At 50.6% G+C, this 72,089-nt stretch overlaps 1 protein-coding gene across 1 annotated transcript; it reads right to left on the reverse strand.

The window, feature by feature from the left end:
* Positions 1-19,856: 19,856 nt before the first annotated feature.
* Positions 19,857-57,886, reverse strand: LOC144732987 (tripartite motif-containing protein 16-like). Its single transcript, XM_078614661.1, has 6 exons — positions 57,489-57,886; positions 56,893-56,988; positions 51,659-51,892; positions 51,519-51,541; positions 26,497-26,600; positions 19,857-20,674 (listed from the first exon to the last, which is right to left on the reverse strand). The coding sequence occupies exons 1-6, from the start codon at positions 57,795-57,797 to the stop codon at positions 20,127-20,129; spliced, it is 1,314 nt and encodes a 437-aa protein (XP_078470787.1). The 5' UTR covers positions 57,798-57,886; the 3' UTR covers positions 19,857-20,126.
* Positions 57,887-72,089: the final 14,203 nt, after the last annotated feature.

Below are 72,089 nucleotides of genomic sequence, written 5' to 3' on the forward strand. Positions count from 1 at the left end.
TGCAAAGATGTTTTTTCAGTACGTGATTGATGGCCACGGGGGTCCGGGCAATTGACCGCATTGGCACACTGTGTTATGGGGGCGGGAGCAGGATCATCCACAGCCAATGGATTTGTGCAGGGTGCTGAGGTGCGGGTGCTCATAGATACGGGAGCATCCACCACCATTGTTTCGGAGTTTGTTTACAGGACGTTGCTGTCAATGGTGGGTTGCTTTGGTCCTGTGAGTAGTCCCTGTGTTGACGTTAATGGCGGGAGCTTAGGTATTGTGGGCCAAATTGTTGTGTTGATACGGATTGGAGATATTGAATGTATGGGCCCGGTGTTAGTTTCAAGTTCATTGGCGGTGCCATGGTTTTGGGGGACCGATTCTTTGAAGAGAATGCCCCTCCGGATGTTGGTTGACCAGGGTTGTGTTGAGTTACTGTCAGGGCATCGGTTGAGATTTTGGAGTCCCCTACAGGGTTGTGTATGGCTAACGCTGTGGTTCAGGCCCTAGTGCGTGACACTGTTAGTGTTCCCCTGAGTGCACAGATGCTCATACCCTTGAGGCTGCGGAAGCGGCTCGGCCAGGAAATCACTGGGGGTGGGGTATTTGTAACCCCTTCGAATAGAGCGGTTCATGGTCTCCCTCTAATAAGCGCCCAGACGATAGTGAGGGAAGATCAGGAGCCCTTCCTGCAAGTATTAAATGCGGGGCTAGGTACCGCGGTCATTTAGGCTGGTACAGTGTTGGCCCACGTGATGGCTGCATGTTGTGGATAAATGGATGATGTAACCAATCGGGTCGAGGCCGCAGTTGAATTGGAAGCAATGTCGGATGACTCATGGATGGATCCGTTGTGCATGGATAATCCGGATTTGTCGTAGGAGCAGACCATGGCATTGCCCTTGTCGGCTGAGAGGATGACGATGTCATCCCTATTTTTTATTGAGATAGTTCAAAACATTCATCCTTACTGATGTTGCTGATTGGTGTCTTGGCATTTTTGAGGATTGCCGCGATATCCGATTTTTCTACGCCTGCAGCGGTGTCCCGAACCCTTTAGGGCTACATCTACACGGGCAATAATATCATCCACTGGGATGTGTTTAGGGGTGACTGCAAAGTTCAACCCTTTAGCTAAAATCGATTTTAGGCCGTCGGAAATTGGATTATTACTCGGATTAATAACAACCTTGTCAACGTCTAACTTTTTAACGTGTTCATCTGGCTTCTGCTTGGAAAGTAGGGTGAACTTGTAAATCAGGTTATTTTTACATTTAGCTGACATTGCAGCGGCTGACGAAGCTGTCATGTTAACTACATGTTCCCAATCAGATGTAGACATTTTTTACGTCAATGTTAAGTGTGATTTCAAGAGTGTCTTATCCACATGGTTTAGTTCAATTTGGAGCAATCCAATTCTCTCTTAAATCAGGGCTAAGCCTGTTCTGAACAAGATTTGTTTAGCATTAGGAGATATGACAGGAGCAGATGTAAGTGTTGATAGCGATCGGTATTACGTGAGAGTCGCGGCATCTTTTCAGAAACGTGAGTGCCTCGATCAGATGAGACTTCCTGTCTCGAAGTTTGTTTAAAGATCTTATAGTTAAGTGGAAACCCTCCCCATAGAGGCGGTAAAATCTTGACTTAAAGCTTTCGTGACTGCAGGAATTCATATTCTTCAGTTATTTTCGTCAAGTCACGTAGATAAGTACAAATTACTAAAACAACTATAAATATCAAACTAAACAAAAACTACGACGTTTCGATCACAACACAAGCGATCGTCATCCGGAGAAAAGAGGGGGCTGCTGAATGCAAACTGTTTTATATTTATAATTTTTCATTAATTTGTACCTAGCTACGTGACTTTCCCAAAAGACCCAAAGAACATGAATTCCTGCAGTCACGAAAGCTTTAAGTCTAGATGCATACATTAATTCATGTTATTTACGTTTTATTATTATTTTATCAATATTAAAAAAACTCAATATATTCAACAGGGGTCACCAGACATCTGGACCACCCCTGTACAAGCCATGCAACGGGATGGTCCCCGCAATATTGACAGCAGTGGATCTTAACCTTGACAATCAAGCACTCACTCAGATGAGTGAGTGCTTGATTGGGTGAGTAAGTGGCTGAGTGGCTAAATCACCCTTCCCTCCCCCCCCTGCTAAGCCCTGCCCGTTTTCCCTGCAGGCTCTGTTTATTTTCTGCTTTCTATACGCGGGGCGTATTGGTGGCGGGACCCTACGGATGCAATTCGCAACTCTCTAAGGGTAAATTATTGTTGTTGTCATATGCACACGATTAGTAGTAAGCGGTGTCCCTATAATGTACACATTATCTTTTAGCGCAGGATAAACATTCTAAATAAATAGCAGAATAACATATTTCAGCGTCTTGTTTTGAGTTTCATTTTGACACTCGCATGACGAAACTTCTGCGTATTTAAACACAAACAACGCTGTATCCTTTATATATGTATTTATCTTAGTTTGTTTCTTCTTCTAATGTCGTTCCGAAAGGACTCACCAACTCCTTCCTCCGAGGTGGACCATTCAGCAATGGCTATTCCAGACAAGTTGCCAATAACAAAACTAACACGTGGACGCGTCTACTTATGAACGAGTGAGGTTTCCAGAGGTCTGTTCGTAAGTCGTCACGCACGCAGAGCGTCCGTAGGATTGTTTGTATTCGCTTGCAGTTACTGGCGAGTTAGGATACCTCACATAATGGACAATTGGTTCAAATATTTACGTTCATTCTTCATGCATTTATATCTCAGAATCATGTTGGGTCAGGCAAAGGCAGTTGCCAACGAAGGTTGAGAGCCACTGCTGTCAATATTGCGGGGGCCATCCCATTGCGTGCCTTGCACGGAGTTGGTCCAGACGTCTGGTGACCGCCCGAATGAATTGACCCCTAACACTTTTTTTTCCTTTGCATATTAATATCTATTTTAAATCAACCTTACTTAAAAATATATATTACGTTTTAGATAATTAAATGAGGAGGGGGGGGGGGGGGAATAGGTCACAATACATCTGGACCACCCCATGTAGTGTTAAACTACAGTACTCGAAAGACGACCAAAGTGGTGTTGTGTCACGTTATGGAGGTATTTTATAAACACTATTTTCTAGTATGATTTTATTTAAATTATAACGTAAATTGCAAATAGTTATTTCATTATTAACTTATTATTAACAAATAATTAACTTTATTAAAATTATATTAAAAAGTTGTATTTTATTTAAATGCGTCAAATCACGTAATGTATTCATTTTATTTACAATTGTTTTATTCATTCATATTATAAATTTTATTCTTAATTTTATGTACGTATTATTCACTTTATTTGGTACTTAATGTTATTCTGCTATTCGTTGTGTGCAGTTGCAAGTTGACCCGGTACCGTTCCCGTGCTGCTGCGATGTGCCGAGATGCCCACTTTAGTGAGAGCGATGTTGGCACGCAGACGGAAGATCGATTGAAGAGGAAAAATGCAAGCCGCTTCGTGTTCAGTCAATGTTTCGTTACTTGAACAAATATGTAAAACCTTACCCATGGCTCGAGGAGTATCCTGAAGCTCATTAAATAACTTAACAATTATTATTGGAATCTCAGTTCCACCGTAACGAAGAATGAAAGCTGTCAATGCTCCTGAAGAAGCTTCAAATCTTGACGATGCTTCTAGATTTGAAGCTTTCGTGACTGCAAGGATTCATAATCTTAGTTTTTTTGGTAAAGTCACGTAGGTAAAATATTATAGATAAATAAATAATGATAATAAATGAAAATAAATCAATTAAATCACGACGTTTCGGAGGCAACACAAGCTTCCTTCATCAGGTGTAAAAAGGCACAGCTAAATAACTGTAGTGAGAGTTATTTGTGATGGGACATTATTACATAGGGTAAGAGGAGGGGGGAGGAGCCAATGAGGACGGGTGCAGGATGGGGGATTGGGGTGTGGGTGGAGCCAGGAAGGTGAAGGTGGTACTAAAATACGGCGTCACGGATGGTGGAGGGGGGACGCAGAGCGGGGGAGAGTGGCGGTTGAGGTTTAACATGGTTATTCATAATCAACGTTTTTGGGTTCAGATCGCGTTATTTATAAATGTGTCGTAACCCTCCACCACCCGACACGGCCAATCAGTAAAAATGTGTCACGTTGACAAAAGACAAATAGTTCACTGCTTTAGCCCACCGGTGTGTTGAAGCCACAACATTTACAATTTGAGTACGACGTTTCGCTGGTAATTGCATCCAGCATCATCGGGCAATTCGCCAGAATGGTGAGGCTCTCCTGTGTCTCCCGTTCTTATATAGAGCAGCATCAGGGTGACGTCATCATTAACTCATTAACTCATCAGGTGCAAAGATTCAAGGTGGGAGTGATTGTAATTATATACTAGATTAGTAATCAGGCTATTGTTACCATGCGAGTTGTAGATTAGTAATCATTTGGAATGTGTTTTATTGTGATTATGCTACATTAGTAATCCGTTAGTGGTTGTTTCCCTTATAAGGAATTGTAATGTATCTTATTTAATAATACGCTTCCAGGCCGCACTAAGCCTGTAGCTGTCTGAGCGATTAAAGTTATTTCTGTTTCTCTCAATTTCAATCGATTCTCTAATTAGTCTTTGCCAGTAGTAACTAGTTTTACACAACACTTCCACGTTGTCAAAATCAATGGAGTGTCCCTGTTGGCATGAATGTTCTGCTACTGCCGACAGTTGTGTTTGTGATAGTTTAATATTTCTCTGGTGTTCTTTTAGTCTTACACTAACGTTACGCCCTGTCTGTCCAATATAGCATCTGCCACATACACAATTAATCCGATATACACCTTCTGTTGATAATTTAGGCAATTCGTCTTTAGTGCACGTTACTAGTTGTTGAATTTTGTGTACTGTACCAAATCTTACTGTAATGTTTTGCTTTTGCAAAACACGGGCTAATTTGTCAGTTACTCCTGAGATAAATGGTATTTTTATTGTTTTAATAATCTGATCGCTTTCAGCAGTGTTGCTTTGCGATCGTGATTTGGCTTTTAGTGCTCTGTTAATTTGAGCATTATTGTAGCCATTCTGTCTTAGTGCTTCTTTGACATGTTTAATCTCTCTCACTAGACTTTCACCATCTGACACTGTTTTAGCCCGATGTATGAGCGTCTTGATAAGAGAGGATTTCTGAGCTGGGTGATGATGTGAATCTGCATTCAGATAGGCATCAGTGTGCGTTTGCTTTCTGTAAACGCTGTGTGTTATTTTACCATTTAGGCCATGCCCAAGTAAAATATCCAGGAACGGGAGTGTGTTATTCACCTCCATTTCCATGGTGAACTGAATGGCCGGGTTTTGTGCATTGAGATGATTTAGAAAATCGTTAAGTGTATCTTTACCATGTGGCCAGACAACCAAAGTGTCATCCACATATCTAAACCAAAAGGATGGTTTTAATGTGCTCGAGGCAAGTGCTCTGGTTTCAAAGTTTTCCATGTACAAATTTGCTATAGCAGGAGATAAAGGAGAACCCATTGCTGCTCCCTCCCTTTGTTTAAAGAATTCGCCTCTCCATAAGAAGTAAGTGTTATTTAAACAATGGTCTGCGAGTTTCGGAATATCTTTTGGTAAACCTGTATTCTTTACCAGTGTATCAAGTAATTTAAGCGACTCGCTCACTGGAACCTTAGTGAATAGCGAAATCACATCAAAACTCACCAAAATATCATTAGGGTTAAGTTTAATATCTTTGATCATATTCACAAGATGTTCTGAATTTCTTATGAATGATGATGTCCTACCGATGTAAGGCTGTATTTGTTTAGTTACATATTTTGCTAATTTATATGTGGCAGAGCCAATTGTACTGACTATAGGTCGTAAAGGGATGCCGATTTTATGGATCTTTGGTAGCCCATACAGTCTAGGTGGTTTTGAAGCCCTTGGCTTAATTAGGAATTGCTCATTTTTTGGGATTAATGAATTTGCAATGATTGCAGTAGTCTTACGTTCCAAAGTATTAGTTGGATCTCGTTTAATTTTAATGTAGGTACTTTCCTCTAATAAATCTTTAATTTTATTATCATAATCGGCTCGTGACATCACTACTGTAGTGCGGCCCTTGTCAGCTGCTAGGATTTGAATATCTTTGTTTAGACGAAGCTCTCTTAAGGCTTTTGCCTCGTTCGAGCTCATATTTACTTTAGGTACTTTACTATTCTCAATAATTTTGGCAACCTCGTGTCTAGTCATCTCTGCCTCATTATGTGGAAGGAGTCTTACTGCTGATTCTACCTCAGCAATTATCTCATCCACTGGAATTGTGCGTGGGGTAACGGCAAAGTTAAGGCCTTTAGAAAGGACAGAAATCATGTCAGTGGTTAAATCAGTGTTAGTCAAGTTCATTACGGTTTTGTTTTTAAATTGTTCGTTTTTAATAGGGATTTGTTCATTGTAAAGTCTAGAAAATTTGTTAATTTGCTTAGCATTTGTTAGATTAAACACATTATCAGCCGATTGTTGTGTTATAGTATCGATTATATTCCAATCATGCATGGACACACTATTGCTTATATTTAAATGTAAATGCTTCAGCGATTCAGAAATGTTGGATAATTCACTCCTGTTGTGTTGTATTCTCTCTATTAATAATAATTCGCTAGCTTTGTGTAGTATTTTGTTAGCCTTAGAAGACTTTATGTGATGTGTTATTTTAACTGCGTTTGGTATTACCTTCGAATCTCTGCACCTTTTGAGGAACGCCAATGAAGATATCAATTTCATCCGCTTAATGCGGAGCTTCTCCAATTTTCTGGTTTTAAGAAAAGTATCCTCCCCATAGAGGTTAGTCAGTTTAACACGTAGGCTTTCGCGACCAATGTTATTCATAATCAACGTTTTTGGGTTCAGATCGCGTTATTTATAAATGTGTCGTAACCCTCCACCACCCGACACGGCCAATCAGTAAAAATGTGTCACGTTGACAAAAGACAAATAGTTCACTGCTTTAGCCCACCGGTGTGTTGAAGCCACAACATTTACAATTTGAGTACGACGTTTCGCTGGTAATTGCATCCAGCATCATCGGGCAATTCGCCAGAATGGTGAGCCTCTCCTGTGTCTCCCGTTCTTATATAGAGCAGCATCAGGGTGACGTCATCATTAACTCATTAACTCATCAGGTGCAAAGATTCAAGGTGGGAGTGATTGTAATTATATACTAGATTAGTAATCAGGCTATTGTTACCATGCGAGTTGTAGATTAGTAATCATTTGGAATGTGTTTTATTGTGATTATGCTACATTAGTAATCCGTTAGTGGTTGTTTCCCTTATAAGGAATTGTAATGTATCTTATTTAATAATACGCTTCCAGGCCGCACTAAGCCTGTAGCTGTCTGAGCGATTAAAGTTATTTCTGTTTCTCTCAATTTCAATCGATTCTCTAATTAGTCTTTGCCAGTAGTAACTAGTTTTACACAACACTTCCACGTTGTCAAAATCAATGGAGTGTCCCTGTTGGCATGCATGTTCTGCTACTGCCGACAGTTGTGTTTGTGATAGTTTAATATTTCTCTGGTGTTCTTTTAGTCTTACACTAACGTTACGCCCTGTCTGTCCAATATAGCATCTGCCACATACACAATTAATCCGATATACACCTTCTGTTGATAATTTAGGCAATTCGTCTTTAGTGCACGTTACTAGTTGTTGAATTTTGTGTACTGTACCAAATCTTACTGTAATGTTTTGCTTTTGCAAAACACGGGCTAATTTGTCAGTTACTCCTGAGATAAATGGTATTTTTATTGTTTTAATAATCTGATCGCTTTCAGCAGTGTTGCTTTGCGATCGTGATTTGGCTTTTAGTGCTCTGTTAATTTGAGCATTATTGTAGCCATTCTGTCTTAGTGCTTCTTTGACATGTTTAATCTCTCTCACTAGACTTTCACCATCTGACACTGTTTTAGCCCGATGTATGAGCGTCTTGATAAGAGAGGATTTCTGAGCTGGGTGATGATGTGAATCTGCATTCAGATAGGCATCAGTGTGCGTTTGCTTTCTGTAAACGCTGTGTGTTATTTTACCATTTAGGCCATGCCCAAGTAAAATATCCAGGAACGGGAGTGTGTTATTCACCTCCATTTCCATGGTGAACTGAATGGCCGGGTTTTGTGCATTGAGATGATTTAGAAAATCGTTAAGTGTATCTTTACCATGTGGCCAGACAACCAAAGTGTCATCCACATATCTAAACAAAAAGGATGGTTTTAATGTGCTCGAGGCAAGTGCTCTGGTTTCAAAGTTTTCCATGTACAAATTTGCTATAGCAGGAGATAAAGGAGAACCCATTGCTGCTCCCTCCCTTTGTTTAAAGAATTCGCCTCTCCATAAGAAGTAAGTGTTATTTAAACAATGGTCTGCGAGTTTCGGAATATCTTTTGGTAAACCTGTATTCTTTACCAGTGTATCAAGTAATTTAAGCGACTCGCTCACTGGAACCTTAGTGAATAGCGAAATCACATCAAAACTCACCAAAATATCATTAGGGTTAAGTTTAATATCTTTGATCATATTCACAAGATGTTTTGAATTTCTTATGAATGATGATGTCCTACCGATGTAAGGCTGTATTTGTTTAGTTACATATTTTGCTAATTTATATGTGGCAGAGCCAATTGTACTGACTATAGGTCGTAAAGGGATGCCGACTTTATGGATCTTTGGTAGCCCATACAGTCTAGGTGGTTTTGAAGCCCTTGGCTTAATTAGGAATTGCTCATTTTTTGGGATTAATGAATTTGCAATGATTGCAGTAGTCTTACGTTCCAAAGTATTAGTTGGATCTCGTTTAATTTTAATGTAGGTACTTTCCTCTAATAAATCTTTAATTTTATTATCATAATCGGCTCGTGACATCACTACTGTAGTGCGGCCCTTGTCAGCTGCTAGGATTTGAATATCTTTGTTTAGACGAAGCTCTCTTAAGGCTTTTGCCTCGTTCGAGCTAATATTTACTTTAGGTACTTTACTATTCTCAATAATTTTGGCAACCTCGTGTCTAGTCATCTCTGCCTCATTATGTGGAAGGAGTCTTACTGCTGATTCTACCTCAGCAATTATCTCATCCACTGGAATTGTGCGTGGGGTAACGGCAAAGTTAAGGCCTTTAGAATATCTTCATTGGCGTTCCTCAAAAGGTGCAGAGATTCGAAGGTAATACCAAACGCAGTTAAAATAACACATCACATAAAGTCTTCTAAGGCTAACAAAATACTACACAAAGCTAGCGAATTATTATTAATAGAGAGAATACAACACAACAGGAGTGAATTATCCAACATTTCTGAATCGCTGAAGCATTTACATTTAAATATAAGCAATAGTGTGTCCATGCATGATTGGAATATAATCGATACTATAACACAACAATCGGCTGATAATGTGTTTAATCTAACAAATGCTAAGCAAATTAACAAATTTTCTAGACTTTACAATAAACAAATCCCTATTAAAAACGAACAATTTAAAAACAAAACCGTAATGAACTTGACTAACACTGATTTAACCACTGACATGATTTCTGTCCTTTCTAAAGGCCTTAACTTTGCCGTTACCCCACGCACAATTCCAGTGGATGAGATAATTGCTGAGGTAGAATCAGCAGTAAGACTCCTTCCACATAATGAGGCAGAGATGACTAGACACGAGGTTGCCAAAATTATTGAGAATAGTAAAGTACCTAAAGTAAATATTAGCTCGAACGAGGCAAAAGCCTTAAGAGAGCTTCGTCTAAACAAAGATATTCAAATCCTAGCAGCTGACAAGGGCCGCACTACAGTAGTGATGTCACGAGCCGATTATGATAATAAAATTAAAGATTTATTAGAGGAAAGTACCTACATTAAAATTAAACGAGATCCAACTAATACTTTGGAACGTAAGACTACTGCAATCATTGCAAATTCATTAATCCCAAAAAATGAGCAATTCCTAATTAAGCCAAGGGCTTCAAAACCACCTAGACTGTATGGGCTACCAAAGATCCATAAAGTCGGCATCCCTTTACGACCTATAGTCAGTACAATTGGCTCTGCCACATATAAATTAGCAAAATATGTAACTAAACAAATACAGCCTTACATCGGTAGGACATCATCATTCATAAGAAATTCAGAACATCTTGTGAATATGATCAAAGATATTAAACTTAACCCTAATGATATTTTGGTGAGTTTTGATGTGATTTCGCTATTCACTAAGGTTCCAGTGAGCGAGTCGCTTAAATTACTTGATACACTGGTAAAGAATACAGGTTTACCAAAAGATATTCCGAAACTCGCAGACCATTGTTTAAATAACACTTACTTCTTATGGAGAGGCGAATTCTTTAAACAAAGGGAGGGAGCAGCAATGGGTTCTCCTTTATCTCCTGCTATAGCAAATTTGTACATGGAAAACTTTGAAACCAGAGCACTTGCCTCGAGCACATTAAAACCATCCTTTTGGTTTAGATATGTGGATGACACTTTGGTTGTCTGGCCACATGGTAAAGATACACTTAACGATTTTCTAAATCATCTCAATGCACAAAACCCGGCCATTCAGTTCACCATGGAAATGGAGGTGAATAACACACTCCCGTTCCTGGATATTTTACTTGGGCATGGCCTAAATGGTAAAATAACACACAGCGTTTACAGAAAGCAAACGCACACTGATGCCTATCTGAATGCAGATTCACATCATCACCCAGCTCAGAAATCCTCTCTTATCAAGACGCTCATACATCGGGCTAAAACAGTGTCAGATGGTGAAAGTCTAGTGAGAGAGATTAAACATGTCAAAGAAGCACTAAGACAGAATGGCTACAATAATGCTCAAATTAACAGAGCACTAAAAGCCAAATCACGATCGCAAAGCAACACTGCTGAAAGCGATCAGATTATTAAAACAATAAAAATACCATTTATCTCAGGAGTAACTGACAAATTAGCCCGTGTTTTGCAAAAGCAAAACATTACAGTAAGATTTGGTACAGTACACAAAATTCAACAACTAGTAACGTGCACTAAAGACGAATTGCCTAAATTATCAACAGAAGGTGTATATCGGATTAATTGTGTATGTGGCAGATGCTATATTGGACAGACAGGGCGTAACGTTAGTGTAAGACTAAAAGAACACCAGATAAATATTAAACTATCACAAACACAACTGTCGGCAGTAGCAGAACATGCATGCCAACAGGGACACTCCATTGATTTTGACAACGTGGAAGTGTTGTGTAAAACTAGTTACTACTGGCAAAGACTAATTAGAGAATCGATTGAAATTGAGAGAAACAGAAATAACTTTAATCGCTCAGACAGCTACAGGCTTAGTGCGGCCTGGAAGCGTATTATTAAATAAGATACATTACAATTCCTTATAAGGGAAACAACCACTAACGGATTACTAATGTAGCATAATCACAATAAAACACATTCCAAATGATTACTAATCTACAACTCGCATGGTAACAATAGCCTGATTACTAATCTAGTATATAATTACAATCACTCCCACCTTGAATCTTTGCACCTGATGAGTTAATGAGTTAATGATGACGTCACCCTGATGCTGCTCTATATAAGAACGGGAGACACAGGAGAGGCTCACCATTCTGGCGAATTGCCCGATGATGCTGGATGCAATTACCAGCGAAACGTCGTACTCAAATTGTAAATGTTGTGGCTTCAACACACCGGTGGGCTAAAGCAGTGAACTATTTGTCTTTTGTCAACGTGACACATTTTTACTGATTGGCCGTGTCGGGTGGTGGAGGGTTACGACACATTTATAAATAACGCGATCTGAACCCAAAAACGTTGATTATGAATAACATTGGTCGCGAAAGCCTACGTGTTAAATTTAACATGGTTAATTATATCTTTCCAATGATTGAGGCAACACAAGCTTCCTTCATCAGGTGTAAAAAGGCACAGCAAAATAACCGTAGTGAGAGTTATTTGTGATGGGACATTAATATATAGGGTAAGAGGAGGGGGGAGGAGCCAGGGGGACGGGTGCAGGATGGGGGGGGGGGGCAGGAAGGTGAAGGTGGTATTAAAGGACGGCGTCACGGATGGTGGAGGGGGGACGCAGAGCGGGGGAGAGTGGCGGTTGAGGTTTGGTATGGTTAATTACATCTTTCCAATGATTGCCCAATTTGAATCTATCTTCTCGGTTGAAGTTATGTCTGTGTTTGTATATCTGTATGGCTTCATGGACAAATCTTTGGTGGTATCCAGACGGCTTGCAGAGTACCTTCGTATCGGAGAAAACGTTATCATGATCACCCACAGCGTTGTAACAATGATCAGCAATGGCTGAATAATTTATTCTGCCGTGTTTCAAATCTGACGATGCTCTCAGCACGTGGAGGGAACGTCACAGACATCGCGCTGATCAACAAGCGGGAGAACCTGAAAGCGCATCGGAGAGAGACACAACGCGTAATATGCACACCGCACTCCGAGGTGCACGCCGCGCACCAATCCAAGCACGACAGTCCAGGCTCAACCTTGCGTCGCTTCCGAGATATGGAAAAAAACATAATTGGGGACATTCCGGGTTGATTTGGCCACAGCCTATTTTGAAATCTCCCGTGTACTTTCATTAGGGGCCATCCATTTAGTATGTATGCATAGAGGGGGGAGGGGGGGTTAACCCAAATGCGTACGCTTGCGTATGGGAGGTCTACAGACAATGTACGTACGCATAAGAAACGGGGGGGGGGGGGGGGGAGAAGCCTTTATAATAATAATGCAGCCGGTGGTGGACTACCTGTTTGCTTAATATTAGTAATCCTTGATCGTTTCCGCGTGGATTAAATATCGGCCGTTCTATAGGATTCAGAGGGGGGGGGGGGGGTTAGTCAAGCCTACCTACGCAGGTGGGGGGGGGGGGGGTAAAAGGATGCGTGCATATAGGGAGGGGGGGAAGGGTCAAGTACATACTAAATGGATGGCCCCTTAATCAGCACGCCCCGCGAATCCCTGCGGTGGAGTGGCAGCGCCCTCGCGTGGCGCGCACCAACACCGCTCCAGGCACCGCCGGGACCCAAACGATGTCTGGGAATCGGTCGCGATTCGTGACTCGGTCCGCAACTATGGACCAGTGCCGGCAGTCAAACAAATAAACCCCACGTGAACCCCAACATCCCCATCTTCCCCACCCCCTAGGGGTCTCTCCTCTTGCGTGACAACCCCCAAGCCCCGCCATACCCAGTCAACTCCCCCCCTACCTCACGAACCCTTCTCGAGAACCCCCCCCCCAATCCCTGCCTCTACCACACCCCCTACCAATCCCACTACCCCTCTCCCTCCCCCTACCCCCCCCCAAACCCAGTGCGCCCCCCCCCCTCCTCGCACCCCACTTCATGTGCTGGTCTCTAATTGGTGGGGGCTGGGCCAGGCCTCGTGCTCGTCACTGGGTAGGTGACAGCTGCTCGCTCAGCGGATCCCACCGTGCGGTCCATCGCTGCCGCTCAGCCAGGCCGCTCGCTCGCTCAACGCAACGCGTCGTGTTAGAGGCATCCTGGACTATGGCAACGGTGTGAAGGAGCGACGTCAGTGGCGCGAGTTCACGTTGAGACGTCTCCACGTGGGGTCTCCTCGTGATGGGAGCCCCACGGTGTCCGTGTCTCTGCCGCCCCAGGGCTGCGCTGCCACCCGGCATGGGGGGGGAGCAGTGGCGCAGCGGTTAGCGGCGCGCTGCGCTATGACCCCTAGTTCGATTCGGCCTCAAATGTGTATCTGGTGCGGTGTGTAGTAAACATCGCCACTAGCGAAACAAAGGCGGTCGGGCGTAGTGCTGGCCACCCACCCCCTCGTGTGCCACAGTGCCGGCCTTCACATGTGCTGCTACTCGCTAACAGCACTTGCCTCAAAAGTCTCTTAAGGCTACACGGGGGATCTTTGTCGTTGTCTCTGCTAGTCAGGACTATGCTGCCATCTAGTGAAACAATGTTACATTGCTTTTATGGCTTTATTTTGGTCGTAGTACAGAGTTAGACTGATGGCCTTAATCTAAGTTGTCTTGTGGTTGTTGTTGTTGTTTGACTTGCATCCCACTGCGTTGGTGTACGGTGCTTTTTCTGGAATATTTTGCTGCTTTTCCTGGATTTTCTGTTTGCACATAGTCACTTTAAGATGTTTTCTTGTTCATGTTTTTGTTTTTTGTTTGTTGCGGTTACACCCGATTCAAGAGCCGAATGGCTCACAGGGCTATACCAAATAAATGAAACTGAAACTGAAATAAGAAGATCGATGTAAGTTGTTTTTTTATCGCCCTCAAAAACAAACAGCTGATTAATACAGAGGCTGGTTGCTATGGAGACGCGCGCCACAGTCACTATGCATGGGAACGTGCGTGGTGACGTCACCGTCGGAATAGATCTCCATTCTCAGGGACTGGTGGCCGGTCTTGTGTGGGGAATGTGATCATAGTGAAGTATATAAATAAATGATAATTGTTTGCTAATTAAAATATTCTCCAATGTGCACGCTCCATTGCTTATTAACGCTCTCAGATGCCATGAATAGAGGCCGACCGAAATTCGGTTTCGGCGCCGAAAGTTGGCAAATGGCTTTTTTCAGCATAGTTTCGGTTTTGGCCGAAAGTCAATTTTTTACTTTTGGTTTCCTTTCGATTTCGGCCGAAAGTTATTTTTTTACTTTCGGTTTCTGTCGAAAGTCAATTTGTGATGGTTGTGGTGGTTGTTGTGGTGGTGGTTGTTGTGGTGGTTGTGGTGATGGTTGTGCTGGTGATTGTGGTGGTGATTGTGGTAGTGATTGTTGTTGCAGTGGTGATTGTTGTTGTGGTTGTGGTGGATGTTGTGGTAGTTGTTGTAGTTGTGGTGTTTGTGGTGGTTGTTGTAGGGCTTGTGGTTGTGGTTGTGCTGGTGGTTGTGGTGGTTGCTGTGGTAGTTGTGGTGGTGGTTGTGGTGGTGGTTGTGGTGGTTGTTGTGGTGGTGGTGATTGGGGTGGTAAGTGTTGTTGTAGTGGTGATTGTTGTGGTGGTGGTGTTTGTGGTGTTGATGGTTGTGTTGCTGGTTGTGGTGGAGGCTGTGGTGGTGATGGTTGTGGTGGTGATGGTTGTGGTGGTTGTGGTGGTTGTTGTGGTGGTGGTTGTTGTGGTGGTTGTGGTGGTGGTTGTGGTGGTGGTTGTGCTGGTTGTTGTTGTGGTGGTGATTGTGGTGGTAAGTGTTGTTGTAGTGGTGATTGTTGTGGTGGTGTTTGTGGTGTTGATGGTTGTGTTGCTGGTTGTGGTGGAGGCTGTGGTGGTGATGGTTGTGGTGGTGATGGTTGTGGTGGTTGTGGAGGCTGTGGTGGTGATGGTTGTGGTGGTGATGGTTGTGGTGGTTGTTGTGGTGGTGGTTGTTGTGTTGGTTGTGGTGATGGTTGTGCTGGTGGTTGTGGTGGTTGTGGTGGTGATTGTGGTTGTGATTGTTGTTGCAGTGGTGATTGTTGTTGTGGTGGTGATGGTTGTTGTGGTTGTGGTGGATGTTATGGTAATTGTTGTGGTGGTTGTGGTGGTTGTTGTGGGGGTTGTAGTTGTGCTGGTGGTTGTGGTGGTGGATGTGGTGGTTGCTGTGGTGGTTGTGGTGATGGTTGTGGTGGCTGTGGTTGTGGTAGGGGTGGTTGTGGTGGTGGTTGTGGTGGTGGTTGTGGTGATAATCATGGTTGTAGTGGTGGTTGCTGTGGTAATTGTTGTTGTGGTTGTGGTGGTGGTTGTTGCTTTGGTGGTTGTGGTGGTGGTTGTGGTGGCTGTGGTTGTTGTAGGGCTGGTTGTGGTGGTGGTTGTGGTAAAGGATGTTGTGGTGATTGTTGTGGTAATATTTGTTGTGGTGGTAGTGGTGGTGGTTATGGTGGTGGATGTGGTGGTAGTTGTGGTGGTAGATGTGGTGGTTGTTGTGGTGGTCGTTGTGGTTGTTGTGGTGGTTGTGGTGGTGTTTGTTGTTGTAGTGGTGGTTGTTGTGGTGGTGATTGTTGTTGTGATGGATGTGGTGGTGGTTTTGTTGGTGGTTGTGGTGGTGATGGTTGTATTGGTGTTTGTTTTGGTTGTGGTGGTGGTTGTGCTGGTTGTTGTAGTGGTGATTGTTGTTGTGGTGTTTGTGGTGGTGATGGTTGTGTTGGTGGTTGTGTTTTATATATAGGCCTTTTTCCAAAATTGATGTTAAGAATAATTCTTCCAAAATATTTTTTTTAAATAATCAACCGGGGTGTAGCATGAGGCAAAAAAAATGTAACAACCACCCTCACCTCTCACAGCAGCTGCCTTCCACAAGCCACACCAGGCAAGGAAGTAACCATAAAAAGTAATAACATAAAATCCAGCTGCAAAAAGGGGAGAGGGGGGGTTGCTATTGAGATTCTGGGGAAATCTCTACCGCGCTTCAAAGGCCGCCACATAGCACGTACACACAACGGGCGCCACAATTCTTTCCGGGTGGCGAGAACCGAACAGACAAATTTGTTTTTGGTTTCCTTTAATTCAACAGTAAAAGTTTGAAGCTTGGCTATCAGAATAAGTCCACATTATAGATTGCGCTCAAATTAAGAACCAGGCTACAATCTACATTAATGGGTTATCATTTCGCGTATATTATTTTAATATTTATGTTATTCACCTTATTTGTATTATTATTCTATCTATACGCGACTTTACCGAAAGAACCAAATAATGAATTCTGGCAGTCACGGAAGTTTAAGTCAAAGCTTAGTTATATCTCCAACCTCAGGATATCCAAATATAACTCGAGAATGACGCCGAAACAGGTCAATCACACACGACCAAGATAATGCGTTCCATAGACAGAGCCTCCCAACCACGTTTGTCTTCCAGAAGCACGTGGTAGCAATAAATTACACACATAAGGAGGGCACCTTCCCTTGGGATATCGAAAACCATGAAGGAATTCCAAACCATGATGGAAGTACTGTAAACACTGCTCCAAACATACCTTGAATCACTTACAGAGTCAGAACTGCAAAAAGTGGTACGGTATCAAGCTATAAGAGGTAAAATAATATTTTTAACTTCCAACCGGTACGAGAGAACACGACTTCAAAGGCCACAGTGCCCTCTTTGAGAGAATGTAACACCCCAGCCGCGAGGGAAGAGGGGGGGGGGAGAAGAATGCAACTGGGCAAAAGGAACCCCTCCCTCCTTCCAGATTAATTATTGAAATCAGAACACACACACGTACATCGGACAAACAACTGCCCCCACAGGAAAGAGCGAAATCAAAGGAATTCCGCTCCTTTGTGAGAAGGTGGGCAGAGGGGAGAGAATTTCACATAAAAGCAAGGACACAGATCATGCAACTCAGTACTGCGACCGGCAGGCTCCAGGGCATGGCATCGAGATCAACCGTCGGTGTCATGTCTCGCAGAGAAGAGAGGCGAGGTGTTGCTAGGTGCTGAGTTCGGCATGGACCGACAGAGTATCGCTGAAAGTTTTATTCTACATTCATCCTGATGTCTTGAGTCGCTTGCAGAGTCAAGGATTGCGATACGTTGTATTGTACTAAGCTATCAGAGTTGCGTAAGATGTATGCTAATACAATTTACAAGTTTTGAGAGTGAGCGACCCAGCCAGCGACGAGCAGCTCACAGCAGGAGCCCTCTTTGAAGAAGGGCGGAGAGCACGGAAGTTGAGCAACGACAAGGCGAAGCCCTGAAGGAAGGGTGGGAGAGGCACCACTGAATGCCAGCGCGATGCTGGCAGCTGCCTGCCAAAGGAGAGCGACTGGAGCAGTGGAAAGAGTTTGAGCCAGCGCAGCCCTGAAGAAGAGCGGGTGTCTGTGTGGAGCTGGCAGCTGCCTGCCAAAGGAGAAAGAACGGAGCAGTGGAAAGAGCCTGAGCCAGCGCAGCCCTGAAGTAAGGGCGGAAAGCTCCAAGCATCGGCCAAGCGAGCATCGCACAGGACCAGCAGCAGAGGACAAGCTGCGAGTGCAATCGTGCATCGCCAGAGAGCACGCAGCAGGAGAGAGAACGTGCAACCAGCGCCACCAAGCAAGAGTGTCGGCACCGGCGACCAGCGGACGAGGTGCGAGCGCAACAGGGCACCTTCAAAGACAAGCGTCGTGCCGACTCAGCTCATCTAGCAGCAGACAGGCCTGCCGCCGAGAGAGAGAGAGCCATGTGTATGACACGCCCACACTCACACTCCCACGACTCATCACCCAGTAGGGGACCAAGGCATTTTTTTTACAAGAAACGTCCTACCTCGGCGTCTGCTTAACGCAATAGTTGAGCAAGGAGACAATACACCAACACACACATAACGCACATATCGGGACTAATAAGAGTACTCCAAAAGTTATTCTTGTGTTTCGAACAGGGCCATCCTGAGGTGGTGTGTCAAATATTAGCCGATCATGAAAAGCATTGCTGCCTATTGAGTAACGTGGATACAGTCATTATAAGTATTTTAGTCATCCTTGTTAATTTTTAATCTGTACCAATGATTTGATGGTTGTTGTGGTTGTTGTGGTGGTTGTTGTGGTGCTTGTGGTGGTTGCTGTGGTTGTTGTGATGGTTGTGGTTTTTGTAGTGGTGGTTGTGGTGATTGTTGTTGTAGTGGTGGTTATTGTGGTGATTGTTGTTGTGGTGATGGTTGTTGTGGTGGTTGTGAAAGTGGTGGTGTGTTGGTGTTTGTGTAGGTGATTGTTGTCGTAGTGGTGGTTAATGTGGTGGTGATTGTTGTTGTAGTGATGGTTGTTGTGGTGGTTGTGAAAGTGGTGGTTGTGGTGGTGTTTGTGGAGGTGATTGTTGTTGTAGTGGTGGTTATTGTGGTGGTGATTGTTGTAGTGATGGTTGTTGTGGTCATGGTTGTCGTAGTGGATGTTGTGGTGGTTGTGTTGATGATGGTTGTGGTGGTGGTTGTGGTGGAGGTTGTGGTGATGATGGTTGAGGTGTTGGTTACGGTTGTGGTGGTGGTTGTGGTGGTTGTTGTAGTGGTTGTTGTAGTGGTTGTGGTGGTGGTTGTTGTGGTGGTTGTGGTGGTGATTGTTGTGGTGGTGGTTGTGATTGTTGTTGTGGTGGTGATTGTTGTTGTGATTGTGCTGATGGTTGTTGTGGTGGTTGTGGTGGTGATGGTTGTGGTGGTTTTGGTGGAGGATGTGGTGATGGTTGTGGTTGTTATGGTGGTGGTTGTGGTGGTGGTTGTGGTGCTGGTTATGGTGGTGGTTGTGATCGTGGTTGTGCTGGTGGTTATGGTGGTGATTATGGTGGTGGTTGTGGTGGAGGTTGTGTCGGAGGTTGTGGATGTGATGGTTGTGGTGGTTATGATGGTTGTTGTGGTGGTGGTTGTTGTGGTTTTGCTGGTGGTTGTGGTTGTGGTTCTGGTTGTGGTGGAGGTTGTGGTAGTGATGGTTGTGGTGGTGGTTGTAGTGGTTGTGGTGGTGATTCTGGTGGTGGTTGTCGTGCTGGTGGAGGTTGTGGTGGAGGTTGTGGTGGTGATGGTTGTGGTGGCGGTGGTTGTGGTGGTCGTGGTGGTTCTGGTTGTGGTGGAGGTTGTGGTGGTGATGGTTGTGGTGGAGGTTGTTGTGGTGGTTGTGGAAGTTGTGGTGGTTGTGGTCGTGGTGGTTGTGGTGATGGTGGTTCTGGTGGTGGTTGTCGTGGTGGTGGTTGTGGTGGAGGTTGTGGTGGAGGTTTTGGTGGAGGTTGTGGTGGTGATGGTTGTGGTGGCGGTGGTTGTGGTGCTTGTGGTGGTTCTGGTGGTGGTTGTAGTAGTTCTGGTGGTTGTGGTGGCTGTTGTGGTAGTTTCAGTAGTTGTCGTGGTTGTTGTGGTAGTGTTTGTGGTCGTGGTTGTTGTGGTGGTGGTTGTAGTTGCTGTGGTGGTGGTTGTGGTGGTTGTAGTGGTGGTGTTTGTTGTAGTGGTGGTTGTTTTGTTAGTGGTTTTTGTTGTAGTCATGATTGTTGTTGTGGTGGTTATTGTTGTTTTGGTGGTGATTGTTGTTGTGGTGGTTCTGGTGATGGTTGTTGTGTTTGTGGTGATCCACCAACACAACACGAGGGTGGCGAGCGCCGTGCGTCGATTTTTCTGCCCTCTGCGCTGTTCACGTTCACTTCTCTCAGGACGCACCACTCAGATCCACAATCCTCACTGAGGCACCGTTAAACCCCACCCACAGCCCAGGGTGTAGGGGCTGAGGGAAGGTTTGGTGAAATGAGTGCAACGGTGCCATAGAGTCAGCGCTGTAAAACGACAGCAGCCCCGCGTCCCAGTCCAGATGAACCCCAACTCTCTGCGGAGGCTCCGGCACCGACAGTGAGGTCGCTACCCCGCCATGCCGCACTGAGAATCTGGCGCCACGTTTCTGTAGACACCAGGAGACGTCACTCCCTTCCAGGCCGCACTCATCACCACGCCCTCTCCGTGGGATCGTCCCGTACGCGACTCCAACCCGATACCACCCCGCTCTCCCCACGTCCACCTCCCAGTAGTGCTGACCCGACGAGAAGCTCTCAGAGCACAGGGCTTGTGGCCAGCACTCAAAGCGGTGTGGGTGATGGGGGCGACCCTGGGGAACATCGCTCCGTGTCACCGTCCTGAGATCCGAGGAAATCTGGAGGAAGTCGTCGTGGGCTGAGTTTGTGTCCAGAGTCGGTGAGCGTCCATCTGTGGAGAGGACAGTTACGACGCCCGCACAGCCGTCACTACAACTCGTGTACACACACACGCGGCGTGTACACACACACACACGTGGCATGTACACACACACACTCACGTGGCGTGTACACACACACGTGGCGTGCACACACACACGCGCTGGTGTTGTGTTGTCTGTTGTGTTGTTGTGGTCATACCGCAGTACGTGATACGTTGATACGTAACACTGATCATCACATGTATGACAAATAAATACAAGACTGGTATTCATTAGTACTGGTGTACACATACTAATATTCATTAGTATTAGTGTACACATATTAGTATTTGTTAGTATCAGTTTACACATACTAATATTTGTTAGTATCAGTGTGTAGAGGAGTAAAATAGGGACGTGACGTCATGCGCGCTGGGCGGCACAATGACGTCATATCTCCTCTAGTACTTAAGGGGGACCCCGTGACATAAGCAGGGTCGTAGCGGGAGTCTAGGGTCGGAGTAACGTGGAACGGGGAGCCAGGGGCAAGGGGGTAGGAATAGGGGATTGCACAGCGCCAGGGCTGGAGGTGGCTGCGCTACTCGGTCGGCCGTGTTGGCTGAACCCACGGCCGGCGCAGAGGAGGCAGCACGGGGCAGCCGGCTTTGTCGGGAACCAGTGGGACCTAGCCCGGGACCCCTAACCCCTGGGAAGTTGTTACACCCGTGTGTTATTTGCAATATCTTAATAAACCTTCCGGCGAAAGCCCTTAACTTACACGTCGTCTCAGAGTCGTCGTCGATTAGTTATCTACAACTGGTGTTAGAAGTGCCTGCGCTGCCGCCGCTATGTCTAAATTGGGCGCGCGGCATAAGAACTCACCGGCAGAACACTTAGAGAGTACCGACCATGTGGAGGAGGCTCCGGCAGTGACCCCAGGGCCCGTGGCCCCGGAGACGAGCCCCGGGAAGAAGAACTCGGCGGGGCAGGAGGAGATGGCGGCTGGGGGTCCCAGCACACCGCTGCCGGAAGCGGGGAGCACCTTTGCGGAGCAGATACAACTGCTCCTGTGGGGGATGGTGCAGCTCTCCGCCACGATCACCGAGGTGGGTGCGCGGATGCCCTCACACGGCCCACACTCGGAGTTGGAGTGGCGGATCCCCGCCAATTTGGCAGCTGCTAATTTTGAAAGCGGCACCATTTCCACACCGGGTGCGCCACGGGAGATGGCCGCCATGTTGGTGGCGATGCAGCCAGCGGCGGCCATGTTGGCCGGGGCGCCGCAAATGGCCGCCATTGTTGCTGCGACGCTGCAAGTCGGTGCCATGGACGCCGCGACGCCGCTGTTCATCGCCGGCGCAGCCGCGGTTCCTCTGCGCGCCGCGCTTGTGGAGCTGGCCGCCGGCGATGACGCTGCTCCGCACCACGCTGCGCCCTCTGGGGGGGCCCCAGGTATGTCCGCGGGTGCCATCCTCGCCGCGCCACCGGAGTGGGCAGCGGCTTCCACTGCTGCTCCGTGTGTCACTGCGCCGCCAGGATGGGCCGCGGCTGCTACCGCGGCTCCGTATCATGCCGCCGCATCTACAGCATGGCCCGTGGAAGCCGCAACACCGTCACCCCTTGCCGCATCGCCGGGGGTTGCTGCAACTACGGCCGAGGCTCCGCACCTCGTCGCGCCGGCAGGGTGGGCCACAACGGCCGCCTCGGCCCCGTATAATGCCGCTGCATCTACGGCGTGGCCCGGGGAGGCCGCAACGCCGCCGCCCCTTGCCACGTCGCCGGGGGTAGCCGCGGCTGCTGCCGCAGCTCCGCACCTCGCCACGCCAGTGGGGTGGGCCGCAGGGGCCGCCGCAGCCGCGTAACATACCACCGCGTCTACGGCATGGCCCGTGGAGGCCGCGGGAGCCACCGCGGCTCCGTACGCTGCCGCAGACAGGCGGGTCGTGGGCGCTGTGGTGCCTCCACACCTCGCCGCGTCTTACGCATGGCCCACAGTGGCCGCAACGCCACAGCACCTTGCCGCGTTTCCAGCGTGGCCTATGAGTGCCGAAATGCCGCCGCTCCTCGCTTTATCGCCGGAGGGTATTGCTGCTGCGGCTCCGCACCTCGCCACGCCGGCGGGGTGGGCCACGAGTACTGCAACGCCTCCACACCTCTCCGCGTCTGCGGCATATCCCACGGGGGCCGCAACGCCAATGCACCTTGCCGTATCTCCGGTGTGGCCTACGAGTGCCGCAACGCAGCCACCCATTGCCGCGTCTCCGGTGTGACCTATGAGGGCCGCAATGCAGCCGCCCATCGCCACGTCTGCGTTGTGGCCCTCGGGTGAGCTGCGGGGCTTCCACACTTTGCCGCGCCGCGTGGTCAAGAGCTGCGCCGGTTGCCCCACTTTGCGCCGTTCGTCGCAAAGGGGAGCGACTGGTTGGCCTTCCAGGACCGGTTCGACGCGGCGTATGTGTCGTTCGACTGGCCCATGGAGGAGGCGTTGTGGGCTCTTCCGACCTGTTTGGATGAGAGGGCACTGCAGGCTTTCAAGTCAATCCCGTCGGGCCGATAAGGCTACGCTTCCAGCGGCTTATATTCAGATGGCCAATGTCTTCGAGCCACCATCCAGTGCGCGCCTGAAGTTCTCGCTACGGCTGCGGGAGGAGGGGGAACTGCCATTGGCCTTCCGCTGTTCGCTCCTGGCCATGGCAGAGGCCACATACCCTGACCTGGAAGGCAGGGCACTGAACTCGATGGCCCTGGAACAGCTACTTGACCTTGCACGGGAGCTGGGGATCGCTTTGTCGATCAACAACGATCACCAGATCACCTTGGTGGTGGCCGAGAACATTCAGGTGCACCTCTCCCTCTGCCAACAGCCCCGGATGGCGGCGTGCGTGGGGGTCCCGGCACCAAAGAGGGGAGCTGCCTCTCAGGGAGTAGACACCCTCGCAGCCCTGGCAATGCCTGAGCGTCGCGGAATGAGTGGAGGTGGTCGCCGTCCGGAGCAGCAGGGATGGCCGAGACCTTCCCGTCCACAGGACGCTGCCGCTGTGGTCTGCTTCCACTGTGGCCAGCAGAGCCACATTGAGCGGGGCTGCCGGAATGCCCCGGGAGCCTTCAACAAGCCGTCTCTGGCCCCTCCCGGTCCCTCGTCAGCATCGGGCCCCGGACCCCAGGTGAGTCGCGACGCATCACCCGCACGGCCGCTACCCTCACCTCATGCATCTAGCAGGATTAGGGCCCATCATCATGGGGTCGTCATTGAGGGGTCAGGTGCACCATTGTTGTCACCCGTTGGGTGGCCCAGACAGACCCGCCATTGGGACGTGCTTGTGCACCGGATGGTGGCGGCGGCTGCCGGCTCCTCAGCGTTGGCGGTATGGTGGATACGGAGGCATTTGCCACCATTATTTTGGAGGCCATCTTCGAGCTGCTAGTCTGCAGCGTCTGTCCGTTAAGGCCGGTTCGCGGGGCTTGTGCCGTACGTTTGACGAGCACTTGCATCGCCTTGAGTCTGTGTTCGTTAAAGTGCGTGCTGTGGGCTTGAAATTTAAACCCCAGAAATGCCATGTGCTGCAACCACCTGTGAAGTATTTGGGACACATTGTTAGTGCGTCAGGTGTCGCCACGGATCCAGAGAAAACGGCTTGTGTCCAAACGTGGCCGACTCCCACATCTGTCGTGGCGGTGCGTAGCTTCGTCGGCTTCGCATCGTACTATTGTCGGTTTGTCCGCGATTTTTAAACAATTGCGAACCATAAGCTCCAAGCACCCATTGGAGGAAGGTGAGCCGTTGTGGGAAAGCACCTTATTGGCCGGGGGCTGCCCAGCATGAGGCGGGCGGTAGCTATCCATTGGGGTGCAATGACCCCTCCCACCGACGATGGCAACCCATGGCGCCCATTTTTTTCACCAATCTAAAATGATCTTATAACCCGTGACTGCTGCCATCCGTGTTTCTTGGCCATGATTAGGTGGCCGAGGAGTGTCCTCTCCCCATTTTGCACCTCTTGTTGGCACAAAGCCTGGGCAGGTTACTCTGGAAATCCTGGGTTGCCCATGCGTCAGGATCCGCCCCTCGGCCTTGCTGGTGATGTCCAAAGGAGTGCATAGCACGACGTTTGGTACCAGCTTGGCTGCAGGGGCTACCGGGAATGTGCCGCAGTGCATCGCAAAACCGCCTGAGGAGCCCCACTCCTGATTTTCTGTAGGGGTTTACTCAGTTAGCCGAGACACTCACAAGGCAGTGAGAAAACCGCGTGGCCCTGGGAGGGGCCCTTACCAGGTATTAACAGCGGACCAGCTGTGCCTGGGACTCGCGTAAGGCAGGGCCGTCACGCCCTGAGGTAGTTTATCACAAACTACCCGCTACACTAACAGTACCAAGGGTGTGTGTACAGTGGCAGTGAACAGTGGTGATGATGCTAGTGTAGTGTTGTGGATTCTGGAGACGTCGGGGACGGATCTTGGAGGCAACACTATTTATTAACACAATACTCGGCAGTACAATCCCGGCACACTCAGGGCAACGGCCCTTCTATAACCACTGCCTGGGGAGGTACTGCCTCCGGGCTAACGTGCCCTAACACGGGACCACAACTCTGGGACCTCCGGCTATGGGTGCCTCGGGGAGGCTACTCTAACCCGACTTAGCCGGGTTCCGACCACTGGCCCACTCAGATCCAGCCCTCACAAGGACATCGGGCCGGGGGTTCCCAGGGTCTCACCAGTGAGCCACACAGAGTCCCGGCCCTGACAAAGTCAGCGGGGCTAAAGGTCCCAGGGTCCTATCTAGCTGATCCTCTTGCTTGTCTTGGACTGGCCCCAGACCCTTCCAGGGGTCCGGCTTTTATACACAGCCTGGGTACGTCAGCCCTGACTCCGCCTACCTTCCCGAAGGTTCCAGAGGGGGCTCCGGGGGATCCCAAGACACCCAGCAGCCCCCTCCCATTGGGAGGGGTCTCGGGGGATCTTAGAACACCCCACAGCCCCCTCCTGCTGGGGCTAGGGATATAACGACTGGCCCTGCTGGACTGTGTCTGCCCCTACAGATAAGTGTACACAGCCCATTTACATCGCTACACCAGCACCACAATGTGAATGCCACTCTCACAGCGTCTCTCTACAAACACGACTGTACAATGGCCACCACAGCCTTGCACACTCACATCCACGCACAGACATTGTGTCACTCCGCTTCTGGATGAGCGCCTCCCTGCACCGTGCACTTCTTGAGGGGGGTTATGTGACCATACTTCACCGCTCTGGTCGGTGCGCATTGGCGATGGTGGGGATCATGAATGTTGAAGCGTAGAAGTACAGTACAACAATGGTTCACGCTGCACTTCCCTCTGCTGGTTTCATGTATAAACATTCGGCACGAAAGAGACAAAGGCGGACGGGCGTGGTGCTGGCCACCCACTCCCTCGTGTGCCGTGCCGGCTTTCATAGGTGCTGCTACTCGCTAACAGCACTTGCCCCAGTACCCACCAGTAGGTTTTGGTAAAAAAATTAAACTGTTAAACTATTTTCATTTCACCAGGTAGGGCCCACTGATCCATGTCGCTCTCTTTCAGAAGCTGCGTCTCTCTCCCCGTGGTGGCGTGGATTTTCGTGGTTCCTGGCGTTTTCCGCTCCACATTTAGAATAAATTTGCATTCAGAGGATTTGGCTGCAGCTATACATATCCACGTGATGAGCCACTTCGTAGACCTGTCATCTTTGATAGGTTGCTTCCGAAAAAAGAGCGACATGGTTCAGTGGGTTCATTACCTGGTAAAATAAATTGAAAAGTTGATGAAGGTGGGGAGCACAAAAGTGCAGTCCAACGCAGCGGGACACGCGGGTGCAAGGCTGAGGAACTCACAGACGAGAGGCAGGAGTCTGCGCATGGCCCTTTCAAGGGAGTGGACCGTGATGGCGTCCAGTGAAGTAGGAGGTGGGGGTGCAGATTCCTTTGGAATCTCTCTCCTGGGACAACCACCAACAGCATCACACACAGCCTCGTTTAACCACAACATTGGAACACTCAGCATCCATAGCACCCACACATACAGCCCGTGTCTCACACAGCTCGTGTCTCACACACAGCCAGTGTCTCTCACAGAGCCAATTAACTCACGCACAGCCTGTGTCTCACACACAGACCGTGTCTCATAGAGCAGCAACTCACACACAGATATTTTCGCACGCACAGTCAGTGTCTAACACACAGCCATTGTCTCATGCACAGCCCGTGTCTCACACACAACCTGTGCCTCTCACAGAGCCTGTGTCTCTCACAGAGCCAATTGTCTCACACACAACCCGTGTCTCACGCACAGCCCGTGTCTCACACGCAGCCAGTGTCTCACACACAGCCCGTGTATCACGCACAGCCCGTGTCACACACATAGCCCATGTCTCACACACAGCCAGTGTCTCACACACAGCCCGTGTCTCACACGCAGCCAGTGTCTCACACACAGCCCGTGTATCACGCACAGCCCGTGTCACACACATAGCCCCTGTCTCACACACAGCCAGTGTCTCACACACAGCCGGTGTCTCAGACACAACCGGTGTCTCACACACAGGATGTGTCTCACACGCATGTGTCTCACACAGCCAGTGTCTCACACACAGCCCGTGTCTCACACACAGGATGTGTCTCACACACAGCCCGTGTCTCACACACAGCCCGTGTCTCACACACAGCCAGTGTCTCACACACAGTCAGTGTCTCACACACAGCCTGCGTCTCACACACAGCCCGTGTCTCACACACAGTCAGTGTCTCACACACAGCCTGTGTCTCACGCACAGTCAGTTTATCGACACAGCCCGTGTCTCACACACAACCAGTGACTCACACACAGCCAGTGACTCACACAGCCCGTGTCTCACACAGCCCGTGTCTCACACACAGCCCGTGTCTCAAACACAGCCAGTGTCTCACACACAGTCAGTGTCTCACACACAGCTTGCGTCTCACACACAGCCCGTGTCTCACACACAGTCAGTGTCTCACACACAGTCAGTGTCTCACACACAGCCTGCGTCTCATACACAGCGCGTGTATCACACACAGTCAGTGTCTCACACACAGCCTGTGTCTCACGCACAGTCAGTGTCTCGACACAGCCCGTGTCTCACACACAGCCCGTGTCTCACACACAGCTCGTGTCTCACACACAGTCAGTGTCTCACACACAGCCCGTGTCTCACACACAGCCAGTGTCTCACACACAGCCAGTGTCTCACACACAGTCAGTGTCTCACACACAGCCCATGTCTCACACACAGCCCGTGTCTCACACACAGTGTCTCACGCACAGTCAGTGTCTCACACACAGCCCGTGTCTCACACACAGCCAGTGTCTCACACACAGCCTGTGTCTCCCACACAGCAGTGTCTCACTCACAGCCCGTGTCTCACACACAACCTGCGTCTCACACACAGGATGTGTCTCACACACAGCATGTGTCTCATACACAGCCAGCTTCTCAAACACAGTCAGTGTCTCACACACAGCCTGTGTCTCACGCACAGTCAGTGTCTCACACATAGTCAGTGTCTCACACACAGTCAGTGTCTCACACACAGCCCGTCTCTCACACACAGCCCGTGTCTCACACACAGTCAGTGTCTCACACACAGTCAGTGTCTCACACACAGCCCGTGTCTCACGCACAGTCAGTGTCTCACGCACAGTCAGTGTCTCACACACAGCCCGTGTCTCACACACAGCCTGTGTCTCACGCACAGCCAGTGTCTCACACACAGACCTTGTCTCATGCACAGCCCGTGTCTCACACAAAACCTGTGCCTCTCACAGAGACTGTGTCTCTCACAGAGCCAATTGTCTCACACACAACCCGTGTCTCACGCACAGCCCGTGTCTCACACGCAGCCAGTGTCTCACACACAGCCCCTGTCTCACGCACAGCCCGTGTCACACACATAGCCCCTGTCTCACACACAGCCAGTGTCTCACACACAGCCCGTGTCTCACACACAGTCAGTGTCTCACACACAGTCAGTGTCTCACACACAGCCTGCGTCTCACACACAGCCCGTGTCTCACACACAGTCAGTGTCTCACACACAGCCTGTGTCTCACGCACAGTCAGTGTCTCGACACAGCCCGTGTCTCACACACAGCCCGTGTCTCACACACAGCCCGTGTCTCACACACAGCCGGTGTCTCACAAACAGCTCGTGTCTCACACACAGCTCGTGTCTCACACACAGTCAGTGTCTCACACACAGCCCGTGTCTCACACACAGCCCATGTCTCACACACAGCCCGTGTCTCACACACAGTGATTCACGCACAGTCAGTGTCTCACACACAGCCCGTGTCTCACACACAGCCAGTGTCTCACACACAGCCAGTGTCTCAGACACCGCCGGTGTCTTACACTCAGCAAGTGTCTCACACACAACTTGCGTCTCACACACAGGATGTGTCTCACACACAGCATGTGTCTCATACACAGCCAGCTTCTCAAACACAGTCAGTGTCTCACACACAGCCTGTGTCTCACGCACAGTCAGTGTCTCACACACAGTCAGTGTCTCACACATAGTCAGTGTCTCACACACAGCCCGTCTCTCACACACAGTCAGTGTCTCACACATAGTCAGTGTCTCCCACACAGTCAGTGTCTCACACACAGCCCGTCTCTCACACACAGTCAGTGTCTCAAACACAGTCAGTGTCTCACACACAGCCCGTGTCTCACGCACAGTCAGTGTCTCACGCACAATCAGTGTCTCACACACAGACCGTGTCTCATACAGCAGCAACTCATACACAGACATTGTCTCACGCACAATCAGTGTCTAACACACAGCCTGTGTATCTCACACAGCCCGTGTCTCACACACAGCCTGTGTATCACGCTCAGACAGTGTCTCACACACAGCCCGTGTATCACACACAGCCAGTGTCTCACAAACAGCTCGTGTCTCACACACAGCTCGTGTCACACACACAGTCAGTGTCTCACACACAGCCAGTGTCTCACACACAGCTCGTGTCACACACACAGTCAGTGTCTCACACACAGCCAGTGTCTCACACACAGCCAGTGTCTCACACACCCGTGTCTCACACACAGCCAGTGTCTCACACACAGCCAGTGTCTCACACACAGCCCGTGTCTCACACACAGCCAGTGTCGCACACACAGCCAGTGTCTCAGACACCGTCAGTGTCTCACACACACCCTGCGTCTCACACAAAGGATGTGTCTCACACACAGCATGTGTCTCACACAGCCAGTGCCTCATACACAGCCCGTGTCTCACACAGAGTCAGTGTCTCACACACAGCCTGTGTCTCACGCACAGCCCGTGTCTCACACAGCCCGTGTCTCACACACAGCCTGTGTCTCACACACAGCTCGTGTCTCACACACAGTCAGTGTCTCACACACAGCCCGTGTCTCACACACAGCCAGTGTCTCACACACACCCAGTGTCTCACCCACAGTCAGTGTCTCACACACAGCCCATGTCTCACACACAGCCCGTGTCTCACACACAGTGATTCACGCACAGTCAGTGTCTCACACACAGCCCGTGTCTCACACACAGCCAGTGTCTCACACACAGCCAGTGTCTCAGACACCGCCGGTGTCTTACACTCAGCAAGTGTCTCACACACAACTTGCGTCTCACACACAGGATGTGTCTCACACACAGCATGTGTCTCATACACAGCCAGCTTCTCAAACACAGTCAGTGTCTCACACACAGCCTGTGTCTCACGCACAGTCAGTGTCTCACACATAGTCAGTGTCTCCCACACAGTCAGTGTCTCACACACAGCCTGTGTCTCACGCACAGTCAGTGTCTCACACACAGCCCGTCTCTCACACACAGTCAGTGTCTCACACACAGTCGTTGTCTCACACACAGCCCGTGTCTCACGCACAGTCAGTGTCTCACGCACAATCAGTGTCTCACACACAGACCGTGTCTCATACAGCAGCAACTCATACACAGACATTGTCTCACGCTCAGACAGTGTCTAACACACAGCCCTTGTCTCATGCACAGCCCGTGTATCACACACAACCTGTGCCTCTCACAGAGCCTGTGTCTTTCACAGAGCCAATTGTCTCACACACAACCCGTGTCTCACGCACAGCCCGTGTCACACACATAGCCCCTGTCTCACACACAGCCAGTGTCTCACACACAGCCCGTGTCTCACACACAGTCAGTGTCTCACACACAGCCCGTGTCACACACATAGTCAGTGTCTCACACACAGCCAGTGTCTCACACACAGCCCGTGTCTCACACACAGTCAGTGTCTCACACACAGTCAGTGTCTCACACATAGCCTGTGTCTCACGCACAGTCAGTGTCTCGACACAGCCCGTGTCTCACACACAGCTAGTGCCTCACACACAGCCGGTGTCACACACACAGCCAGTGTCTCGACACAGCCCGTGTCTCACACACAGCCAGTGTCTCACACACAGCCGGTGTCACACACACAGCCAGTGTCTCACACACAGCCCGTGTCTCACACACAGCTAGTGCCTCACACACAGCCAGTGTCTCACCCACAGTCAGTGTCTCACACACAGTGTCTCACGCACAGCCCGTGTCTCACACACAGTGTCTCACGCACAGCCCGTTTCTCACACACCCGTGTCTCACACACAGCCCGTGTCTCACACACAGTGTCTCACGCACAGTCAGTGTCTCACACACAGCCCGTGTCTCACATACAGCCAGTGTCTCACACACAGCCAGTGTCACAGACACCGCCGGTGTCTCACACTCAGCCAGTGTCTCACACACAGCCTGTGTCTCCCACACAGCAGTGTCTCACTCACAGCCCGTGTCTCACACACAGCCTGCGTCTCACACACAGGATGTGTCTCACACAAAGCCTGTGTCTCACGCAGTCAGTGTCTCACACATAGTCAGTGTCTCACACACATCAGTCGCTCACACACAGCCCGTCTCTCACACACAGCCCGTGTCTCACGCACAGTCAGTGTCTCACGCACAGCCCGTGTCTCACGCACAGCCAGTGTCTCACACACAGCCCGTGTCTCACACACAGCTCGTGTCTCACACACAGTCAGTGTCTCACACACAGCCCGTGTCTCACACACAGCCAGTGTCTCACACACAGCCAGTGTCTCACACACAGTCAGTGTCTCACACACAGCCCGTGTCTCACACACAGTGTCTCACGCACAGTCAGTGTCTCACACACAATCAGTGTCTCACACACAGCCCATGTCTCACACACAGCCCGTGTCTCACACACAGTGTCTCACGCACAGTCAGTGTCTCACACACAGCCCATGTCTCACACACAGCCCGTGTCTCACACACAGCTCGTGTCTCACACACAGCCAGTGTCTCACACACAGCCAGTGTCTCACACACAGTCAGTGTCTCACACACAGCCCGTGTCTCACACACAGCCAGTGTCTCACACACAGTCAGTGTCTCACACACAGCCCGTGTCTCACACACAGCCAGTGTCTCACACACAGCCAGTGTCTCAGACACCGCCGGTGTCTCACATTCAGTCAGTGTCTCACACACAGCCTGTGTCTCCCACACAGCAGTGTCTCACTCACAGCCCGTGTCTCACACACAACCTGCGTCTCACACACAGGATGTGTCTCACACACAGCATGTGTCTCATACACAGCCAGCTTCTCAAACACAGTCAGTGTCTCACACACAGCCTGTGTCTCACGCACAGTCAGTGTCTCACACATAGTCAGTGTCTCACACACAGTCAGTGTCTCACACACAGCCCGTCTCTCACACACAGCCCGTGTCTCACACACAGTCAGTGTCTCACACACAGCCAGTGTCTCACACACAGCCCGTGTCTCACGCACAGTCAGTGTCTCACGCACAGCCAGTGTCTCACACACAGCCCGTGTCTCACACACAGCCTGTGTCTCACGCACAGCCAGTGTCTCACACACAGACCTTGTCTCATGCACAGCCCGTGTCTCACACACAACCTGTGCCTCTCACAGAGCCTGTGTCTCTCACAGAGCCAATTGTCTCACACACAACCCGTGTCTCACGCACAGCCCGTGTCTCACACGCAGCCAGTGTCTCACACACAGCCCCTGTCTCACGCACAGCCCGTGTCACACACATAGCCCCTGTCTCACACACAGCCAGTGTCTCACACACAGCCCGTGTCTCACACATAGTCAGTGTCTCACACACAGTCAGTGTCTCACACACAGCCTGCGTCTCACACACAGCCCGTGTCTCGCACACAGTCAGTGTCTCACACACAGCCTGTGTCTCACGCACAGTCAGTGTCTCGACACAGCCCGTGTCTCACACACAGCCCGTGTCTCACACACAGCCCGTGTCTCACACACAGCCGGTGTCTCACAAACAGCTCGTGTCTCACACACAGCTCGTGTCACACACACAGTCAGTGTCTCACACACAGCCAGTGTCTCACACACAGCCAGTGTCTCACATACCCGTGTCTCACACACAGCCAGTGTCTCACACACAGCCAGTGTCTCACACACAGCCCGTGTCTCACACACAGCCAGTGTCGCACACACAGCCAGTGTCTCAGACACCGCCAGTGTCTCACACACAGCCTGTGTCTCCCACACAGCAGTGTCTAACTCACAGCCCGTGTCTCACACACAGCCTGCGTCTCACACACAGGATGTGTCTCACACACAGCATGTGTCTCACACAGCCAGTGCCTCATACACAACCCGTGTCTCACACACAGTCAGTGTCTCACACACAGCCTGTGTCTCACGCACAGCCCGTGTCTCACACAGCCCGTGTCTCACACACAGCCCGTGTCTCACACACAGCTCGTGTCTCACACACAGTCAGTGTCTCACACACAGCCCGTGTCTCACACACAGTCAGTGTCTCACACACAGCCAGTGTCTCACGCACAGCTCGTGTCACACACATAGTCAGTGTCTCACACACAGCCAGTGTCTCACACACAGCCCGTGTCTCACACACAGTCAGTGTCTCACACACAGTCAGTGTCTCACACACAGCCTGCGTCTCACACACAGCCCATGTCTCACACACAGCCCGTGTCTCACACACAGCCGGTGTCACACACACACAGCCAGTGTCTCACACACAGCCCGTGTCTCACACACAGCCAGTGCCTCACACACAGCCAGTGTCTCACCCACAGTCAGTGTCTCACACACAGCCCATGTCTCACACACAGCCCGTGTCTCACACACAGCCCGTGTCTCACACACAGTGTCTCACGTACAGCCCGTTTCTCACACACCCGTGTCTCACACACAGCCCGTGTCTCACACACAGTGTCTCACGCACAGTCAGTGTCTCACACACAGCCCGTGTCTCACATACAGCCAGTGTCTCACACACAGCCAGTGTCTCACACACAGTCAGTGTCTCACACACAGCCTGCGTCTCACACACAGCCCGTGTCTCACACACAACCAGTGACTCGCACACAGCCAGTGACTCACACAGCCCGTGTCTCACACAGCCCGTGTCTCACACACAACAGTGTCTCACTCACAGCCAGTGTCTCACACACAGCCTGCATCTCACACACAGGATGTGTCTCACACACAGCATGTGTCTTATACACAGCCAGCTTCTCACACACAGTAAGTGTCTCACACAAAGCCTGTGTCTCACGCACAGTCAGTGTCTCACACACAGCCTGCGTCTCACACACAGCCCGTGTCTCACACACAGTCAGTGTCTCACACACAGTCAGTGTCTCACACACAGCCTGCGTCTCATACACAGCCCGCGTCTCACACACAGTCAGTGTCTCACACACAGCCTGTGTCTCACGCACAGTCAGTGTCTCGACACAGCCCGTGTCTCACACACTGCCCGTGTCTCACACACAGCTCGTGTCTCACACACAGTCAGTGTCTCACACACAGCCCGTGTCTCACACACAGCCAGTGTCTCACACACAGCCAGTGTCTCACACACAATCAGTGTCTCACACACAGCCCATGTCTCACACACAGCCCGTGTCTCACACACAGCCAGTGTCTCACACACAGCCAGTGTCTCACACACAGCCAGTGTCTCACACACAGTCAGTGTCTCACACACAGCCCGTGTCTCACACACAGCCAGTGTCTCACACACAGCCAGTGTCTCAGACACCGCCGGTGTCTCACATTCAGTCAGTGTCTCACACACAGCCTGTGTCTCCCACACAGCAGTGTCTCACTCACAGCCCGTGTCTCACACACAACCTGCGTCTCACACACAGGATGTGTCTCACACACAGCATGTGTCTCATACACAGCCAGCTTCTCAAACACAGTCAGTGTCTCACACACAGCCTGTGTCTCACGCACAGTCAGTGTCTCACACATAGTCAGTGTCTCACACACAGTCAGTGTCTCACACACAGCCCGTCTCTCACACACAGCCCGTGTCTCACACACAGTCAGTGTCTCACACACAGTCAGTGTCTCACACACAGCCAGTGTCTCACACACAGCCCGTGTCTCACGCACAGTCAGTGTCTCACGCACAGCCAGTGTCTCACACACAGCCTGTGTCTCACGCACAGCCAGTGTCTCACACACAGCCTGTGTCTCATGCACAGCCCGTGTCTCACACACAACCTGTGCCTCTCACAGAGCCTGTGTCTCTCACAGAGCCAATTGTCTCACACACAACCCGTGTCTCACACACAGCCGGTGTCACACACACACAGCCAGTGTCTCACACACAGCCCGTGTCTCACACACAGCCAGTGCCTCACACACAGCCAGTGTCTCACCCACAGTCAGTGTCTCACACACAGCCCATGTCTCACACACAGCCCATGTCTCACACACAGCCGGTGTCACACACACACAGCCAGTGTCTCACACACAACCCGTGTCTCACACACAGCCAGTGCCTCACACACAGCCAGTGTCTCACCCACAGTCAGTGTCTCACACACAGCCCATGTCTCACACACAGCCCGTGTCTCACGCACAGTCAGTGTCTCACGCACAGCCAGTGTCATACGCACAGCCCGTTTCTCACACACCCGTGTCTCACACACAGCCCGTCTCTCACACACAGCCCGTGTCTCACACACAGGATGTGTCTCACACACAGCCTGCGTCTCACACACAGCCCGTGTCTCACACACAGTCAGTGTCTCACACACAGCCTGCGTCTCATACACAGCCCGCGTCTCACACACAGTCAGTGTCTCACACACAGCCTGTGTCTCACGCACAGTCAGTGTCTCGACACAGCCCGTGTCTCACACACAGCCCGTGTCTCACACACAGCTCGTGTCTCACACACAGTCAGTGTCTCACACACAGCCCGTGTCTCACACACAGCCAGTGTCTCACACACAGCCAGTGTCTCACACACAATCAGTGTCTCACACACAGCCCATGTCTCACACACAGCCGGTGTCTCACACACAGTGTCTCACGCACAGTCAGTGTCTCACACACAGCCCATGTCTCACACACAGCCCGTGTCTCACACACAGCCAGTGTCTCACACACAGCCAGTGTCTCACACACAGCCAGTGTCTCACACACAGTCAGTGTCTCACACACAGCCCGTGTCTCACACACAGCCAGTGTCTCACACACAGCCAGTGTCTCAGACACCGCCGGTGTCTCACATTCAGTCAGTGTCTCACACACAGCCTGTGTCTCCCACACAGCAGTGTCTCACTCACAGCCCGTGTCTCACACACAACCTGCGTCTCACACACAGCATGTGTCTCATACACAGCCAGCTTCTCAAACACAGCCTGTGTCTCACGCACAGTCAGTGTCTCACACACAGACCGTGTCTCATACAGCAGCAACTCACACACAGCCATTGTCTCACGCACAGTCACTGTCTAACACACAGACTGTGTCTCTCACACAGCCCGTGTCTCACACACAGCCTGTGTCTCACGCACAGCCAGTGTCTCACACACAGCCCTTGTCTCATGCACAGCCCGTGTCTCATACACAACCTGTGCCTCTCACAGAGCCTGTGTCTCTCACAGAGCCAATTGTCTCACACACAACCCGTGTCTCACGCACAGCCCGTGTCTCACACGCAGACAGTGTCTCACACAAAGCCCGTGTCTCACGCACAGCCAGTGTCTCACACACAACCCTTGTCTCATGCACAGCCCGTGTCTCATACACAACCGGTGTCTCACACACAGGATGTGTCTCACACAGTCAGTGTCTCACACACAGCCCGTGTCTCACACACAGGATGTGTCTCACACACAGCCCGTGTCTCACACACAGCCCGTGTCTCACACACAGCCAGTGTCTCACACACAGTCAGTGTCTCACACACAGCCTGCGTCTCACACACAGCCCGTGTCTCACACACAGTCAGTGTCTCACACACAGTCTGTGTATCACGCACAGCCAGTGTCTCGACACAGCCCGTGTCTCACACACAGCCCGTGTCTCACACACAACCTGTACCTCTCACAGAACCTGTGTCTTTCACAGAGCCAATTGTCTCACACACAACCCGTGTCTCACACACAACCCGTGTCTCACACACAGCCAGTGTCTCACGCACAGTCAGTGTCTCACACACAGCCCATGTCTCACACACAGCCCGTGTCTCACACACAGCCCGTGTCTCACACACAGTGTCTCACGCACAGCTCGTTTCTCACACACCCGTGTCTCACACACAGCCCGTGTCTCACACACAGTGTCTCACGCACAGTCAGTGTCTCACACACAGCCCGTGTCTCACATACAGCCAGTGTCTCACACACAGCCAGTGTCTCACACACAGTCAGTGTCTCACACACAGCCTGCGTCTCACACACAGCCCGTGTCTCACACACAACCAGTGACTCGCACACAGCCAGTGACTCACACAGCCCGTGTCTCACACAGCCCGTGTCTCACACACAACAGTGTCTCACTCACAGCCAGTGTCTCACACACAGCCTGCATCTCACACACAGGATGTGTCTCACACACAGCATGTGTCTTATACACAGCCAGCTTCTCACACACAGTAAGTGTCTCACACAAAGCCTGTGTCTCACGCACAGTCAGTGTCTCACACACAGCCTGCGTCTCACACACAGCCCGTGTCTCACACACAGTCAGTGTCTCACACACAGTCAGTGTCTCACACACAGCCTGCGTCTCATACACAGCCCGCGTCTCACACACAGTCAGTGTCTCACACACAGCCTGTGTCTCACGCACAGTCAGTGTCTCGACACAGCCCGTGTCTCACACACAGCCCGTGTCTCACACACAGCTCGTGTCTCACACACAGTCAGTGTCTCACACACAGCCCGTGTCTCACACACAGCCAGTGTCTCACACACAGCCAGTGTCTCACACACAATCAGTGTCTCACACACAGCCCATGTCTCACACACAGCCCGTGTCTCACACACAGCCAGTGTCTCACACACAGCCAGTGTCTCACACACAGCCAGTGTCTCACACACAGTCAGTGTCTCACACACAGCCCGTGTCTCACACACAGCCAGTGTCTCACACACAGGCAGTGTCTCAGACACCGCCGGTGTCTCACATTCAGTCAGTGTCTCACACACAGCCTGTGTCTCCCACACAGCAGTGTCTCACTCACTGCCCGTGTCTCACACACAACCTGCGTCTCACACACAGGATGTGTCTCACACACAGCATGTGTCTCATACACAGCCAGCTTCTCAAACACAGTCAGTGTCTCACACACAGCCTGTGTCTCACGCACAGTCAGTGTCTCACACATAGTCAGTGTCTCACACACAGTCAGTGTCTCACACACAGCCCGTCTCTCACACACAGCCCGTGTCTCACACACAGTCAGTGTCTTACACACAGTCAGTGTCTCACACACAGCCAGTGTCTCACACACAGCCCGTGTCTCACGCACAGTCAGTGTCTCACGCACAGCCAGTGTCTCACACACAGCCTGTGTCTCACGCACAGCCAGTGTCTCACACACAGCCTGTGTCTCATGCACAGCCCGTGTCTCACACACAACCTGTGCCTCTCACAGAGCCTGTGTCTCTCACAGAGCCAATTGTCTCACACACAACCCGTGTCTCACACACAGCCGGTGTCACACACACACAGCCAGTGTCTCACACACAGCCCGTGTCTCACACACAGCCAGTGCCTCACACACAGCCAGTGTCTCACCCACAGTCAGTGTCTCACACACAGCCCATGTCTCACACACAGCCCATGTCTCACACACAGCCAGTGTCTCACCCACAGTCAGTGTCTCACACACAGCCCATGTCTCACACACAGCCCGTGTCTCACGCACAGTCAGTGTCTCACGCACAGCCCGTTTCTCACACACCCGTGTCTCACACACAGCCCGTCTCTCACACACAGCCCGTGTCTCACACACAGGATGTGTCTCACACACAGCCTGCGTCTCACACACAGCCCGTGTCTCACACACAGTCAGTGTCTCACACACAGCCTGCGTCTCATACACAGCCCGCGTCTCACACACAGTCAGTGTCTCACACACAGCCTGTGTCTCACGCACAGTCAGTGTCTCGACACAGCCCGTGTCTCACACACAGCCCGTGTCTCACACACAGCTCGTGTCTCACACACAGTCAGTGTCTCACACACAGCCCGTGTCTCACACACAGCCAGTGTCTCACACACAGCCAGTGTCTCACACACAATCAGTGTCTCACACACAGCCCATGTCTCACACACAGCCCGTGTCTCACACACAGTGTCTCACGCACAGTCAGTGTCTCACACACAGCCCATGTCTCACACACAGCCCGTGTCTCACACACAGCCAGTGTCTCACACACAGCCAGTGTCTCACACACAGCCAGTGTCTCACACACAGTCAGTGTCTCACACACAGCCCGTGTCTCACACACAGCCAGTGTCTCACACACAGCCAGTGTCTCAGACACCGCCGGTGTCTCACATTCAGTCAGTGTCTCACACACAGCCTGTGTCTCCCACACAGCAGTGTCTCACTCACAGCCCGTGTCTCACACACAACCTGCGTCTCACACACAGCATGTGTCTCATACACAGCCAGCTTCTCAAACACAGCCTGTGTCTCACGCACAGTCAGTGTCTCACACACAGACCGTGTCTCATACAGCAGCAACTCACACACAGCCATTGTCTCACGCACAGTCACTGTCTAACACACAGACTGTGTCTCTCACACAGCCCGTGTCTCACACACAGCCTGTGTCTCACGCACAGCCAGTGTCTCACACACAGCCCTTGTCTCATGCACAGCCCGTGTCTCATACACAACCTGTGCCTCTCACAGAGCCTGTGTCTCTCACAGAGCCAATTGTCTCACACACAACCCGTGTCTCACGCACAGCCCGTGTCTCACACGCAGACAGTGTCTCACACAAAGCCCGTGTCTCACGCACAGCCAGTGTCTCACACACAACCCTTGTCTCATGCACAGCCCGTGTCTCATACACAACCGGTGTCTCACACACAGGATGTGTCTCACACAGTCAGTGTCTCACACACAGCCCGTGTCTCACACACAGGATGTGTCTCACACACAGCCCGTGTCTCACACACAGCCCGTGTCTCACACACAGCCAGTGTCTCACACACAGTCAGTGTCTCACACACAGCCTGCGTCTCACACACAGCCCGTGTCTCACACACAGTCAGTGTCTCACACACAGTCTGTGTATCACGCACAGCCAGTGTCTCACACACAGCCAGTGTCTCGACACAGCCCGTGTCTCACACACAGCCCGTGTCTCACACACAACCTGTACCTCTCACAGAACCTGTGTCTTTCACAGAGCCAATTGTCTCACACACAACCCGTGTCTCACACACAACCCGTGTCTCACACACAGCCAGTGTCTCACGCACAGTCAGTGTCTCACGCACAGCCCGTGTCTCACACACAGTCAGTGTCTCACACACAGCCAGTGTCTCACACACAGTCAGTGTCTCGACACAGCCCGTGTCTCACACACCCGTGTCTCACACACAGCCCGTGTCTCACACACAGCCGGTGTCACACACACAGCCCGTGTCTCACACACAGCCCGTGTCTCACACACAGTGTCTCACGCACAGCCCGTTTCTCACACACCCGTGTCTCACACACAGCTCGTGTCTCACACACAGTGTCTCACGCACAGTCAGTGTCTCACACACAGCCCGTGTCTCACACACAGCCAGTGTCTCACACACAGCCTGTGTCTCCCACACAGCAGTGTCTCACTCACAGCCCGTGTCTCACACACAGCCTGCGTCTCACACACAGGATGTGTCTCACACACAACATGTGTCTCATACACAGCCAGCTTCTCACACACAGTCAGTGTCTCACACAAAGCCTGTGTCTCATACACAGCCAGCTTCTCACACACAGTCAGTGTCTCACACAAAGCCTGTGTCTCACGCACAGTCAGTGTCTCACACATAGTCAGTGTCTCACGCACAGTCAGTGTCTCACGCACAGTCAGTGTCTCATACACAGCCTGTGTCTCACGCACAGCCAGTGTCTCACACACAGCCCTTTTCTCATACACAACCTGTGCCTCTCACAGAGCCTGTGTCTCTCTCAGAGCCAATTGTCTCACACAAAACCCGTGTCTCACGCACAGCCCGTGTCTCACACGCAGCCAGTGTCTCACACACAGCCCTTGTCTCATGCACAGCCCGTGTCTCATACACAACCGGTGTCTCACACACAGGATGTGTCTCACACACAGTCAGTGTCTCACACACAGCCCGTGTCTCACACACAGCCCGTGTCTCACACACAGTCTGTGTCTCACACACAGTCTGTGTATCACGCACAGCCAGTGTCTCGACACAGCCCGTGTCTCACACACAACCAGTGACTTGCACACTGCCAGTGACTCACAACAGCCCGTGTCTCACACAGCCCGTGTCTCACACACAGCAGTGTCTCACTCACAGCCTGCATCTCACACACAGGATGTGTCTCACACACAGCATGTGTCTCATACACAGCCAGCTTCTCACACACAGTAAGTGTCTCACACAAAGCCTGTGTCTCACGCACAGTCAGTGTCTCACACATAGTCAGTGTCTCACACACAGACCGTGTCTCACACACAGCCCGTGTCTCACGCACAGTCAGTGTCTCACGTACAGTCAGTGTCTCACACACAGACCGTGTCTCACACACAGCCCGTGTCTCACACACAGCCCGTGTCTCACGCACAGTCAGTGTCTCACACACAGACCGTGTCTCACACACAGCCCGTGTCTCACGTACAGTCAGTGTCTCACGCACAGTCAGTGTCTAACACACAGCCTGTGTCTCTCACACAGCCCGTGTCTCACACACAGCCTGTGTCTCACGCACAGCCAGTGTCTCACACACAGCCCTTGTCTCATGCACAGCCCGTGTCTCACACACAAACTGTGCCTCTCACAGAGCCTGTGTCTCTCACAGAGCCAATTGTCTCACACACAACCCGTGTCTCACGCACAGCCCGTGTCTCACACGCAGCCAGTGTCTCACACACAGCCAGTGTCTCACACACAGCCAGTGTCTCACACACAGCCGGTGTCTCAGACACAACAGGTGTCTCACACACAGGATGTGTCTCACACACAGCATGTGTCTCACACAGCCAGTGTCTCACACACAGCCCGTGTCTCACACACAGGATGTGTCTCACACACAGCCCGTGTCTCACACACAGCCCGCGTCTCACACACAGTCAGTGTCTCACACACAGTCAGTGTCTCACACACAGCCTGCGTCTCACACACAGCCCGTGTCTCACGCACAGCCTGTGTCTCACGCACAGCCAGTGTCTCACACACAGCCAGTGTCTCACACACAGCCAGTGTCTCACACACAGCCGGTGTCTCAGAAACAACCGGTGTCTCACACACAGGATGTGTCTCACACACAGCATGTGTCTCACACAGCCAGTGTCTCACACACAGCCCGTGTCTCACACACAGGATGTGTCTCACACACAGCCCGTGTCTCACACACAGCCCGTGTCTCACACACAGTCAGTGTCTCACACACAGTCAGTGTCTCACACACAGCCTGCGTCTCACACACAGCCCGTGTCTCACACACAGTCAGTGTCTCACACACAGTCTGTGTCTCACGCACAGCCAGTGTCTCGACACAGCCCGTGTCTCACACACAACCAGTGACTCGCACACAGCCAGTGACTCACACAGCCAGTGTCTCACGCTTAGCCCGTGTTTAGTGGTGGTATTGACGTGCGCCGACTGTGACAGTGATGGATCACGGGGCGGCGCGGGGTGCGGGGTTGGGCACGCGTTGTGGGCGTGGTGTGGACGCGCGCGCCGGGAGTGACAGATGACGGGGCGGCGCGGAGTGAGTGGTGAGGCACGATGAGATGTGGGAAATGAGGATCGTAGCCAGCGCCCGGCGATTGGTCGAATAAGTGGGTGCTCGCAGCGACGTCCGCAGGTGGGGTATAAAGGGGGACGCGCGAGAGCACTCGGGGAGAGTTACCCAGTTGAAGACCCGAAGACGGAGCTGAAGACCTAGTGAAGCCGAGTAGCTCAGTGGCGTTAGTCGCCGAGTAGCTAAGTGGATGTTGGTCATCCGAGTAGCTCAGTGGCGTTAGTCGCCGAGTAGCTAAGTGGATGTTGGTCATCCGAGTAGCTCAGTGGGCGTTAGTCGCCAAGTAGCTAAGTGGGTGTTTGTCACCCGAGTACTAAGTGGATGTTGGTCATCCGAGTAGCTCAGTGGCGTTAGTCGCCAAGTAGCTAAGAGGATGTTGGTCATCCGAGTAGCTCAGTGGGCGTTAGTCGCCAAGTAGCTAAGTGGGTGGTTGTCACCCGAGTACTAAGTGGATGTTGGTCATCCGAGTAACTCAGTGGGCGTTAGTCGCCAAGTAGCTAAGTGGGTGTTTGTCACCCGAGTACTAAGTGGATGTTGGTCATCCGAGTAGCTCAGTGGGCGTTAGTCGCCAAGTAGCTAAGTGGGTGTTTGTCACCCGAGATACAAAGTAGGTGTTAGTCACCTGTAACCAAGTTTGATAAAATAAAGAGTGTGTTACCCGTGAAGTCGTCTCCCGTGGAGTTACTACATTACAACTGGCGTCAGAAGTAAACCTGTCTTCAAGAAGTATGGACACAAGGAAGACTACCCGTACCCACGAGCGAGGTCGGGATGACGACGGCGTACCGGGGACACCGACCTCGGGAGTAGAGGACGAGGAGTTGCCGCCGATGCAGCACTTCGCGGTGATGGCCGACGCTCCGCTTGCCTCCGACACCGGCCTCCAGGACGCGCACGCCCGCTTGGCGGAGTTGCTACTCGCCGCCGCCGCTGTCTTGGCCGACATCTCCGTTCCGGCGAGCGGAAAAACGGCTGCGGGGGTCGTGGAGGAAGCGACGGTGGAGGATTCCCGCCAAAGGGCGCTTCGCGCCAAAAGCCTGGAAGTTGCCGCCGTTTTTGGGGGGCCGCCACCGATTGGCGGGAAAGACGGACGCCACGTGGCCGGACACCTCCGCGCAGCGCAGCCCACGTCATCGGCGCGCGCCGGAGCCCTCCATTTTGCGCCTGACAACCGAGCCGACATTTTACACAACTCCAGCGGAGCGCGGGAAAATCTCTCCGACGTCGACGACGATCGGGTCCTCCAGCAAAGATTGCCCGCGCTGTCGGCGTTCAAGGCGGATGGGGGCGACTGGGGAGCCTTCCAACGAAGGTTCCTCGCTCATCAGGAGATGTCGGGGTGGTCCGACACCACTGCCCTGCGTGCGTTGCCAGCGATGCTTAACGACGACGCGCTTGCAGCCTTCACATCTGCTGCAAGGTCGTCCCGCTCTACGCTCCAGGCCGCACTACACCTGATGGCGAAGGTGTTCGGGCCGCCCTCCACGTGCCGCCACCAGTTCTACGATCGGCGGAAGGTGGCTGGGGAAACGACGCTAGCCTACCGCACGGCACTGCTCGCCTTGGCGGACGCAGCTTTTCCCCGCATGGATAAGGAGGGGAAGGACGCCATGGTGACGGAGCAGCTGCTGGTGTTGGCCCACGAGTTGGGGGTCCCCATCAACGTGGCAGACGAGATGGAGATCTGCTCCCTGGCGATCGCCACGAGCATTCACGCGTACGAGGTCCTCAAACGCAAGCCGGGGGTCGTCTGCAAATGGCCGGGGAATGCGGCACTGGCCGCCACGATCGCCGAACCTCAGCCAGCTGCGGTGCAGGAGCGGGGCTTCGCTGCATCGTGTCCGGGGGAGTGGAGAACGGGAGGTCGTTCGCCCACACGTTCGCCCCGCAAGCTGGAGCAACCGAAACCTACGACGTCCGTCGTCTGCTACAACTGCGGCCTTCGGGGTCACGTCGCAGCCGGGTGCCGGGCCCCGCGTCCGCGCGCCGCAGGACCACGTCGGGACGACGACCAGGGCCACAAGTCATCCCAACAAAACCCGGCAAGTCGCGGCACCTCACACGTTCGGTCCACAAACACGGCACATTCGGGTCGCCGCTTCGCGGTGGGGGGTTCGCGGCTGGGTGCCGGGGGTTCAATTCGGCGAGGGGGGTCCGTACGCGGCCCGCAAGCAGTCGAGTGGTCCGAATTGGCCCACAGGATCGTGGCTGCGTCAGCCGGGTCGTCCGTGGTAACGGGGTTCATTGACGGGGTTGAGGTCCGGGTGCTTGTTGACACGGGTGCGTCGGCCACCATCATCTCGGACCTTATTTATAACATTCTTCCCGTCCAAAGTAGACCCCTTCTGCCGGTAGACGTGCCATTTTATGCGGCGAATGGGGGATCCCTGGGGATCATCGGCCAGATTCGGGCGACTATTTGCATTGGGGACATTAAATTAGCGGGCCCTATTTTTGTATCATCATCGCTGGCCGTTCCCTGTTTGCTAGGTACGGACTTTTTGTCAAAAATGCCCATCAAAATTCTTATTGATCAGGCCTGCATAGAGCTTCCGTCAGGTCGGCGGGTTGCCTTCTTGTCGAGCCCTATCAAAGTGCGCACGGTTTGTGCGACGGTGCAGGCGCTGGCGACTCACACTGTACGGGTACCCCCGGGATCGCAAATGTTAGTACCCCTTCGGTTCAGGAAGCCACTCGAGGTGGGTGCGGAGGCACAGGGGGTGCTGTTGGGGCCGTCAAACAGAGCCAGTAAGGGCCTCGACTTAGCGGTTGCTCAAACCGTGGTGAGAGGGGACAGTGAGCCGTTCGTAATGGTCCTGAATACGGGGTCGCGGCCGGCCGTAATTGCGCAGGGAACGGTGCTGGCTCACGCCGCGCCGCTGCCCGTTGAGGAACGGCTCGTGGCCCAAGCAGATTTTACTGTCGAGTCGCATCCTCAAAGTGATGAGGGGACTGAGTGGTTGGACTCGCTGTGTGCGGGTTCTGCTAACTTGTCCGGGGTGCAATTGGGAGCATTGAGGGGTTTGCTCATCGAGTTTGCTGACGTGTTCAGCAAACATAAGTACGATATCGGCTGCACTGACCTGTTGCGCCACCACATAGCTACAGGGGACGCGGCCCCTATTCGTCAGAATCCCTTCCGGCTCAGCCCGGCCGAGAAGGAACATGTGCAATCGGCGGTTAATGATATGTTGGCGGCCGATATCATTTCGCCCTCTTCTAGTCCGTGGGGTGCTCCTATTGTCCTAGTAAAGAAACAGGACGGGTCCTTGCGGTTTTGTGTCGATTTCCGCCGCTTAAACAAAATCTCGATGGCGGATGCGTATCCGCTCCCCAGGATGGATGAGTCGCTGGATGCCTTGGCGGGAGCGCAGTTTTTTTCCACACTCGATCTGCTTTCTGGATTTTGGCAATTGCCACTCGATAACGAGTCTAAACCTAAAACTGCTTTCCGGACACCTGGGGGCCTTTTTGAATTCAACCGTTTGCCCATGGGCTTACATTCCGCTCCCGCCACGTTCCAGAGACTCATGGAATTGGTTTTGTCGGGCCTCCAATGGGATACCTGTTTGATTTATCTTGACGATATTATCGTCTTTAGTCGGACTTTCGAGGAGCACCTCCAGCGACTGAGAGCGGTGTTCCTCAGGATGCGTTCCGCTAAGCTAAAATTTAAACCGGCTAAATGTTTTCTGCTTCGGGAATCGGTCAGGTATTTGGGCCATATCGTGAGTCGTTCAGGGATCTCGACGGACCCTGCTAAGACGCATTGCGTCAGCTCATGGCCAACGCCAACCTCGGTCACGGAGGTTCGTAGTTTCATTGGTTTTGCCTCCTATTACCGTCGTTTTGTCAAGCAATTTGCCACCATAGCCAAGCCCCTGCACGCTTTGACGGCTAAGGGTGTGAGGTTTCACTGGGGGGCAGAGGAGGAGGATGCGTTCTGCTCCCTCCGTGACGCTTTGGTGCAGGCTCCCCCCTTGTGTTACCCCGATTTCACACAACCGTTTTTGCTTGACACGGACGCCAGCAATACGGGTATCGGGGGGGTGCTCTCACAGTTGGTCGGGGGGGTTGAACGGGTGGTCGCCTACGGTAGTAGGGTTCTTTCCCCCGCAGAACAACGCTATTGCGTAACTCGTCGTGAATTGTTAGCCATTGTGTTTTTTACACAGCAATTCAGGCCGTATCTTTACGGCCGTCATTTTACGGTCCGGACGGACCATGCGGCTCTACAATACGCTATGCGCGTGGCGCAGCCATCGGGCCAATTGTCCCGATGGTTGGAGGTCCTTCAAGACTACCAATTCACGACGATTTACCGAAAAGGGTTGCGGCACTCAAACGCGGACGCCTTGTCGCGGTTGCCGCCGTGCACGGACTGCACATGTTTGTTGGGATCAGCGCGGTGCAAACCCCCGGTCGCCGGCACCCCGGGAGTTGCGCTCGCCGCCACTGACACCCCGGGAGAGGACGCCCCCACGGGGAGGGATTCGCTGTTGTCGTTGCCCCTCATTGAGTGGGGCCGCCTCCAGATGTCCGACAGCTCCCTACTTACGCTGCGTCGGAAAGTTGGCGCTCCCGAACAAGGGGAGGCGCGGGTCGGTTCCTGGGTGTGCAGACAGGGCCTGTTGATGAGGTGGGACAACATGTCCCGGCGTCACGTGCTCGTGGTGCCTGTTGCTATGCGGGGTAGGGTTGTTCTGGCAGCTCATGAACGGCTCATGCATCTGGGTTTTCACAAAACGCTCGCCCTAATCCAGCGAGACTATTATTGGCCGGGGATGGGTAACGACGTGGCGAATATTCTTAAGGGATGCGTAGGGTGCGCCAAAAAGAAACCGCCACCATTGGCAGCTAATCCACCGCTGCAATCCATTCAGGTTTCGCGTATAAACGAATTGGTAGCGTTGGACATCTTGGGGCCCTTTCCGGTTACACCAAGGGGAAATAGGTTCCTGCTGGTTGGCGTGGAATACTTCACCCGATGGCCTATGGCATGGCCGCTCGCCAACCAGTCGGCTGCGGCGGTGGCGGACGCCTTTGTCCAGGGTTATGTGTTGGACAAGGGCGCCCCCGAACGCTTGCTGACGGATCAAGGGAAGAATTTTTCGAGCGTTTTGTTGCGCGAGGTGTGCGACCTGTTGGGTACAAAGAAAGTGCGTACTTCCCCCTACCACCCGCAGACTGACGGGATGGTTGAGCGTCTGAACAGAACGATTACGTCTATGTTGTGCCAACAGGTCTGCGACGATCAGGTTGATTGGGACTTACAGGTGCCGGGGGTACTCGCGGCCTATCGAATGGCCCCTCATGCGGCGACAGGGTTTTCCCCATTTTTTCTCATGTATGGGCGGGAGGCCGATCCGGCCATGGACGTCCAACTGGGGATTTCCCAGCCACGTGCAAAATCTAAATTGGCAGACCACATCAAATTTAATATCGCCAAATTGACTGAAGCGCGGGAGGGGGCAAGGTTGAATTCGCGGTCGCGGCAAATTGCAAACGAGAAATTGCATGAGCGGAGGGTGCATACGCATGATTGGAAACCAGGCGATAAGGCCTGGCTGCATTGTCCACATGCACCGTTGGCTACGTCCCCCAAGTTGTTGAGACCTTGGAGGGGACCGGTGGAAATTGTGCGGGTTGCACGGCCCCAGAGTATACAGATTAAATGGGGGAAACGCCGTTGGTATGTGCACCCCTCCCGACTGAAGCCCTATGCAGCACCGTGTGACCCCGTTCTGTGCCGTGACGACCGGGCGTGTGATGTGACCGTCGACTCGGGGAGGGAGGTGTCGCAGGCTGATCCTCACGTGTCTCCACCTGACCCACCCCCAGGTGCCTCGGGCTTGACGGCTGCTGACCGTCGAGAGCCTGAACCCCGGGGCACGCACGAGTCCTCGATGCATGGCCGATGTCTTCCTGAACCGCCGGCACCACCGGACGTTCAACCGCGTCTGGTGCCGTACGACGGACCGGCAAGGCGAACTCGGGCTAGGTCTCAACAATTTTCATGAGGACGGTTTTTTTGTGCTCTACACCGAGCTCGCCCGGTGTTCCCCTCTGCCGGGGTAATGTCCCGTTGTAGGGACGCTCGGAAGAAAAGGGGACACTGCACGAGTCGAAAGAAAAAAAAAAAATTTTCCATTTATTTTTTTTGTATACACATTGCTATTGTCACTCGCCGGTTTGTATATATTGTTCTATTGTCGCGGTGGCATTGGTTGAGGGTTGCGGATGGTGGTGTTCGCGTCGTGTTGTTAGCTTAGTTGTTGTTCTTGTTGTTGTGTTGTGTTACGGGGCACACAGGGAGGGTTTGTATATTTTTGTAGCAGCCGGGGCGGCTGCGAGCTATGTGGTAGGGGGTGATGTAGTGGTGGTATTGACGTGCGCCGACTGTGACAGTGATGGATCACGGGGCGGCGCGGGGTGCGGGGTTGGGCACGCGTTGTGGGCGTGGTGTGGACGCGCGCGCCGGGAGTGACAGATGACGGGGCGGCGCGGAGTGAGTGGTGAGGCACGATGAGATGTGGGAAAAGAGGATCGTAGCCAGCGCCCGGCGATTGGTCGAATAAGTGGGTGCTCGCAGCGACGTCCGCAGGTGGGGTATAAAGGGGGACGCGCGAGAGCACTCGGGGAGAGTTACCCAGTTGAAGACCCGAAGACGGAGCTGAAGACCTAGTGAAGCCGAGTAGCTCAGTGGCGTTAGTCGCCGAGTAGCTAAGTGGATGTTGGTCATCCGAGTAGCTCAGTGGCGTTAGTCGCCGAGTAGCTAAGTGGATGTTGGTCATCCGAGTAGCTCAGTGGGCGTTAGTCGCCAAGTAGCTAAGTGGGTGTTTGTCACCCGAGTACTAAGTGGATGTTGGTCATCCGAGTAGCTCAGTGGCGTTAGTCGCCAAGTAGCTAAGAGGATGTTGGTCATCCGAGTAGCTCAGTGGGCGTTAGTCGCCAAGTAGCTAAGTGGGTGGTTGTCACCCGAGTACTAAGTGGATGTTGGTCATCCGAGTAACTCAGTGGGCGTTAGTCGCCAAGTAGCTAAGTGGGTGTTTGTCACCCGAGTACTAAGTGGATGTTGGTCATCCGAGTAGCTCAGTGGGCGTTAGTCGCCAAGTAGCTAAGTGGGTGTTTGTCACCCGAGATACAAAGTAGGTGTTAGTCACCTGTAACCAAGTTTGATAAAATAAAGAGTGTGTTACCCGTGAAGTCGTCTCCCGTTACATTACACGTGTATCACACACAGCCAGTGTCTCACACACAGGCGGTGTCTCACACGCAGCTCGTGTCTCACACACAGCTCGTGTCTCACGCACAGCCCGTGTCTCACACACTGCCAGTGTCTCACACACAGCACGTGTCTCACACACAGCCAGTGTCTCACACACAGCCAGTGTCTCACCCACAGTCAGTGTCTCACACACAGCCCATGTCTCACACACAGCCCGTGTCTCACACACAGTGTCTCACGCACAGTCAGTGTCTCACACACAGCCAGTGTCTCACACACAGCCAGTGTCTCACACACAGCCAGTGTCTTAGACACAACCGGTGTCTCAGACACAACCGGTGTCTCACACACAGGATGTGTCTCACACACAGCCCGTGTCTCACACACAGCCCGTGTCTCACACACAGTCAGTGTCTCACACACAGTCAGTGTCTCACACACAGCCTGCGTCTCACACACAGCCCGTGTCTCACACACAGTCAGTGTCTCACACACAGTCTGTGTCTCACGCACAGCCAGTGTCTCGACACAGCCCGTGTCTCACACACAACCAGTGAACCGCACACAGCCAGTGACTCACACAGCCAGTGTCTCACGCTTAGCCCGTGTCTCACACACAGCCAGTGTCTCACACACAGCTGGTGTCTCACACACAGTTCGTGTCTGACACACAGCTCGTGTCTCACACACAGTCAGTGTCTCAGACACAGCCAGTGTCTCACACACAGCCGGTGTCTCACACACAGCTCGTGTCTCACACACAGCTCGTGTCTCACGCACAGCCCGTGTCTCACACACAGCCAGTGTCTCACCCACAGTCAGTGTCTCACACACAGCCCATTTCTCACACACAGCCCGTGTCTCACACACAGTGTCTCACGCACAGTCAGTGTCTCACACACAGCCCGTGTCTCACACACAGCCAGTGTCTCACACACAGCCAGTGTCTCAGACACAGCCAGTGTCTCACACTCAGCCAGTGTCTCACACACAGCCTGTGTCTCCCACACAGCCAGTGTCTCACACACAGCCCGTGTCTGACACACATCCAGTGTCTTACACACAGCCGGTGTCTCACTCACAGCCGGTGACTCACACACAGCCCGTGTCTCACACACAGCCAGTGTCTCACACACAGCCAGTATCTCACACACAGTCAATGTCTCACATGTCTAACACACACACACACACCCTGTATCTAACACACAGAGCCCTTGTGTCTACACCGCCAGTGTGTCTAACACTCACATCCTGTGTTGTGAGTGTTTAACCGTGAAACGTTAAGGATCTGTACCTGCTCATCACCTCCAGGTGCCCCTGTGGAATAGAGAGAGATCATGAGTGAAGTCTCTACCCTTGGACCACGAGTCTCACTGCCACTCCCCACTCTGTTGTATTGGACACAAATGGCGTCTCCACAGAGGCACTACCCACCTGCAGGAAAGCGAGCGAGTCCCTCTCGTGCTGCAGAGCATGCAGGCGAGCGGCCGCCGCCTGGAGCTCGCCGATCTCCTGCTTGTGACGAGCGATGTCCTCGTCTATCCGGGACAGCAACTCGCGCTCCTTCACGGCCACGCGATGTAGAGCCTCCCTCTCGTCCTCGTCCAGAGCCTTCCTTAGGTGGGCGAACTTCCCCATGACGCGATCCCTGATCCCAGCAACCGATTCCTGCGGAGACGCGGGGACGACGGTTGGCTCCCTGAGTCATGAGCCGCTCGGTGTGTGCGTGTGGGCGCCGTGGTGGCTAGGAGTTGTTATCTGCTTCACCTGGTATACAGCAGGTTGGAGTTCGATCCTGACCCTGACGCCTGATGTATATTTGGGGTTCGTTCGCTCTGTGGTTGTGTGTATTTTTCTCTGGGTCCTCCGATTTTTGCCTTGACATTTAGGATCAACGTTGCGCATTTAGAGTATTTGGCTGCTATCAATTTCCACATTAAAATCAGCCACGTTTTTGAGCTCTCATTTGTAATAGACAGGCCGCTTCTGGAAAATAAACTACACAGCTCAGTGGAGCCGTTCCTGGTAAAATAAAAAATAGTTTAGTCTATTGGTCTCTATGGGTCCCTATGGGTCTCTATTTCTCTCTCGGGGTCCCTCTGTATCTCTATTTTTGCCTATATATCTCTATGCATGTGTAGTGAGTCCAACTGAGTTGCAGACGTTGTCTTGGGAGCAACACTATTTATTACATTAACTCAACACAACATAACGTAACCTACACTCAGGTGCTGAACGCCCATCTAACCACGCTACGGCAGAAATAGACACGGTCCCGCTATCCTGGTCCGGACCACGAGCTGGGTCCCGGACCGCGTGGCTAGAGGCTTCATCAACACGACTTGGATCTTTACTCACCAACAATAAAGAACCCCGAGCCCCACACGGGGACCCGTTATATTGGCCCGGCTGGGGCAGGCTCCGCCTCTTGCTCCGCCCACCTCGATCTCTCTGGCCCTTTCCCGAAGGCTTCCGAGAGCTCTTTTATACCACATGACCACCCAGCGGCCCCCATCCACCGGTGACCCTCCTCCAATATCATCTGGTCACGTGTCGGCAGGTCAACCTGTGTATCATGCCCCAACTTAGCGCTGGCTGGCTGACGCTCTTTCTCGCTCCCTCACCGGGAGCCTGCACCGCACACTGTACGTGGTGCCTCTGCTCTAACCAGCGCTCACACAAGTCCCGAAAGCGCTGGTACTACGCCCAGTAACCGGGTTGCACATAATGACAATATATTATCCGCCGTGGCCTCGCAAGGCCGGCACCACACAGCGACATTCACAGTCACTACATCACCCACCCCCCCCCCCCCCGCCTCCATAGCATCCAGCCATCCTGGCTGCCAACTCCCCCGCAAGCAAGCAACCCATGTAAATATATAAAGAACAACAAGCAAGTGTGCTCCAACAATAACATAATAGCGCAATAAATTATGCAAACCCACCTGTACAAGTTTACACCGAGATTAAATGGGAAGAGGGAAAAAAGAACCACAACAGCGAACAATTAACAACCCAACAAGCCCGTCGCACAAGGTCCCCACAGTCAACAACTCCCAACCACAATGTGTAACAATGCCCGTGAGCTCGATGGCGAGCAGGATCAGCCAAATACTCGCCACGACGCATGCGAGCGCGTATGGGAGTATGCAATGTGCGGGGATCATGCTGATCAAGTCTTTGAGCAAGTCCGTGACGCCAGGCCTCCAGGCGGGTTGGGCTCGTCCTCCCTGGAAGGCCCGGGGGGAACAAGAAATTGACCGGACGAAGCCGGCTCCTCACGAAGAGCAGTAGGCCGGGTCGTCGGGTCCTTAACATCCAGAGCACGCGAGGCCGACATGAGCGGCCACGTGCGAGGCATCAATCTCGCAGCGCCTTAGGAAGCAGGGAGTCGTAGGAAGGCGGACATCCAAGGGGCTGCCGTCGAGGAACCCGGCAGCCCGATTAGACGTGCCTTGGGCAGGCCGCAAATGTAGCAGGCGACCCGTGCACTGCTGGATTGGGATGATGCAGACCTCGCCCGTCGCCTATCGTCCCGCCGCTGATCGCCGTCACTCCGACGAACGCCGCTCTGCTGGTGCAGTGAGCATTCAGGAGCAGGCTCCTCGTCTGTGTGGGTCCCACACACAGATGTAGCACAGGCCACCAACACCCTGTCACGTTGCAGGGTCTGCTGCGCCTGTATGCACCTGGCGATCTTGAGTGAAGACACCTCACCGTCCTCAGCGGGGAGCACAGTATGGAGGTCCTTCGCGACTCCCAACATCTTCTCGAGGACCAAGGTGTCAAGGCTGTCGTGGTCTATTTTTGGGAATGTGGCCTTCGCCAGCACCAAGAGCACACTTCGGTAGGCGAGAGCTGACTCACCATCCCCCTTCCGCCTCACGGCGAACTTCTGGCGGGTGTTTAGCGGAGGCTCAAAAACAGCGGCTATCTGGTCAAACGCCTGCGTGAGGGTGGACCTTTCAGACGGCGGGATGGTGACGAACGCCACCAAGGCGTCGTCGTCGAGGGCGACGGGCAGCGCCTTCAGCACCGCCACCTCTGACCATCCGGCGAAGTCGGTGTTGGTGAGAAATTGCCACTTAAAGTCGCCGCTGGCGGCAACAATTTTTTTAATAAAGGTAAGTCGACGGTGGAGCAACTAGACGTCAATCGACGAGGACGTCCCCACTTCAAGCTTCGCGGGTTCAGCACTCTGCACCGGTGGCAAAATGGTGCCCGTGAGCGATGGCAGCGATGATGGCGTTCCCGCCTTCAGGGAAATGGCGGCCGAGTCGCCCCGTCCGGACAACTCTGCCGCGCCCTCCTTCGCCGTCAAGGACAGAGAACGCATCTCAACGAGGATGGAGGACGCTGCTTGAAGGAGGTCAGCAAAACGCCTGTGCGCGTCCCTGAGGAGTGCCTCCAATGAAGGCGAGGCGCAGCATGCCCCCACTGCGCTCTGCTCCGATGGTAGCGCCTCTGCTCCTTCTTCGACGACCGTGGGTGGAATCAGCTCCTTGTCGTCTTCATCGTCCGACGCCCATACACGAACTCTGCGACATGTAGACATGACTTGTCTAATGCTAGCTACAGCTTAGCAAGTTAGCCACTTCCTACACCAGTTGTAGTGAGTCCAACTGAGTCGCAGACGTTGTCTTGGGAGCAACACTATTTATTACATCAACTCAACACAACATAATGTAACCTACACTCGTGTGTTGAACGCCCATCTAACTACGCTACAGCAGAACTTGACACGGTCCCGCTATCCCAGCCTGGACCACGAGCTGCGTCCCAGGCTGCGTGGCTACAGGCTTCTTCAACCCGACGTGGATCTTCACTCACCAACAACCCGAAGACCTCGAGCCCCACACGGGGCACTCGTCATATCTACCTGGGCTGGGGCTGGCTCCGCCTCTCGCCCTGCCCACATTCTCGATCTCTCTGGTCCTTTCCCGAAGGCTCCCGAGAGCTCCTCTATACCATGTGACCACCCAGTAGCCCCTGTCCACCGGTGGCCCCCCTCCAATATGATCCGATCACGTGTCGGCAGGTCAACCAGCATATCATGCCCCAACGTAACCCTGGCTGGCTGACTCTCTCTCGCTCCCTCACCAGGAGCCCACACCGCACACTGTACATGGTGCCTCTGCGCTCAACCAAGCCCCACTAGGGCTGGTACTATGCCCAGTAACCAGGCTGCACATAATTACATTATCTGTAGTGGGCTTGCAAGGCCGGCACCACACAGTGACATTCACAGTCATTACACATGTATAGGTATCTCTATGGGTATATTATCTCTATGGGTGTCTATGTATCGATATGGGTCTCTATGTATATTTGGCTGCTGCTATAAATTTCCACGTGATAATGATGATGTCAACCACTTGGTGGAGCTTTAATTTGTAATAGCCAGGTCATTTGGAAAAAGAGCTATACAGCTCAGTAGGGCCTTACCTGGCAAATAATGAAATAATATTCCCTAGTGGTGAATCATGCCCAAGTGACGAGGTGCCCATGGGACTGAGTCGACCCATGCCAAGGGAGCAAAAGGGGTGCCGCTCTCTTTTTGTTTCTCCCCTAGAGGGCGCTGGGGTCGTGGATGTTGAGACTCGGGCACTCCGAGTCGGGGGGGTTCCCCACCTGGGTCCGACGAGATGTGGCGAGATGTGGCGAGATGTTAACCTCCTCGCCTGGTATACAGGTGGTCGTGGGTTCAACCACGACCATGATGCCTGTCTGGATTTTTGACAAAGACCTCCGGCTTTTCTCTCCACATCTAGAATCGGCGTAATCCAGGTCGGGTTTTCCCACAAGTCCGACTCGGGTTTAGAGTTCAAGGCATTCGTTATCTGCTGTGAACAACCCGCATAGCCCAAGAGTGTCTCCGGGTTCAAGCAAGCGTTTAGAGTACCGTATTTAGAGTATTTTTCTGCTATCAATTTCCACCTAATAAGCCATTTCATTTAGCTATCATTTGTGATAGCCAGGTTCCTTCTGAAAAAGAGCTACATGGCTCAGTGAGGCCTTACCTGGTGAAATAAAAAATTGTTTAGTCTATGAGTCTCTGTGTATCTCTAGGGGTCTCTATGTATCTCTATGGTTCTCTATGTATCTCTATGGGTCTGCTGCTATATATTTTCACGTAATGATGATGATGTCAGCAAATTAGTTGAGCTACTATCATTTGTGATAGCCAGGGTCGCTTCTGAAAAAAATCTACACAGCTCAGTAGGGCCTTACCTGGTAAAATAAAAAAAAAATTGTTGTTGTTAAAATAAACTCCGGTGATGCGATTAGGGACGGCGTGAGGTGCAGCTGTGCGGTGTTCGTGCCCCTGCGTCCGTGCCGGTGCATGACCTCCTGTGCAGTACAACAGCTGCACGAAAGCCCACTCCTATAATCCGTGGCACTCTCTACACTTTTGTTTTTTCCACAGGAGTGTAAGACGCAATGCCAAGAAACTCACCCTCATGGCAGACTCGCCGATGCGGATATCTAATGTGGTAAAAGTGAAACCCACTTGTAATTAATGTTGAGTTCCAAAGTGAATGATATAGTTAGGAGGCATCAAAGTTATGAAGCTGCACGAAGTTCGCTTGAAATAATTTTGATCTCCACGACTTCCGCCTTGGGTGGAGGTGACGGGGGTCAAATAGTCAGACCCGGACACGGTACCTGCGCCTCCTTGCGAGCAGCCTCCATCCGCTTCACGGACTCCTCTGCCTCCTTCCTCTTCTCCTCCACTGCTTGCGTCTCCTCCCCTACGCGCGTCTGTAGTGAAAGATGAGACGTCACCAAGGGGAGACTCCAGCCCCCTGAGCAACCCCTCACACTGCCCTTCCCTCCACAACGACCCCTCCACAGCGAAGGCCCTCATCTCCACGCTGCCTTTGTACGGCGACTGAGATGGGGGGCACGGGTAGTGGCCAAGCTGATGCCTCATTGTAGCAGCAGCACTTAGTGTGACCACAGCTGTCTAGTTTAGAAGATAAATTCAATATAATTGTTTCTAAGGTGGCTGTGATATCAGTCTCAAATCTATGTCTACTTAATTACTTTATACGGCAAGTATGTTTAATGAAAGCCTAGGATTCAATACATCCTGAGTCTCTTTCCTGGAATGCAAACCAGAAGATTAGCTACACAGGCAGAGAGACAGAGATTCAAAAGGGAGAGCATGAACACGCGATAACGTTTTTCATTAGATGTTATGTCGCCAAGTAACAGATTTGATCAGATCGTGTTATGGTGTCTCACTCTGAGGGCCTCACCTTCCGTGTTTCGTGCTCATCCTTCAGCGTCAGGACCTTGTGTCCTGTGTGTTCATCTGCGATGGTGCAAGTTGAGCAGACCAGGCTGCTCTCTACTGTGCAGTAGAATTCCAGCTCCCTTTTGTGATTAGGACATCTTCGCTCATCCAAGCTCGCAGTAGGATCCACCACAGCGTGGTCTCTCAACCTGGGATTCTCCTGGTGAGGCCTAAAGTGAGAAAAACAGTAGGACATCTCGCATCTCAGGCAGGTCTTCACTGCAGGAGTGTGGCCATCACTGCAGATGTCACACACGACAGCCGCGGCCATCCCGTCTCCAACTCTGAGCTGCTCCACCAGGTTGGCGAGGGCCACGTTCCTCCTCAGCTGGGATCGTACAGGGAAGGTCGCTCGGCACTACGGGCAGCTGAAGCTGCTCGCCGTCTCCGAGGTGGCCTCCAGGCACACACTGGGAGCAGAACGAGTGTCCGCAAATCAGCGTGGATGGGCAGATGAACGTGTCCAGGCAGATGGAGCAGCGCAGCTCACTATCCACACTCTCACTGGGAGTCGCGCTCGCCATGACTCATGGCTTCGCTGGGATCGCTCGCTGTGTGGCTCAGAGAGACGCTGGACCAGAGCCTCTCTCTTATAGCGACGGTGAAGAAGGAAGTAAATACGTAAAATATTTTCATTGTCGTTATTGACATTATGAGACTGCCTGGAATGTGAACCTGCATCCTATGTGCACAAACACAATGCACACGGCTACTGTACACACCTGTTGGGATTTAACTTTAATTAACAGAATATATCAAAATAATAAACTTTTAAAAAAAACAAATGGAAAGAAAAAAAACACTGAAAGAAATTGGTTATTGTTGATATTAACATAAATCAAAGAGGCACAGCTTCGAAAGCTCATTCGTGAGATGAGTATCGAGAGATAGACCCATCCTTCCACAGCTCAGTGCACAAGTCGGTGTCTATGGTAAGACAGCAATGGATTGGGTGCCACAGTGGGGAGATGTTATCTCCCTCGCCTGGTGTACAGGAAGACCTGGGTTTTATCTGACGCTGGCTGTATATTGCGAGTTTGTGTCTCTCTCCGTGTGGTCACGTGGCATTTTCTCCGGGTCCTCCGGTTTTTCCCTTCACATTTAGAATCAAAATCACGTGTTTAGAGTACTTGGCTGCAATACATTTCTACCTGATAAGCCACTTCATTGCACAATCATTTGTTGCCAGGTCGCTTCTGAAAAAGTTCTACATCGCTCAGTGGGCTATACCTGGTAAAATAAAGTAGTTGGTGTAGTTGTAGATATTTAATGATGTCCTGTAATTCCATTTCCACGTAATTATCCCAATGTAATGAGTTGCTTGAATGTCATTGTGGCATCTGAGATGGAGTTTGTCACAGACTCCCGTGACCCATCCTGGAATCTTGAGGCTTTTGTTTGCAGTGTTAATCTATCACCCACTCTACCTTCCTCCAACACCCACTGTTTGCAATGTCACCGTATCTCACCTTGTCCGAAACTGAAGATTCCCGTGCCGACTATTCACCACTCACAGCCGCACCGACTGCTTATAACATGAACGGCAATCGGCGTTCACCATTAAGTGGCACCAATATCACCACGACGCTTGGTGATGTCATCAAGCCTCTTGATGACATCGCTATATCCATTCACTCCACACAGCTTAACCTGTTTGTGCTATTGTTGTCACGTCATGAAATTAGTGGATCGAGTGTTGATCCCTTGGTAGAGCTGTGTTAAAAGAACGGCCCACGAAAGTAGACATCAAAGAGCCACCTCTGAGAAACCTTCAAAGTGGAGACCTCTGGTCCACAAGCATAGTCGATGGCAGTCCTTTACCCACCCACTCTGCATATGAGAGTAATGTTCGCTGCACAAGAGCCAACTGGGGTTGTTTTTTTTTTACTTCGGGGACATAGAATGTTGTTAAGTTACGTGCTGAAATTCAACGCGATGGATATTTTTTTTGCATTTATTGGTGACTGTCCATAGCTGTCTAGATTCAGCTTTAGATTTACAAACTCTATTGAAATAGCATCACAAAACCTAGAATCATACAGATGGTTAACATTATTAATCAAATAAAAAAAACTAATTTAGTTTAATAACATCAATAAGTATTACGTACTGTACCCATGAGCGCATTCTACTGTGCTGTTCCTACAAGGCGACAGCGGCGGGAGACGCGGCTGGAGGCGCTGACCGCTGCGCTCTCAGTCGACATTTCTGTGGCGAGGATTCTTTTAGGTGGAGCCCGAGACTCTGCCCTGGTCTCGTGACTACTCACACCAGGCTACACGCAGCGTGATCACATTGGGGAGATAACCTCTAAACGAAACGTCGTGGCATTTGTATTCACTATATTTGTATGATTATTTTTTCTATCTACGTGAAAGAACCAAAGAATATGAATTCCTGCAGTCACGAAAGTTTTAAGTCAAAAGACAACATCTAAATATTTTTTTTATAAATCGTTACCACGAATCGTGACAATCGAATCGCGTGGGGGTTGGGTGGGAGGGGTTGGCATCTGCTTGGTTCAGAGCATACGATGCTCTCATTGGTCAAGCGAATGATGGGGGCGGGTACATTTACTCGTCTAGCTCTGCTGTATATTCTCACTCTGTAGATTTGTTGATTTTATTTATTTTGGTTGTTGTTAAAATGTTCTGCGGTACAAAGAGCGCGACAACGAATCGGCGTTCTATGGGGGTCGTGCTCAGCCGGTTCTGCCGGTATCTTTTCTGTCTCTAAACCAGATGAAGCCTCCCACTCATCACGTGACTACTGTGTGCGTGGCCACCCCCACTCTGAACCCCTCCTCACTCATCTGTAGATCTCTATCTCTTTACATCAGTGGTTCTTCACATTCACTGCAGCGTTGCACCCCTTTGGTTCTCACTCGTTAACAAAATTACAATGCTAATAAATAAATAGGGTTTGATGAAACAAAGTAGATGTACTTACGTACCTGTACTTAAGGGGCCGTCCATAAATGACGTCACGCACCTAGGGGGGGTCAGACATGGGGGAGGGGGAGAAATGTGACGTTAAATCAAAATGCACAACTTTAAATACATATAGACAACACGTTCTACTTAAGTAAATAGACTTATAAATAAATGTTAAATCCTACAACATCAGAGTGCAGCTCCACATTAAATACGCACTACAATGACAATAGCTTAAAGCAGGGGTCTCAAACTCAAATTACCTGGGGGCCGCTGGAGGCAGTATTTGGGTGAAGCTGGGCCGCATCAGGTATTCCACAAAAAAAACTTTGCTAAAAAAATCCAAACTTCTCAAATGTCATTACTAACAGTTATTTAACTTCAATGGGTTCTTCTGAACATGAATAGAATATTGAAGAACATGAACGGTTCTTCTGAACATGGCTTCTCTTGCCTACTTCTTGCTGCCAGAGACCTGGCAGTGCTTCCTCTCACATAGCTGAGCCACATTTGGCTTGAGGGAGGAAGCAGTTGAGACCCTCAGTATGGCTTGAAGATGATCATCAGTAAGTCTGGACCTGTACTTGGACTTCTTGAAGTTCAAGGTGAAGAGCTTTTCACACAAATATGTGGTACGCTTGAACATTCGGGAAAGCTCAGGGAAGCTGGGGTTCAATTCTCGCAAAAATTGCCCAAGCTCGTCTTCTTTTCCACTCACCTCCCTGAACTTGGCTTTGAGGTCAGAGTTGCACTGCAGGTTAATGAGCTCCATTTGAAGCACAGGAGGGGCATCTTGCACATCAAAGGAGAAGGGATCCGCAAAAATTTGAAAAGTGGCTCTGTGCGTCTTGAAGTCTGCAAATCTGTGATCAAATTCCTCCTGTAGCCTCAAAATGGCATCAACATACTTCTCACCACTGAATGGTGTGCCTGCATTCAGGAGTGCCTTGCATGCTGGGAAATGGCAACGGTTTGTCTGAGAGAGCTGGGCTTTCCATAACACAAGTTTTGTGGAGAATGCTTTCACGTTGTCATAGGCAGCACTGACGAGCTGCCCCTGGCATTGTAACTTCTTGTTCAGTACATTCAGCTCATGCGTGATGTCAACAAGAAAAGCTAAGTCCATGAACCATTTGGGATCACTTAGCACAGGAACAGCCACCCCATCCTTCTCCATGAAGGCTTTCACTTCTGCTCTCAACTCAAAAATATCTTCAAGACGTTTCCCCTGCTGAGCCAACGTACCTCGGTGAAGTAGAGCACATTCTCATATTCTGACTCCATTTCCTCAAAAAAAAAGTACGGAACATCTGGTGCTTTAAGCCCCTGGATCTGATTTGGTTGATGCATTTCACAACAACAGACATCACATTGTCAAACTTCAGGCATTTGCTGCAAAGGGCCTGCTGATGGATGATGCAGTGCAGAGCAATGGCCTCCTCCACTCCCTCCTCTTCTAGTTTTCTTTGAACAAGTGCCACCAGTCCATTTTTCCTCCCTGTCATTGATGGCGCTCTGTCGGTTGTTATTCCAACAAACTTCTTCCATGGCAAACCGGCATTCACAATGGCATCACACAGCTGGCAAAATATCTCCTGAGCGGTGGTGTGGCCATGCATTGGAATTACTGTGAGCAACTCCTCCATCACTTCAAAATTGTCATCAACACCACGGACATATATTGTGAGCTGGGCAGTGTCAGTGATGTCTGAACTCTCGTCAAGAGCGACTGAGTATGCATTGAAAAATTTGGCTTTCTCACGCAGTTGATCATAAATGTCACTTGACAGGTCAGAAATGCGCTCTGCCACGGTGTTAGCAGAAAGGCTGATATTGCTAAACTGGCCTTTCTTTTCCAGACAGACTATACTTGCAGCCTATAAGATGCACTTTTTGATAAACTCGCCTTCTGTGAATGGCTTTCCTGCCTTAGCAATCATCTCACTAACCACGTAGCTTACTTCTACTGCTGCATTATTCTCTTTGGTCGCTTTCTTGATGACATTTTGTTGCCTCAGTAGACATGTTTTAAGATTGGCAACCCGGTTGGCTCTCTCATCTCCCTGGTATTTTGCATACTCCTCAGCATGTCTAGTTGAGTAATGACGTTTGAGGTTGTATTCCTTGTGCACCGCAACTTTTTCTGTACAAAATAAGACACGTCGGGGTGCTCATGTGCTCAACAAAGAAATATTGCATCTCCCACTTTTCCTGAAATTGTCTGTGCTCATCACCAACCTTTCTCTTCACTGCAGGCTTTGAAAAAGACATGATTGGGGCTGTGTGACAAGATATATATTCATTCCACTTGCTGTCGCTCACGCAATAAAGTTTCAGTCAAGTGTTTAGCCAACCAACGACGCACGGAGACGCAATTTCCGCAAATGCACGTCATTTCCGCTTTTTTCCGGTAACAACAGGTGCGTAGATTATGGGGGGGGGGGGGGTAATGCGTTCCCATCAGATTTCATCCCCACACCCCAGTCACAGGCAGACACAGCTGTAGCGGCTGCTACTATACACGCTTCTCTGTTCAAAGCACGGGGATCTGAGCCGGGATGAGCTGTGGATCTGCGCTTTGACACGCTCCGGTGCGCGCACAGTGGAGAGCCGACAGAGGGAGAGGAGAGGACTATATGAGGCAGCGTCATTGTGTGACCACGGGGTTCAAATGCTGCTGGCCACTGTCGGGGCTTTCGCTGCCTTCAGTCACATCACATTTTTTTATACATTTTTGTGCTTACTTTGTGCCGGCGTGTTGGCTTGCCTGCGTTCCGGGACTTATTTGAGCAGATCCGGTACCTCTCGTATCGAGAAAAAAATGAATATTAAAAAAAGTTTTTAAGAAATAATTAAAATAAAATATAACAAATAATGTAATCACTAGAAAATTACGGAGCCCCTGTTGACATCGGTGGATGAATTACTAATTTGTGGCCACGCAATAACAAGATAATCTAATAAGTTATATGTAAAGCTTTCTTAACAACAGCATCACAATTTCATAAAATAATAACAAATGCAGACTTCTAAGATGAACCAAAATAATTATGCACATCGTCATGTACAGTCTGTGGCTCGGTGCGTAGATGTCACCACCAGAGGATGAGGGAATTTAAATCATTAAAATTCATCCACACATATCAGGTGTAAATAATAATGTAAAACAGCCCAGACTGTAAAATGTAGATATTAGCTCAATGACGTGTTATAAACTGCTGCGGTTTAGAATAATCCCTCTGCGTAAAGAAGCTCCCAAAACCTCACAGCGCAGCGTGTGCCTAAAGGAGCCGTGGTGTCCCTTGAATTTGCCTTCAATTTAACAAATTGTGTGTGTGTGTGTTCCGTTCGTTTTCTCCGCTGGACACAGAAGTCGCCTTTGCTCAAGATGCCACTTTATTCATCACTGACACAAAGACTGATACCGTCACTGCAGTATAGCCTAAATAAGTCCCACTGCATTGTAAGTGGCATGTGTGTGCTGTTTTAAGCGTTGTTATATGTGCGTTCCGGGACCTGTGCTCGTCGTACCTGCGCTGTCATATGTACTTAGCGTTCCGGCACCTTGTGATTTACAAATAAAGCACTGGATACATCATGACCTGGGCGAAAGAGGGCGGAAAACTATGAATTTCACCCTCCTGCTCTCCGCACATCCAAAGCCACTCTTTTCTCTCCCGGCTCTCTCTCTCACTCCCTCTCACACGTACACACACACGACCCCGCCCTCCATGTCACTCACATGCATGCCGCATTCACTGGACAGGCACACAGTAAGAAACCAGAGCATCATTACATTGTCCCACACAGCAGCTAACAGCGGGGTTGCTACAATATAAAACTCGCGGGCCGCACTAACATTAAACTTTCATATTAAGGTGGGGGCCACAAAATATCGTCCCGAGGGCCGCAATTGACCCGCGGGCCGCGAGTTTGAGACCCCTGGCTTAAAGCGATTTGAAGCATTTTTTTTGGGGGGGGGAGCAGAGCTTTGTGACGCCATATTTGAGGGGGGGTCTGACTTTTTGTGACGCCGTGTGACGATGGGGGGGGGGGGGGTCAAAAATCGTCCAAAATCGCGTGACGTCATTAATGGATGGTCCCTAATTTGTCTCGCTTCCCCATGAAGGGCATCTCGCACCACCAGGAGGTGTGTGCATCCCAGGTTAAGAAGATCCACTGCTCTACCTAAACCACCTCAAGCCTCCCCACCCCCTTTAGTAAGAAGATCCACTGCTCTACCTAAACCACCTCAAGCCTCCTCACCCCCCTTAGTAAGAAGATCCACTGCTCTACCTAAACCACCTCAAGCCTCCCCAACCCCCTTAGTATGAAGATCCACTGCTCTACCTAAACCACCTCAAGACTCCCCACCCCCTTAGTAAGAAGATCCACTGCTCTACCTAAACCACCTCAAGCCTCCCAACCCCCTTTAGTATGAAGATCCACTGCTCTACCTAAACCACCTCAAGCCTCCCCACCCCCTTTAGTATGAAGATCCACTGCTCTAGCTAAACCACCTCAAGCCTCCCAACCCCCTTTAGTATGAAGATCCACTGCTCTACCTAAACCACATCAAGCCTCCCCACCCCCTTTAGTATGAAGATCCACTGCTCTAGCTAAACCACTCAAGCCTCCCCAACCCCCTTAGTATGAAGATCCACTGCTCTACCTAAACCACCTCAAGCCTCCCCACCCCATTAGTATGAAGATCCACTGCTCTACCTAAACCACCTCAAGCCTCCCCACCCCCCTTAGTAAGAAGATCCACTGCTCTACCTAAATCACCTCAAGCCTCCCCACTTCCCTTAGTAACAAGATCCACTGCTCTACCTAAACCACCTCAAGCCTCCCCACCCCCCTTAGTAAGAAGATCCACTGCTCTACCTAAACCACCTCAAGCCTCCCCACCCCCCTTTAGTAAGAAGATCCACTGCTCTACCTAAACCACCTCAAGCCTCCCCACCCCCCTTAGTAAGAAGATCCACTGCTCTACCTAAACCACCTTAAGCCTCCCCACCCCCCTTAATAAGAAGATCCACTGCTCTACCTAAACCACCTCAAGCCTCCCCACCCCCCTTAGTAAGAAGATCCACTGCTCTACCTAAACCACCTCAAGCCTCCCCACCCCCTTCGTAAGAAGATCCACTGATCTACCTAAACCACCTCAAGACTCCCCATCCCCGTTAGTAAGAAGATCCACTGCTCTAAATAAACCACCTCTCGCCTCCCCACCCCCCTTAGTAAGAAGATCCACTGCTCTACCTAAACCACCTCAAGCCTCCCCACACCCTTAGTAAGAAGATCCACTGCTCTAAATAAACCACCTCAAGCCTCCCCTCCCCCCTTTGTAAGCATCAAAAGGCGATGTAATTTTGTCACACACAACCATAAGCCTCACATTGCACATCAATCCTGTAACGAGCTGTCCCGATTCAGCCTATTGGTTTTTGACGGCATTAAATGGCATCACACAAAAAAAACTAAAAAATATATTTTTTAAAAATGTATGAGTCAGACTCAGCTGCGAGGGCTCTTTGACGAGCTGAGGAGTGCTGAGTGACACCCTCATGCTATCGGAGCCTAGAGCAGTAGTTCTCAACATTTGTTGGCCACTGTAACCCCCCTTGTTGAATTTAGTTTCATCCGAGTACCGCCCTTGCCTGACCCATCATGGGTCTGAGAAATACATGCATGAAGAATGAACGTCAATATTTGAACCAACTTTCCATTGTATGAGGTGTATCGTAACTGGCTTGTAACTGCAAGCGAATACAAACGGACGCTCTGGATACGTGACATAATTTGTTCTAGCTCGCGGGTTACTCTTGGAAACCACGTGGTTACCGATCAATGAGTTTATAAAGCTATGTTGCATCGTTCTAGGTTAACATACGAACATAAATTGTATCGTAGTTATTTTATTTTGGCAGATTCCAGAGGCGTAGCTAGGATATTTTGCGCCCGGGGACGAACTATAAAATTGGCGCCCCCCCCCCCCCCCCCGCTTAATCACATTTTCGTATTACATCGAATAAGGAATAACAATTTACATTTTAATGAAACATTGCATTTAAAGAAGCTAAATTATAGAAATTATATTACATGGCTCACTCAGTCACTGTCGTAGACTGGTTGACATAGTCTACAAAAGATACATTTTTCTTGATTTCACTGTCGCAAACTGGTCAATCACGTAATCAAAAGCTGTTTTTTCCAATGTTTCTCTTTCAACGCTAAGAAGAGCAAGATCGCTGAGACGATTTTGTCCCATTGAAGCACGCAAATACGACAAAATCCGCTCACAGCTTGCAATTGAAACTGCTATTGTTAATACAATTTTCAGTGAAATTCGCAAATTCGGAAATATGTCGTCTCCATAAAACACAATAAAACCAAGAAGATCCAAAGGAGTTTCTGGTAGAACTTCATTCCGGTTACTGAGCAGCATTTTGCAATCTTCAATTTCTGTGAAAAGTTCGTGGCCATTGATGTCGGTGTCGTAGAAATTTCCAAAATCTGTGCAATTTCGACGAATTGCATCGACATCTGTGTCGGATAGAAGAGTTTTTACGTCCAGCAGAAATCCTAATTTTGTGTTCAGGTCTTTTATACGTAAAAACTGTGTTGACATCTCCTGTTTAAGTCGATAAAATTCGCTCTTCATAACGCGCACAATTTCTTCTTTTGCTGAAAGTCCTGCATCTCTTGCCAGTTTTCCTGGCATCTTCCGACGTAGCTTAATTCTTCTGTCCACATCGATCCCCAGGCTGTTATTCTTTGGTTCTTTTCGGTTAAGTCACGTCTAAAAATAAAATAAAATAATAAATTAAAATAACATATTACGACGTTTCGATTGCAACACAAGCAATCATCATCAGGTATAAAAGAAATAGCAACAAAAAATCTAACTAGAAAACTATAGACAGACATACAAGCAGACAGACATCACAACGGCACACAGCGAGATGACACACATCGGCACAAAGAGAGGGGTCGTTTCTGTGACGGTCCCTTAAATATAGAGAGGGGGGGCGGGGACGGAGAGAGGGAGGGGGCAGAGAGAATTAGCATATCAATGAGTGTACGGCCACGTACTCCTGTTGCAAGTAAGATGACAATGTGGAGCGGGCACGCAAAATTGAAAATTAGGAGACAGGCACACGAAAAATAAATAACCTAGCAAAATATCGAAATGTGATGTAATACAACACAGAGAGTCGGTTAACACACAATTAACGCATAGCCTGGTTGATTACGTGTTTCAAAATTTGCTAAGTTAGAATTTTAAGTGTGAAAATTCCGAAGAGAGGACACAGGCAGAGAGAACAAATAGCCAGAAAGAAAAAGGATAAGCTTAAAACTTCCCCGTAGAAGTGGTTCAATCTTAATTTAGGAGCTTTCGTGACTGCAGGAATTATTCTTTGGTTCTTTTCGGTTAAGTCACGTCTAAAAATAAAATAAAATAATAAATTAAAATAACATATTACGACGTTTCGATTGCAACACAAGCAATCATCATCAGGTATAAAATAAATAGCAACAAAAAATCTAACTAGAAAACTATAGACAGACATACAAGCAGACAGACATCACAACGGCACACAGCGAGATGACACACATCGGCACAAAGAGAGGGGTCGTTTCTGTGACGGTCCCTTAAATATAGAGAGGGGGGCGGGGACGGAGAGAGGGAGGGGGCAGAGAGAATTAGCATATCAATGAGTGTACGGCCACGTACTCCTGTTGCAAGTAAGATGACAATGTGGAGCGGGCACGCAAAATTGAAAATTAGGAGACAGGCACACGAAAATTAAATAACCTAGCAAAATATCGAAATGTGATGTAATACAACACAGAGAGTCGGTTAACACACAATTAACGCATAGCCTGGTTGATTACGTGTTTCAAAATTTGCTAAGTTAGAATTTTAAGTGTGAAAATTCCGAAGAGAGGACACAGGCAGAGAGAACAAATAGCCAGAAAGAAAAAGGATAAGCTTAAAACTTCCCCGTAGAAGTGGTTCAATCTTAATTTAGGAGCTTTCGTGACTGCAGGAATTATTCTTTGGTTCTTTTCGGTTAAGTCACGTCTAAAAATAAAATAAAATAATAAATTAAAATAACATATTACGACGTTTCGATTGCAACACAAGCAATCATCATCAGGTATAAAAGAAATAGCAACAAAAAATCTAACTAGAAAACTATAGACAGACATACAAGCAGACAGACATCACAACGGCACACAGCGAGATGACACACATCGGCACAAAGAGAGGGGTCGTTTCTGTGACGGTCCCTTAAATATAGAGAGGGGGGGCGGGGACGGAGAGAGGGAGGGGGCAGAGAGAATTAGCATATCAATGAGTGTACGGCCACGTACTCCTGTTGCAAGTAAGATGACAATGTGGAGCGGGCACGCAAAATTGAAAATTAGGAGACAGGCACACGAAAATTAAATAACCTAGCAAAATATCGAAATGTGATGTAATACAACACAGAGAGTCGGTTAACACACAATTAACGCATAGCCTGGTTGATTACGTGTTTCAAAATTTGCTAAGTTAGAATTTTAAGTGTGAAAATTCCGAAGAGAGGACACAGGCAGAGAGAACAAATAGCCAGAAAGAAAAAGGATAAGCTTAAAACTTCCCCGTAGAAGTGGTTCAATCTTAATTTAGGAGCTTTCGTGACTGCAGGAATTATTCTTTGGTTCTTTTCGGTTAAGTCACGTCTAAAAAATAAAATAAAATAATAAATTAAAATAACATATTACGACGTTTCGATTGCAACACAAGCAATCATCATCAGGTATAAAAGAAATAGCAACAAAAAATCTAACTAGAAAACTATAGACAGACATACAAGCAGACAGACATCACAACGGCACACAGCGAGATGACACACATCGGCACAAAGAGAGGGGTCGTTTCTGTGACGGTCCCTTAAATATAGAGAGGGGGGGCGGGGACGGAGAGAGGGAGGGGGCAGAGAGAATTAGCATATCAATGAGTGTACGGCCACGTACTCCTGTTGCAAGTAAGATGACAATGTGGAGCGGGCACGCAAAATTGAAAATTAGGAGACAGGCACACGAAAATTAAATAACCTAGCAAAATATCGAAATGTGATGTAATACAACACAGAGAGTCGGTTAACACACAATTAACGCATAGCCTGGTTGATTACGTGTTTCAAAATTTGCTAAGTTAGAATTTTAAGTGTGAAAATTCCGAAGAGAGGACACAGGCAGAGAGAACAAATAGCCAGAAAGAAAAAGGATAAGCTTAAAACTTCCCCGTAGAAGTGGTTCAATCTTAATTTAGGAGCTTTCGTGACTGCAGGAATTATTCTTTGGTTCTTTTCGGTTAAGTCACGTCTAAAAATAAAATAAAATAATAAATTAAAATAACATATTACGACGTTTCGATTGCAACACAAGCAATCATCATCAGGTATAAAAGAAATAGCAACAAAAAATCTAACTAGAAAACTATAGACAGACATACAAGCAGACAGACATCACAACGGCACACAGCGAGATGACACACATCGGCACAAAGAGAGGGGTCGTTTCTGTGACGGTCCCTTAAATATAGAGAGGGGGGGCGGCGACGGAGAGAGGGAGGGGGCAGAGAGAATTAGCATATCAATGAGTGTACGGCCACGTACTCCTGTTGCAAGTAAGATGACAATGTGGAGCGGGCACGCAAAATTGAAAATTAGGAGACAGGCACACGAAAATTAAATAACCTAGCAAAATATCGAAATGTGATGTAATACAACACAGAGAGTCGGTTAACACACAATTAACGCATAGCCTGGTTGATTACGTGTTTCAAAATTTGCTAAGTTAGAATTTTAAGTGTGAAAATTCCGAAGAGAGGACACAGGCAGAGAGAACAAATAGCCAGAAAGAAAAAGGATAAGCTTAAAACTTCCCCGTAGAAGTGGTTCAATCTTAATTTAGGAGCTTTCGTGAATGCAGGAATTATTCTTTGGTTCTTTTCGGTTAAGTCACGTCTAAAAATAAAATAAAATAATAAATTAAAATAACATATTACGACGTTTCGATTGCAACACAAGCAATCATCATCAGGTATAAAAGAAATAGCAACAAAAAATCTAACTAGAAAACTATAGACAGACATACAAGCAGACAGACATCACAACGGCACCCTGCGAGATGACACACATCGGCACAAAGAGAGGGGTCGTTTCTGTGACGGTCCCTTAAATATAGAGAGGGGGGGTGGGGACGGAGAGAGGGAGGGGGCAGAGAGAATTAGCATATCAATGAGTGTACGGCCACGTACTCCTGTTGCAAGTAAGATGACAATGTGGAGCGGGCACGCAAAATTGAAAATTAGGAGACAGGCACACGAAAATTAAATAACCTAGCAAAATATCGAAATTTTGAAACACGTAATCAACCAGGCTATGCGTTAATTGTGTGTTAACCGACTCTCTGTGTTGTATTACATCACATTTCGATATTTTGCTAGGTTATTTAATTTTCGTGTGCCTGTCTCCTAATTTTCAATTTTGCGTGCCCGCTCCACATTGTCATCTTACTTGTGTAATAACAGCTATGATGGGTTCACGTGGGGGATTGGCTTGCCGGTCCTGCTTGTGGCCAATAAGGGTTGAGATAGGGAGCGTGGGGTCGGCGTGATCACGGCATGTCATCAGGAGTGATTGGCCCAGCCAATCGGGGCCCCAGCCAATGGGGATCCGGGTAAGAGGCGTGGTCTCGGGATTGACAGGGAACCATCTGGAACGGTCGAGATTGCCCATGGAGGATTGGCTGGGAGGACCACGTGACGAAGGGGTTAAGAGAGAGAGAGAGGAAGGATCGAGAGGAGACTGGGAACTGAACAGGGGCGAGAGCCACGCGCGAGCGGGGCTCGGATTGCCACGTGCGTGGTGGAAGCTGGTGGGAGTCCTCCGACACTCCGTTGTCTGCCAGCAACGGAGCGTGTGGGAGAAAGTGTACCGTGGAGTGAAAATAAAGAGGACCGATTCCGAATCCGTCTCTGGAGAATTATTACACTGGTGTCAGAAGTACTTCTGCGACTGTTTGGACGATCGTCAAGATGTCCAAGCACCCCAGAAGAAAGAACCCACCTGTACCTCTATCGGAGGAGGAGGAAGTCGAGACGGATGAAGATGAGCTGTTGGGAGCTACAGCCCCTATGCCGCCGGCTGAAAATGTACCTCTCGATGTCTCTCAGCGTCGACCGACGGAAGATGCGACCGCTCCTGGAACAAAAGGCGAGTGGCAGATGATGGCGGAGCAGATCGAGTCATTACGCGCCGTTCTACTTAGTCTGGTGACCGCGGTGGCATCCTCACCAGCTGCGGGCCGCCAGATTGCCGAGCACCTGGACGCCGTGGGAAGGAATCCGGTCAAGGAACCTACGTCCGCCATTCCTTCTGCTACGCGGGAAGACGCCGCCATCCTGGGAGGAGCGGCTGCGCCGGAGCCGTCGGCCGCCATTTTGGACGCGCCCACCGCCACGCGGCCGCCGGCCGCCATTTTGTCAGCTACGGGTGGAGAGCGGGAACGGCAGTTGGAGACGCCCGCGGCGCGCGCTTGCCACCGCGGACATCGCCTTCCACAAATCA

The sequence above is a fragment of the Lampetra planeri genome, chromosome 45, assembly GCF_965212315.1.
Source record: "Lampetra planeri chromosome 45, kcLamPlan1.2.h2, whole genome shotgun sequence".
Taxonomy (NCBI): Eukaryota; Metazoa; Chordata; class Hyperoartia; order Petromyzontiformes; family Petromyzontidae; genus Lampetra; species Lampetra planeri.

Coding starts and splice junctions, on each gene's coding strand:
- LOC144732987 (XM_078614661.1), bottom strand. CDS start 57,797: ATGGCCGCGGCTGTCGTGTGTGACATCTGCAGTGATGGCCACACTCCT. Junction 51,542..51,658: donor ACTCGCTCGCTTTCCTGCAG/GTGGGTAGTGCC, acceptor TCTATTCCACAG/GGGCACCTGGAGGTGATGAG. Junction 20,675..26,496: donor CAGACTCCTGCCTCTCGTCT/GTGAGTTCCTCA, acceptor TCCTCTCCACAG/ATGGACGCTCACCGACTCTG.